This window comes from Chaetodon auriga, chromosome 11, assembly GCF_051107435.1.
Source record: "Chaetodon auriga isolate fChaAug3 chromosome 11, fChaAug3.hap1, whole genome shotgun sequence".
Taxonomy (NCBI): domain Eukaryota; kingdom Metazoa; phylum Chordata; class Actinopteri; order Chaetodontiformes; family Chaetodontidae; genus Chaetodon; species Chaetodon auriga.
Window position 1 is genome coordinate 15,391,645 of NC_135084.1, and position 56,053 is coordinate 15,447,697.

General features: G+C 41.4%; 5 protein-coding genes across 7 annotated transcripts; 3 read left to right on the forward strand and 2 right to left on the reverse strand.

Moving 5' to 3' along the window:
- Positions 1 to 7,330: 7,330 nt before the first annotated feature.
- rgra (retinal G protein coupled receptor a) lies at positions 7,331 to 12,248 on the reverse strand. The gene is made up of 7 exons (XM_076743451.1): positions 11,850 to 12,248; positions 11,383 to 11,539; positions 10,794 to 10,915; positions 9,995 to 10,148; positions 9,753 to 9,870; positions 7,830 to 7,943; positions 7,331 to 7,495 (listed from the first exon to the last, which is right to left on the reverse strand). The coding sequence occupies exons 1-7, from the start codon at positions 11,926 to 11,928 to the stop codon at positions 7,352 to 7,354; spliced, it is 888 nt and encodes a 295-aa protein (XP_076599566.1). The 5' UTR covers positions 11,929 to 12,248; the 3' UTR covers positions 7,331 to 7,351.
- A 2,931-nt stretch (positions 12,249 to 15,179) lies between these two features.
- lrit1a (leucine-rich repeat, immunoglobulin-like and transmembrane domains 1a) lies at positions 15,180 to 20,335 on the forward strand. Its single transcript, XM_076742273.1, has 4 exons — positions 15,180 to 15,519; positions 16,016 to 16,476; positions 17,596 to 17,901; positions 18,229 to 20,335. The coding sequence occupies exons 1-4, from the start codon at positions 15,398 to 15,400 to the stop codon at positions 19,293 to 19,295; spliced, it is 1,956 nt and encodes a 651-aa protein (XP_076598388.1). The 5' UTR covers positions 15,180 to 15,397; the 3' UTR covers positions 19,296 to 20,335.
- Positions 20,336 to 20,942: 607 nt separating this feature from the next.
- lrit2 (leucine-rich repeat, immunoglobulin-like and transmembrane domains 2) lies at positions 20,943 to 25,632 on the forward strand. Of its 2 annotated transcripts, XM_076743264.1 has the most exons (4): positions 20,943 to 21,112; positions 21,371 to 22,161; positions 23,727 to 24,472; positions 24,713 to 25,632. In XM_076743264.1, the coding sequence occupies exons 1-4, from the start codon at positions 21,003 to 21,005 to the stop codon at positions 24,737 to 24,739; spliced, it is 1,674 nt and encodes a 557-aa protein (XP_076599379.1). In that variant the 5' UTR covers positions 20,943 to 21,002; the 3' UTR covers positions 24,740 to 25,632. The 2 variants fall into 2 exon arrangements, with proteins under 2 accessions (XP_076599379.1, XP_076599378.1); XM_076743263.1 differs by having other exon boundaries at positions 23,727 to 25,632.
- Positions 25,633 to 28,383: 2,751 nt separating this feature from the next.
- Positions 28,384 to 41,618, reverse strand: cdhr1a (cadherin-related family member 1a). Of its 2 annotated transcripts, none has more exons than XM_076743137.1 (17): positions 41,481 to 41,618; positions 40,659 to 40,754; positions 40,014 to 40,159; positions 39,859 to 39,909; positions 39,649 to 39,738; positions 39,393 to 39,479; positions 38,558 to 38,674; positions 38,006 to 38,149; positions 37,231 to 37,309; positions 37,053 to 37,153; positions 36,603 to 36,806; positions 35,696 to 35,848; positions 35,397 to 35,561; positions 34,322 to 34,389; positions 31,857 to 32,085; positions 31,509 to 31,766; positions 28,384 to 30,281 (listed from the first exon to the last, which is right to left on the reverse strand). In XM_076743137.1, exons 1-17 carry the CDS (start codon positions 41,557 to 41,559, stop codon positions 29,718 to 29,720), a joined length of 2,631 nt encoding a protein of 876 aa, XP_076599252.1. In that variant the 5' UTR covers positions 41,560 to 41,618; the 3' UTR covers positions 28,384 to 29,717. The 2 variants fall into 2 exon arrangements, with proteins under 2 accessions (XP_076599252.1, XP_076599254.1); XM_076743139.1 differs by having other exon boundaries at positions 30,171 to 31,068.
- A 5,354-nt stretch (positions 41,619 to 46,972) lies between these two features.
- Positions 46,973 to 55,059, forward strand: chst3a (carbohydrate (chondroitin 6) sulfotransferase 3a). The gene is made up of 4 exons (XM_076743227.1): positions 46,973 to 47,338; positions 49,268 to 49,427; positions 50,316 to 50,867; positions 51,550 to 55,059. The coding sequence occupies exons 2-4, from the start codon at positions 49,288 to 49,290 to the stop codon at positions 52,244 to 52,246; spliced, it is 1,389 nt and encodes a 462-aa protein (XP_076599342.1). The 5' UTR covers positions 46,973 to 47,338; positions 49,268 to 49,287; the 3' UTR covers positions 52,247 to 55,059.
- Positions 55,060 to 56,053: the final 994 nt, after the last annotated feature.

Here is a 56,053-nt window from a genome sequence, read left to right on the forward strand (position 1 = left end):
GCAGACAGACAGTTCATCTAGTCTTTGCAACGTGTGGTCAATCTTCATGTATCTCTCTGATTCTATTAAAGACGGTGATTCAGAGGATGGTGTTAATTTGTCACAATTATGCGCTCTGTGTTGGAGGACAGACCATCTTCTCTTGCACAATTGTTTAGATTAAGGTTGGTTAAAGGTTTCTGTTACATCTGCTATCATCTGATTTTATCTATATTCTGCTCAACTATGCTCAATTCTAGCATTTATCCACTTGTTAAGTAATATAGCATAACATCAAAATGCTATTTATGGCATGTTATTTACATCCAGAGTCAGCAATGAATTTACTTACTGGAAAGTAATAGTAAAGGGAGCATCTATATAAAGATCACATGATCTGTTGCTTGTTGTTGATTGGGTTTACCAGTATCATCTTGCATTACAACAATCCTCATCAGCCCCCACATTTTTTTTGTTGCTGTTTCTCTGAATCATATAACTTTCTTTCTGTAACAGTCCTCCCTCTCTTTGATTCTCTAGATCTGCTGCACTCGTGGTCATGTTGCTGAGTAATCCTCTCAAAAAGCCCATATGAAAACTTCAGTGGTTGACCAGACATAATCCTCAGTGAACTCTAAGTACCTGAATATGTTTGGTGTGAGAGAGGGAAAGCCAATGAAAACAAACAAAGAAGAGCTGGAAAAAAAAACAAAAAAAAACAAAAAAGCAAACTGTGATCTTTTGGATTCAAACTATAGCATACTCTAGCAACCAGTGGTGACAGCTATTTTGAAGGAGGTGATGGCCCTCAGCTTGTTCTTAATTTCAATTGTACTGCTGAAACAAAATGAGAAATTATCTATAGTGGTTCTCACCTCCTCCAGGACCTCCAGTGGTGAGCCAGGTTATGCTGGGTCCCTTTCAGGTCGCCTACTGTCACAGTCATGTAAGCGGGAGTGCAGGGAAGCAAGTGGTTGGATCCCAGTCAGGCAGACAGGCAGGTTGATAGAGCAATCATGAGCTTTAATAAAGCTGATACTGATATAACTAAGGAAGCAGACAGGAATAATGACAAGGAACTAAAGTAGGTGATCTCAGACCTGGAAAACAAAAGACACATAACTAGAGGCTAGTTAACTAGCTAAGAGGCTGATTAATGAATCAAACACAGGTGACACATAAAACAGACAGATTAACACCCAAATAAAACAAAACATGACACACAAGGAGAGTAACTGTGAAAATAAAACAAGAAGCAGACCTGAAGCAAACTTCAGGACGCACTGCATGTGTTCTCAAAGGTCTGTGAATCCAACCATCACCATTTTGGCTTCTTGCAAGTAACTACAGCTGGGGTTGGTGTCTATGGGAGATGCATGGAGAAGCACAGTAAAACCCAAATCTGCTCTCGCCATTTTTCTTCCTGTCTGTTATTATTATTATTATTATTATTATTATTAAAAGCTCAGTCTTTATTTCGTAACTTGCCTGTCCTGCTTTTGGGTCCTGTTGAACTATTAGAACTTAACAATACAACCTGACCAAATGGAAACGGACCCAGTGGACATAATTTTACTATTGGAGGATGTTGAGCAGGCGAGATCTGCCATGGATTATTATTAGCAGTTCACTGGACTTTAAGGATAAGCTGAGGGCCTCAATGAGCATTATGCCCTGTTTTTTGAAAGCTCCAGGCATGGCTGAACTTTTATCTGGGATTGATAATCTTAGGAAGACCATGCTGGCCGTTGTGGATTTCTCCTCTGACTCCTGTGCTGGGCTTAGCATGGAGCCTGTTAGCCCCCCATCTGCCCCAATTTCTCAGCCAGCTAGGCACAGATCTGCTAGCTCTCAGCTGTCTCTTGTTCCTGAGAGGCTACCTTCCTGCCTTTTTCACAGGACTAAGATTTGGGATGATTCCCAGGAGTCTCCTTTCAGGGGGCTATCAAGACGGCCTTCACAAGGCTCCCTGACATCCAGTTCCCTGTTCTCTTTTCTGCCGGACCTTGCTCTGGAGCCAGACTTCACCCAGTTTGCTAGCTTTGAGCCTATTGGGCAATCGGCTAGCATGAATCCAGCCAGTTCCCTGCCCGATCCTGCCCTAGAGCTACCCTCTGGGAAACCCTCCAGAAGGAAGCGTGGTTCCCACAGCTGTTGTGCACCTCAGCTGCCCAGCTCCTCATCTTCAACCTCTCCCCAGTTCCATCCTTACTGCTGCCCAGGTCCTTGTCTTCACTGCTGTCCATAGTAGCGTAATGCAGCAATCCCCTGAGCCTGAGCCTGAGCTGCAGCAGTCACCCATTCCTATGATGCAGCGATCCACTGAGTCAGAGCTGCAGCTGTGCCAGCCATCTCCTGATCCTGCTGAGCTGTAGCAACCTCTTGTTCCTGCTGAGCTGCAACAATCTACAGTGTCTACAGGCCGCCAGCCTCAGGTTTGCCCTCCATTCTTCAGCTCCCAGGTCACTTGCCCCTGAGTTGAGTTTAGGATGAGTGATATTGTTAACAAAATCTGTCTTCTTTATGCCTTCTATCTTCCCTTTATTTTGATCTGGGGACATCTTTACGATGATTGACATGGCTAAGAATACTTGATTTTATGGGAATATCGGGTATTCAAATGAAATGTTTGCAAACTTCCTCTGATTATTAATTGTGCACTAGTAGGCTTTCACCTTCAGATATAATACAGCAAAGGCGTGGCTATCATTATTTAGAAAACCCTTAACAACAAACTTGATCATCAAAAAATAATGGATCATAATTATGAATGAAGCAATCTCTGCTGTGATAACACCTGAGCTGTAATCTCATTTGTCTGGTGCCTTGCTATGGCTAATCTACCTGATGCCCGGTCACTATATCAGAAACTGTAGATTACGTTAAATAATGTTAGCTAACGGTCTCAGAATGAATTTAGTTAGGGTATTATCACGTACTAGCATTAGTCCATTTCTAACATCAGTCACATAGCCAAGCTCACTGAGCCGGGTGCTTACAAGTGGGGCACCAATAGGCATTAATGTGCTACACAGTGACGTAATGAGCGGACCCGAGTCTTTGCAAGAAGCAGTTTTGAAAAGAGCTGCTAGTACATTGACGCCTTGCAGCTCAGAGGTTTTGTGTGAGTTTACACACTCACCAGCATATTCAGATCTCATAACAGGCTTTTATTCTTCAGAGTTGGAAAATTCAGTGTTTCCTCTTTCCAGTTGCATTTTGCCGCAGTTTTAATTTAGCTTGACATGATTTCCTATTTGAAAGCAAAGAGCTGAGAAGCTTCCCACAGCTTGAGGTTCAACTCTGAGAGGTACATGGTAATCCATGTCCACCATGAAGATCAAATCACTCAGACACTTGTTATCACTGAGTTTCCACATCAGGTTTTCCTTCATCTCTATGAATTATTCTACACAAACGGACACTTTGGAACAGTTTTACTTTGTCTGGTGTGAGCAGCTCTACAGCAGCAACAAGGCACTCCTTCAAAAATTCTGCTTCTGAATGAGGTGTCAGCTCTTACCTGTTAGCTCACTGACCACAAAATTTGTCTGCAGAAAACTGTCAGATAAGTTTGTCTGTTTCTCTTGGAAAGCGCAACACTCTAAACAATAAATAAATAAATGAATACAGATAGATGGGCTTACTGCTATTTTACTTTGATGTTAAGTTTATTTTTCTCATTATGTATTGCATAATGTTCTTTGACACTCTAAAAATCCTTTTGATTGGCAGTTGATCATGTTGGCCTGCAGTGGTTTAGGAAGTGGGGTCAAAGTATCTCCTCCCACCAGATGACAGCTCCATATGTCCATCAGTGTCTTGGGACTTTGATGTTCATGTCATGAAGGTTCTGGTGGGAAGATTTATATTGACTATAATAAAAATTATCTGCTCAGGACTGATGTATGAAGAAAACTGAATCTGTATTTCAAGTGAATTCCACAACATCTAAAAAGTCTAATCCTTAGTGTTTTTCTGCAGATGACTGAATTAGCTGGAATAAATGAGAATGATGTTGATGACAACAGGGACTGGGTTTGCCTGCTGCACATGTGTCATTACCGCATAATTATGCAACAACCCACTCCGCTGACAGGCTGTCGTCAATTAATCTGCTTAGAAACACCAACTGGGGGCTTCTACTGTATGTTGTAACCTCTTCATCACGCTGGTTGAACGTCTACTTTACTTTAATTGCACAGATACACATCCAGTGATGAAACAGCTCAAATCTTTTACTTAAGTAAAAATAGCAATACCACTAGTACTGTTGCGAGTAAAAGCCATTCATTCAAAAGTTGTGCTTGTGCTCAAAACATACATTGGATGCATTAATGTACACTGCAAAGCAACTAAAGCAGTAGTGGAGTAAATAGTACAATGTAAGAATAGTAGAATATACATCCCTTGTGGTTTAATGGAGTATAAAGTAGCATAAAATGGAATCACTCACATACAAGTACTTTAAGTATTAAATGTACTGCACACATCAGTGTCATTTGAACAATCTCTGTAAATATTACATGGCATTGTCTCAGTTAGCGGTTAACATGCTTTGGATTGGGTGGACAACCTGTTCCTCCGTTCTCAAACATCCTTTGCTGTTAAATTCCTTTTGTTTGCCTTTCATGTCCTTAAAAATCCTTTTAAATGCCTGGAGGTGTTTATACACTCACCAGCATATTCAGATGTACGTTAGCAGGCTTTTTTTTCTTGCAGAGTAGGAAAATACACAGTGTTTCCTCTTGCCAGTTGCATTTGCCACAGTTTGAATTTGCCTTTGAATGATTTCCCGAGGCAGAGAGCTGAAAAGCTGGCTGCAGCTTGAGGTTCAACTCTGAGAGGTACATGGTAATGTCCACCATGACAGTCAAATCACACAGACACTTGCTATCACTGAGTTTCCACATCAGGTTTTCCTTCATCTCTATGAATCATTTCAGACAAACTGATACTTTGGAATAGTTTTACTTTATCTGTTGCGAGCAACTCCGCAGCAGCATGAAGACACATCAACCGCTTTGTGCATGTTGCTTTCCTGGACCACTTCGAATGACTTGCTAGCCTAGTCATTGTTGAAACAAAGTAATTGCTTCTTAGTATTTATGAATTGCCTTGGGTGCTGGATCAAATGGTCTTGTGTCTTGTGCCTGTGGTAGATGGATCCTGATGCTTTTTTGACTATGAACAAAACAAAAACACACATAAAGACTCAGAATCTAGATACTTTCAGTACTTTATTAATTATCCAAGAATTGCTGAATCTTTGCAAGTTGTTGTTATTTTAGTTTAATCACTCTGTGGAAGATCACTTTCTGTAAATTATGAACATGAACAGAAAATGGGCAGATGAAGTGGGTGGATGAAGTATACAGGATTTTGTAGGGGCTTGATAACCATACAAAATCTACAGATAACTACATTGTACAGAATAATAATTGTCATCTGGGCTCCTAACGTCTGGAGTCCAGGTGCTCACCATTAACCTTTAATGATTTCAAAGAGCTTCACACTTAAGCTATTGATTTCCCGTGGGAAGGTTCGGCTGTGAATCGCTCTGCTTGTGCTGTTGAGGATCTACATTATTTGTCGTGAATCACATGCATGCAACATAGTGTAGAAATTGGATCCCATGTGTTTAAAAAGCATCTGCGCCTCATGTTACGACAGTATTCAATTTTAAAACACACTTCACTCTGACCCCAGATCTGATCGGGTGTGTTGCATATTGATGGAATTTTCCTATTTTCTACCAAATCGTCATGCTACATTCAGAAAATACTACAAGAGTGAGCTACTTGGTTTCTGAAACCTACTGAAAGAATATTGATTATATGATAACCAGTATGTTATTGTGTATTGTCTGACACTCTGGTTAGATAATACATTTCAAGGAAATGTCAAAGTTGTTTCTAAGGTAAGATTTGTGAGGAATTACAATCATATATGAAGAAACATAATATTTGCATCATTATAATAATAATCATTAATATGCACAATAGGTACATTAAATATTGTCTAAGACAGAGGGGATTTAAAAAAAACACTGAGGAGCCACCATAACTTATTATATTTAGCCTAATCTTATACATAAATATAGCATTCAAATGGTGTTAAGTACATACCAGTAATTAATTCTGACATCTCTTATTTGGATGCTATTAAAGCTTCGCACAGACTTCTGTCTTTATTTCATACACAAATCCGGAGGCGAGAAGCACGTCCAGTTAATCTACAGACTACCGACTAATCTCTAACTTGTGGTGGGGGCTGTGTGTTGAAGAATGGTCCTCTTGTTTCAAGGATTAGCACAGTTCTACTCTGCATACAGAGATCACTCATGACTTTACAGGGCATGACGAGACATCAGTGGCATGCACATATTTTCACATTTCACCAAGTGAACGTGGACAGACGCCTTCCTGACTGTCACAGAGACATCACAAACATAATCAATCTGCTGCATTAATCCCCTAGATCTTCTAGGGAACATCTTTTAGCTTTTTTGTTTCCATTCATATATTTTAGGGTCTTTTCTCTTTCACCAAATTATAGAAACAGAGAACCATAGGGGGAAAAAAAATGCTTGGCTGACAAGGGGAAATTTTTCCATGAAGGCCTACAAATGGATGATTGATAGGGCTCTGATGGCTGCTGTTTGGCAACAGAGATGTTGGCCAGAGGATAAATTATTTATATCATGCTTCAGCTAAAAGAAAATTATCGCTACATGGATGTTTGAGGCAAAGAGCTGGTGTTTTTTTCTTTTTAAAGATTAAATGCCAGTATTTGCCAAAGTGCACATAATTTGGTTTGAAGCGTGTGAAATGACTTTCTTTGTCGGACTGCTTTAAATCAATCGTGAAACTAAGAGTATTTCTACGTCACGGATGACGTCTGTCTATATAAAGCTTCTCTTCAAATTAACTCAAAATGAAAGTCATCTCCCACTTAATAAAAGAAACAATATTAAATTTCATACTGATGTGACAAAACCAGAGAAATCATGTGTTTGTTACAGAAGTAGCCAAGTCCAATTTTGTTGCTGCTGTTGTTGTTGTTGTTGTTGCTGCATTTACTACATATTACAATGAAAAACTGCTGTAATTAGTAGTCCCTCCCAAGAGGGATTGTTTGGACATGTTCAATTGTAAGTCATTTCAAAATGCTTTTTTCCTCTACTTCATAACTGAAATAGGCCACAACCACAGAAACAAAGGACAACAAATCCATGACAGATGTTTACAAGGGACAATGGCTACCACTGTTCAAGACACAACACATGCACATACACTCACAGACAGAAACACCTAGGTACCTGTGAGAAACCACCAGGACAGTAAATGTGTATAATTATTGCATGCTTAGTTTATTTGGACTTGTTCTCAATTTGAGGCACATCAATCTTTTCCCCGGTGAGGAACTGCCAGATGCCTCCTCTGTAGTTCTCATTTCCCAAAGCGTACAGGAAGACATTGAAGGTGGGAGAGGTCTTGGCCAGGATGGGAGCCATCTGCAGAGACAGGTACAACAAGGTTGTTAGCGGAGCGTTACAGAGTCTCAAGAAAAGCGCTAAAATACAGTCGTTAAGCTTGTTCAGCTAATTATGTTGAAATGAAAAATTATTCTGATGATTGATGAAAATTAGACGTTTCCTGTGAGATAGCAGCATGCATTGCTATCTGACTCAGTGTGTTTATGATACTACCAGTCAGAAATCTTCATATTTTACACATAATATGTGACTATGAGCATATTATTTGAGCTGCATTTCAATATCTATACATTAAAATGTTTGCATTATAGTGGAGGGTTTTTGTGTGCATGTATGTACTGGCTGTCCTTACCATCCTGAGCTTGGGAGAGACCAGGTTGGCGTTCTCCACAGCGGCGTAGAAAGCCAGGATACCATAGGGGCCCCAGCAGAGCAGCATAGCCTTAAGAGGAGTGTTGGGGTTGAACTAAAGAGGAGAATTGATAGAGAGACAGAGCAAGAGGGATAAACAAGGAATGAAAATGGAGGAAACAGAGAAAGGGAGAGAGGATCAGAACAAGAATAATTCGTCACCGATCAACCATAAAGAGTGAAGGAGGACTTGTGTCATGAGGTTTTATTACTCTGGGACAAGTCACATGCCAGGGATCATGTCCGGGTGAAAACACTACCTGTGTTAAGATCAGTCTCACTCAGCTAGAAAACAGAAACAGCTAGCGAGCAAAGGGGGAAGGCTGCTGTAATCCAGGGGTCAAAGGAGACATTATTCTGAGTCAGAGTGCACACTTACAGAGCCACATTTAAGTGTTCCCTTTTTGCCTCTTAAGCAGCTTAAAGGTTGGGAAATTATTTCACACTGTCCAACAATCGACAATTTGCTGTTGTTATGGCTGCATCTAGATGTTTTGCATCATTTTATTTCCACTAACACAACCTGACACGTTTCTTATCTCTGGAAACTTTGGGATCTCCACTAAAGTTTTGACTTCAACTCTGTGGGTTTGAGCAGTTTGGCTGCACAGCGTGGGACTGACTGGAAAGACAGTTACAGACTCGTTTAAAAAACGCCATATCTTTCCTCCTACATGTGTAGAAATCGAAATCAAAATCAATATGGCCTTCGATCTCAGTCCATTCTACAGATGGTGGTTCCCAGAGTTAGAACAGAACTTCGGAAAAAAGCTTTTAAATATGCTGCTCCCTCCTCTTGGAATAATCTACAGACTGATCTGAAATTATCAGAGCTGATCTCTCCGAGGGAATTCAAGGCCATAATGAGGGATCGAGAGGAAAACTTACCCCCTCCAATTGCTGTTATTATTATTATTTGATTATCATTATTGACCTGTACCCTTGTGTTTAACAGTTGTTTTATGTCTGTTCATATGGTTGTATTTGTTTTTTTGTGATGATGTTGTTGGGCTGCCTTCTTGGCCAGGTCACTCTTGGAAAATAGATTTTAATCTCAATGAGGCTTTTACCTGGTTAAATCAAGGATATGTATATAAAAATATTCATAAAATCAAATCAGACACAACTTCTCATCACTTCCATCTGTCAATTTTATCCTTTCGGGTTTTTATGGCATACATGTCATGTGCTTCGGCAGTGTGTGACTATACATTACATTACATAAAAGCATTGTTCTGGTGGAGAGCTTGGTGTCTCTACTCTGCAGCCTTTATGCTTGTAATGAAAGTGTCTCCAGCCAACTCAGATGACTGTGAGTAATGGGCTTATGCAACCTAAAGTGAGGCAACCTGATTCAGCCCCTGAGGAACTCCACTACTGAACTCGCCATTCAGAGAAACATTGTTGTTTTCACTGCACACCAGCTACTGTCTGCATTCCCAGCTGAAGCGCCCGGTCTTCCCCCCGTGGCGATGACCTATATAGTGCTCCTCATTCACTGCCTGTTTTGTTACTCTGAATGAGCACCACGTGAGGAAGTTGTGCTTACAGTGGCAGAGATGAAATTTATGTCAATATAAGGGCAATTCCTCTGATTCCTTTCAGTGGGTGACTTCAAAGCAGGAAGAATCTTTATATGGATTGCATATTTGTAAGGATTTGTGCATTAGCTGTTATGACTGCTAGTGTATTGGATTTAATAATTTCTAAATTCCTCTGCATCCTTCGTGTGATTAAATTTGGATTTGGAACAACTGACGCCAAACAGAGTCAGTGTAACAATGCCAACTTTAAGTGTTTTTCTTTTTCTTTTATGTGGCTGTATGTAGGTGGAGTTGGTGTTCTTATCTTTTATTTTACTTACCCTGGGGTTTCCAGTCTTCTTGAATTTCTGTGCAATGGACTGGTAAGAGGACATGACAACAAACAGCTGGATGGCCATGTTAAAGATGCTCATGGGGATCAAGTAGGACACATAGTTTCTGTGGAGAGAAAAATGCAAAGAAAAAAAAAGGGTCAGTATAAACTGCTCCTAGTGAGGGATAGAGAACAAAAAAACATCTATATTTATCTTTAGCAGTGCAAGAGTATGTGCCTATACAGTACCTGTCTCCCTTGCTGTAGTCCAGAGTGCAGCAGGTCCTCAGGGGCTCGTAGTCGTACTCTCCCCAGCCGATGAGAGGCATGGCAGACCAGAAGGCAGTGAACAGCCAGACAAACACAGCCAGGGTGATGGCGCTGCTCCACTGCAGCTTTGTCCCTGACAAGAGCAAGGTGAGAACATTTGTCATTGCTTTTTTCACACCTCCAACATTATGAGAGGACATGTTTTTCCTCATTCTGCCAAAAGTCACAATACGAGTGAAGCCCCTTGTTTTAACGTGTCCATACCAGAGTAACTAACTGTCTAATAAGCACAGAGAATCATATTAACACTGCAGGCAAGGTGTAGAGTCACTTCCTCTTACCCTTCTGTCCTGCTATTAACAATGGCTAAAAATAGCAGTATCTCAGTGTTGGAATATCATAATAAAAAAGGTTTGTACTAGCACTCAAGCCCCCCAGGTTGCACTTTTGCCACCATTTACTCATCTGCTTATAACAACTGCTCTGTTTGTTCTTTTAACAGGATACACGTCAGAACAGTCTGTGGAAAATCCAAAGACAACAGGCTACTTGTTGACCAGCTGGCCTCTTCAGAAAAGCAGGAGGTCTTAAGATCAGCTGGAGACTGGTAACATAAATCTGTTGTGTGTGTGTGTGTGTGTGTGTGTGTGTGTGAGAGAGAGAGAGAGAGAGAGAGAGAGAGAGAGAGAGAAAACCCATGCTCTATAAAAGAGGGAATGCATTTGGTTGTAACTGTGCATGACCTACTGGGCGGGGATAAAAGCAGGTGGGGACTTACTGGTGCAGTACTGGTGGTATCTGTCCCAGGCAATGGCGGCCATGAAGTGGATGCTGGCGAGAGCTGTCATAAAGCCCTGGAAACCATGAGTCTGGCATCCCTCAGAGCCATATGGCCAGTACCTGATGACAGAGGGTTTATTTTTGTAAATTCATGCATTTATTCATTTTAAATATAAAAATAAGCAGTTTATGTTCCTGACCTGACACACTGAAACTGATGGAAATACAAGCTGCAAGTAATCAGTGAATTTGCTTATTTCAGATCGTGGGTCTATATTTAAAAATGAAATAATAACAATAATAGTAAATATAATAATCCCTGGACTCATGCACAATCAGAGCAGCAACTTTCATCTCCTGATTACAGCTTGAAAATCCTCTGCACGTTATGACATAGGCTTTAGCTGCGTATTGACCGCTCCCCCTCCACTCTCCAGCTTTGATTGTTCCTCCCCGTATCGATTATACATTCCCTTGTCCATTATTCACCTCGAGGTCAGAATTATTTGGCATTGTTTTCTAATTTCATTTCGTTAAGCCACACATGATCGATATTCCTTACGAAAGGGGATGGTTACATCACTCACCTCAGGAAGCTGGAGAAAGCGGCGACGGTGGCGTTCATGGAGATGCCAATATCAGCCATCGCCAAGCTGAACACCAGGAAATTGCTGGGGGTCCTCAGCTCTCTCACTTTGAGGAAAGCGACGATTGTCACCGCATTTAAAAAAAAGCCCAGCAGACCTTTAAGTGGCAGAAACAGAAATAAATATCATGAATGAGGGCAGTGTGCGGCGGTGAATGGGAATCAGCGCGCACAGCGTTGCTTCGTGCGCCACATGCAGCACATCGTCATTTTCTTCGCTTGCAGACTGTAAGCGAGGGTTAATTTGTGAGTTTACAGAGAAAGCTGCGGATCCTTCCTCTCTCAACATTATACTGTCAGTGCCCGGGTGGCGTCAGGTCCTGTCATAGGTTAATGCTACGCAGCGGGCGCAGCCCTCGTAGCCTCGCAGCGTTTGGCTGAATTCCAGCACAAAACGAAAACACTCACCCTCCACCAGCAGACAGGATCCAAGGGAGAACACATCAAAGTCGGAGAAGCCCTCCGGTAAAGGGTAAGACGAGACCATCCTGAAGCCGATTTGACACAAGAAAGTGCAGCTTTCACAGACTTTTCAGTCCTCTCTATCCGATCCTTTACGATATGCCTCACTGTGACCGAAGGGAGTCCGCTTTTAAAGGGGCATTTCACGTGAAAAGCATGCACTTTATTATGTAAACCCCCCCGCTCTCTGTCGCCCCAATCCGTGCAGGAATGTCTTAATGAACATAACCGCACAAACGCAACCCTTAATGCGTATTTGCCCACCGCAACAGCAAAGCCCTCAATTAGTTACACAACAAGCCTTTGTGTCTGCGTCCCGGTGAGGATGCAGCCGGCGCTGATGTCAAACGACACGTTGGATGCGTCACTTTAAGGAGAGACAACAACAGGTGTCTATAGAGCCTCAGCCTCCTGCCAATCGGAGCTACACACACGTTCATTACGAAAACTGCACACACATTTATTAAGAAAACAAACCCTCCAACCGTAACACCATCCCCCATTTATTTTATTTTATTCTTTATTTTTATTTTTATTTTTATTTTTTTGCAGGTTTCGCACGAGCGTTTGGTCCATGTTACGTCCAGAGGCTACAGCGTTATATATACACGACTATATGTGAAAGACATGTAGAGAATGCTCTTGGTCTGCGTGCAAAATATTTCCAGCCCCCTATATGCATACATCAATGTCCTGCAGCTCATGCTCAGTTTATCGTTATTCATCGTTATCATATTTATTATTACAGTAAAGTGTATATGATGTATGTGCATTTGTTATAACAGCCCTGTCCATTTGCTGATTAATGACTCAAAGGGATTCTGGTTGCACCATAGAGGATCCTTAGCGCTGATCTGTACCTTCAGGCCTATTAATCCTTTGCCCCATATGGTAGGACTCTGTTTTGACTAGTGGATGTGAAACTGGACACGTCAGCGTTTGCTTTGTTGTCATTTTGGCGGGGAATAAAACTTTTGATAGACACACTGACCTCAAGAGATTAAACCAACTGTGACATCTGCCTGAAATGATAGAGAACAAAACAAAATTGCACTTTTGGAGCTGCAGACACAACATATGTCAACAGAGGCTTGATTCAGTCTGTAGTTTCCCGTGCGATGATGGGGGGAGGGGGGTATGCGGTGTACAATAAAAGCCAGTGTTCCAATTCACCTTTAGCTGATCATAAAGTGTGTAAATTACATGAAATCCAGCCATCATCCCCAGCCTACGACGGATTCGTCATGTTTCACTTGCGACATCATTTGCAGCTTTTCATGCCATAGGGCTAGAGGGGTACCACAAGCCTGACATTGTGTGACCAAAGTCTATTTCAGTCTCAGGATTATATGATCAGGAATCTTGGGAAATATAGGTGAAAATGTGTAAAGTGCTAAATCTTATGGAAATGCAAATGCACATGATCCAATATATGTTTGAGTTTTTACTTATACCCTACTAAAAACAAATGGCTAATTCTGTGTATTCATTTGAGAACATGTGTATCAGGTCACAACAACACTTACCACTAAACTCTATATTTGGGATTATGTTGAAACATGCTAACACTATGACAGTCATCTGAATTTCTTTCATTGGTCTTATTATGTTGAATAAAAAAAAAATCCCTGTGTCCTTGGTTGACCCCAACAAGAGTGTAAGTGTGCAGTTGTCTCATTTTTGCTCTCAAAATTGGTCTCACCCAAAAGTAAAAGCACTTAATTGCTCTCACAAATGTATCATTCAAGATTAAATAAGGTGAGAAATGATCTCAAAAGTGTAAAGAAACAGTGGCACAAAGAACTGTGTACAATAGTAATAGCCTGTTTTTTAATATCTCTGCTCAAAGTGGTTGTGCAAATGAACTCTAATTTGACAACTCAGTAATAATTTTGTAAGATACAGCAGACGCTCCAAAATCCTCTTTATTCTGAAGTTGCTTCAGTATATTTGAGATTTTTTGCACACTAAGAATGACATTGCACCTTAGATAAAGTCCAGTCTTCTGGTTCATACAATGTAAAAGGGCGGCTTTATTGGCTTCAGTAAATGAGATTAACTACTTGCGGGGCAATATGGAATGTTTAAGGTTTTCAACATGATTGCTCAACACGTTTAGAGCCTCAGTACAGACCTGCACGGTTCTAAAACCATACATACTGAGAGACCTGTGACTCAAAGGGGTGTTTAAACTAAAGGCTAACGAGGGCAATTTAACTAAGATAAAGGACAACTACTCAGGATGGAGGAAGGAAGACTTTGATGTATACATATGTGGCACACAATACATTTATAGGAGATGAAGACACCACAGACAGTTTCTAATAACTATTATTGTCTCGATCCAGCTGTTATTACTTTATTATTCTATTGGGTTTATTTATTAATCTCTGCTAAACTTTTTGTTGTCTAGTAAAACCTTCGACCTGTCTGCGGTTAAATGTGGGTCAGATCTAAAGTGGGGTCTTGCTGCCAAGTTGTTCAAACACATTAAAGTCCTGTGTTTCGCCATCTATGCAGGCCAGAGGCGGCACGCTTTTCAGTGCCAGCCAAGTGTAACACTAAACTTCCAGTGTGATGAAACACAAAGGGGGGATACAATGAAGAGATCTCAAACAACACATGTAGTATTTACCTACACTGTGAAACAAATGCTTTACAATTAGAGGTATTTCCCCCAAGTGGGACTCTGTCCAAATGGATTATTGAGGTGAAATCTAAAGGCCACTGTGAGTAAACTGATTAAGCATGCATTCCTTACAATTCAAGTCTTTTTGTTTGCTTAGTAAATACTACTTTGTTTCCCATTGATTGATAATCTATGTATAATTTACACTGTGTGCAGGTACATAAAATGGGATGGGGGTGCCAAACGGGGAAATCAGAATGTGAAAGGAAAAGTGTGGGTCTGATTATTGACTGTTGAGCACAAGGATTTATTTCTAATAATTTTTAGTTTCTGATTCTAATATTAAAAGTTCCTCAAATAAAAAAAAGGATGGCAGATTAAGAAAATGTCAAGTAAACATCTGTTGAGTGGACAGGCCCCAAGGTAGGAGCCACAGGCTGTGATATAGGGGCCACCTTGTGGTAAAACATAGTGCTGTCCACTTTCAGATTAACAGTCACGGCAGGGCTCAAATGAACAAGCTACATTTGAGGGAAAGAAAAAATCCAAACATCACAGTGGATTATGACCATTTCGGAAGTGTTTTTCTGTGATAATAAATAGGGACGTCTCTGCGCAGCCTATCGGATTCCGGCATGCAATACGCATCCAAATGAAAAGAACGCCAGTCCTTTCGCTAATCCTTGTCTATCCTTTTTATCTCGGGACTCATAGCAGTCGGATCACTATGGGACAGCGAAGCGGTGGGACAAAGCCATGCGGATGATATTCCTTTAAATGAGAGAAAAAATCAAGTCTGTTTGACTTTAGTGGGCGCAAACTGGGCGCATGTAGGCAAGCTGCGTATGCGTAAAAGTGGGCCAAAATGTTCCTCGTCCTGCTCCTGGGGCTCTACGTGGCCATAGGTGAACTTGTCTCCCCAGTGAGCTCCTGCCCGTCGCAGTGCAGCTGTTTTTACCACAACCTGAGTGACGGATCAAAGGCCAGGTAAGGAGGATGTCCAGATGAAAAAGATTCTATATCAAATACACACTGTAACTGTTCTGGTTTGTGCGCACAGACGCATCTTTACAGACGGACAGGTCTTGTCCTCATATGAGGACAGATGTTTGCATAGAGGTGAACACGTGTACAAAAGATAATTCAGGGAGTGCATGTCGGTCCAATTTTATTTAATGCAGGATTATCTCTCAAAGGCACTTTCAACCCCCGTCTATGCGTTTTATGCGAGTTTGGATGGACTGGGAAATGAGAGTTTTTTTCAAAATTATCTGCCTCAACATTTTTGTTGCTCGTGAACTTAGGACAGATTTTATCTTTGGGACTTGGAAACATGATTTTATCTTAGACTTAAATACTAATTTCTGATTAATTATTAGATTTTTCATTTGCTCTGATACATTGCAAATTGTCCATAAATGCGTAATTTGTGGAGCATGATTTGGTGGTGAACACAAATTCACTTGCCACGTCTCACTTTCAGGAGCGTGATTTGCAATGATCCCGAGATATCTCTTGTGCCTGTCGGGTTCCCTGTTGACACGTCCAAGCTGCGGATTGAGAAGACGGCCATCCAGCGGATACCAAGCGAAGCCTTCAACTACCTCTCCAGTCTGGAATTCCTGTGGATGTCTTTCAACACGCTGTCCGCCTTGAGCGCAGACAGTTTCCGGGGATTGTTCAACCTGGAAGAGCTTCGTCTGGACGGGAATTCCCTCACCGCCTTTCCCTGGGAATCCCTCATGGATATGCCCAGCCTCAGACTACTGGATTTGCACAACAACCAGCTCACCTCGCTGCCAGCGGAGGCCACCACTTACATCAAGAACCTCACCTACCTGGATCTGTCCAGCAACAGCCTGCTGACCCTGCCGGCAGAGGTGCTGTCCACCTGGCTGGCGGCAAAACCTGTGCAAGGGCCAGAGAGCTCCAAAATGATACTTGGTAAGGAACAGTGCACATCCTGACGTGCAAACTGCTTTCACCCAAACGTTCAGGTCGAGGTTTATGCCTGCCTCAATTTAAAACCCTTTTCAACACACAATATTTTTCAGAGATTATATCTTCAATAATTTGAATCCAATGAAGACATATTTCATATCATTATAACTTTGTTTTACTATATTGTCATTAATTATACACCAACACCCACGCATGGGGGCCCACAAGAGGAGTTATAATTGCTGACAAAATCATTAACAAGCACTTATATCTAACAACAACTACATTATAGTGTGTTATAAACCATTTATAGAACGTTTATAAATGGCCTTACAGCACAGTAAAGGGCAGTAAGCTTAAGTGATACCAAGATGAAATAAATTCACAAGGTTATGGAATAGTAAGATATCCCATTCTTCAAATTCTTTGCATCCAAATTTGCTCTTAATTTAGATTACAAAGCTTTTCTCAAATGGCCAAATTCTCATGTTGGTATAGAATTTTTTTTCCCTCTTTATTCTTAAATATGAGACTTGGCCCATTCTATGCTATTACCCTTTACCCTACATTTACCCTAGAACCAAAGACAAAATATGGTTTAATTAAGCGTTGAAGAAGCCTGATTGGCAATTATTATTATTTTACCTAGGAATTTAGCACAACTGCATGCACAGTGTTGCTACACTTTATAGCCTGCTGCATGTTTAGAATACAAGAAGAAATACAAAGTTAATTTTCCACTTGCTCATCTTCTGTGTTAACCCATCCTCAGACTCTGAACGGTGGACAGATGTTCCAGGTTCAGCTTTAAAGGCCGGTGCTTTGGTCAAGGACAGGAGGATGAAATGACAGCAAAACCTGACCTTGATCACTCGACCACCACCACCACCACCACCACCACCACCATCATCATCATCATCCTCATCATCATCATCATCATCATCATCACCACCACCATCATTGCCATAGTCATGGTCATGATGTAGTTTATGAATTAAATGTTAATCCTCTTACAGGATTAACATCCTAACATCCACACTGGCCATCTGCAGGCTGGTCTAACACTTTGCACACAGCTGGACGTTCGTCTTCCACCTGTCTCACTTGTACCCTCACCCTTAGGTCTCCATGACAACCCCTGGGTGTGCGACTGTCGGCTCTATGACTTGGTCCAGTTCCAGAAGTTTCCGACTCTTTCGGTGGCATTCATCGACACGAGGCTCCGGTGTTCAGCTCCAGAGAGTGTTTCAGGAGTCTTGTTCAGTGATGCGGAGCTGCGACGCTGTCAGTTGCCACGCATCCACACAGCTGTGGCACGAGTCCGCAGCGCCGTTGGGAACAATGTGCTCCTCCGCTGTGGAACCATTGGAGTCCCCATCCCAGATCTGATGTGGCGCAGGGCAGACGGTCGAGTCCTTAATGGAACAGGTGAGTCAGCAGATCTTTGAATGTATCTCTCTGTGTTGCGCCTGACATAAGATGCTTTTGTCTGCACTGTAGTGCTGCTGTTAATTAAACAGAAAGCTACCAGTGGAGACAGTAAGCTTGTAAGTCTGACTGACAGCTGTAGCTACAAACAGTGACTTATGCAACTGTGATGATGATCAGTGCACCACTGCTTAATCACCTGCTTGGTGTCTCTTCATGGATTTCTGAAAAAGGCTTTTTCAGATGCCACATCATATTTTACTTGTCTTTTTCATATGTTGACCTTTATTGTGTAAAGACCATGTTCTGTCCTCTCTGTCACCACAGTCCAGCAGGAAACCTCAAAGGAAGGAATCACCTGGTCCATCCTCAGTGTCCCAGCTGTGTCATATCGTGATTCAGGGAAATACATCTGCAAGGCCACTAACTACGCAGGGAATGCTGAAGCTGTGATTTCTCTCATTGTCTCTAACTCACCAAAACCAGAGGGGAACCAAACCAGCAACGACAAGAAACCCAAAGTCAAGAAACCCAACCAGATGGGCAAAGCAGCTTACCAGGAGAAGCTGGTGGCCAGGTATGTGGTTCCAACCTCCAGCCCTTCATCCCTGTCTGCTCTGGATCCAGGCCTTCCACCTGGTCTTGGTCCTGATCCTGGACTAGCCAGTTACAGCCTGGCTGACAGAGCCACCCCAGGGCCTGCCACCTCCTCCAACCCAGACGCACTCCTGGATCTGGAGAAGACTAATCTAAGCAACTTGGCGGCCAACACCTCATCGCTGCAGCAGGATCCAGACAGGGTGGTCCGCTCAGTAAAGGTGGTGGGGGACACAGACAATACCATTTCTCTGAACTGGAGGGCCCCTAAGGCTAAGAACACAACAGCCTTCAGTGTACTGTATGCTGTGTTTGGAGAGAGGGACATGAGGAAGATCAATGTTGGGGCAGGGCAGAACCGTGTGACCATCGAAGGGCTGGTGCCCAGGACCAAGTACATTGCCTGTGTGTGTGTGAGGGGGCTGATCCCCAAGAAGGAACAGTGTGTTATATTTTCCACTGATGAAGCAGCCAGTGCCACTGGTACCCAGAAGCTGATTAATGTGATTGTGATCACAGTGGCCTGTATCATTGCCGTCCCGCTCACTGTCATCGTGTGCTGTGGTGCACTGAAGCGACGCATTCAGAAGTACTGGGGAAAGAAATCCAAGGACATCCAAGATTCATATGTGACCTTTGAAACACTGTCGCCTGGCACGAAGGCCAAAGGGCTCGAGGGCGAGTATTTGAACAGACTGAACCCAGAGGAGTCCAACAGGCTGCTGTCAGCCCGCTCCAGCCTGGACTCGGAGGCCACAGCTAAGATAGAGGGACAGCCTAACGAGTACTTCTGCTGACATCATGCTCCAGCTCCGGCTCCTGCTCCACACCATCTCCCTCGTACTCACCCGCATCCACGTCCCAGCCCTAACCCCAATACCCATTTGCACCCTCATCACCACCCTCACCCCCATCTCCACCCACATCCATATCCCCATCACTACCCGTACTCTCACCCTCAGCAGCATCCTGACGTCAGTCCCCCGCCCACGCGCTCCCATACGCCCACACCATGGGATTCCCCGCCACCCGTCCCTCCTCGCTGGATCACGCCACCAACTCCACCGCCACAGAGAGCCAACTTCTATCAAAGGACTTTTGCACGCTGCACTATAATGGAAATATCAGTTTAGAGAATATTTAACATTTTAATTAACTTATTTTTTCCAGATATGTGTAGAGTATGTTTCTTGCAGACAGAGTGAAACTGACTGGACTGTCATACATGTGTCCATGCATCAATTGTAAGACAGCGTTCGAACACACTCATGCTTTTATGTCAAAAAGAATGTTTTTATCACTAAGCCTGTGAGAGAAAACATGTCAAAAGCTGAAAGAGCATTACAGTCGTGTAATTTATTTTTCATCTCACATGCATGGCCCAGCGAAGAAACCTCTGCAACCTGATCTGACTTAAAGGGAACTCAACGGTTGATACTCCATTGTTTATATCATATATGTATGTGTAGGATTTGTATATACTTTACTGGATGATGTACACTTACATATACAGTTAAGTCTGTGCCTCTGTATATATCTGTCATATGTTCTCAGAGAAGATATACACATAGGCATGGTTCAACACTGGTGAATGGAGAAAAGCTGGAGCTGGAGAGAAGTACAGAAAGGACTGAACTATGACACTTTGTAAATAGGGTGGAAATGATGCAAAATGAAATGTTAAATGATTTCTATTCCCAGCAATGAGACACATACTGAAATATCTCTACCTGTTTTGTGCCACCTAGAGGCATCATTACCCAATTAAATGTAGATCTATTCATTCCAATGATATTATTTGAATATAGTTAAATAAACTTTTATATATACATATCCAGTTACTGGTACTGTGTGTTCTTACATCTCCACTTTCACCTTACCATTTATTCATGTTAATTTGCCAACTCTTGGCTGTCAGTGTCCGTCTAAGGTAGTCTATGTGATTTCTAATGGCTTTATTAATGTTAATGCTTTAAAAATCAGATTTAAGACACTGATAAAAACTCTTTTTGGGTTGCCAGATTGTGAAAATTTTCTTTAGTAGGTTATGACCAAAAGCAAGTTATTAATAACTTATTATTGTGTATAACTGCAAATTTGATGGTTCATTAAAGAGCGTGAAGCTCATAAGTTAATGAATAGTTTGCCAACTTAGAAGTAATTATTCATTTGAATGCGTGAAGACCAGTCAGAGGGATTTTTCACAAACTGGCAACCCAAAACTTCTTATTACTGGCTTATACTTAATCAATAAAGCATTAAAGCAAATTGTAACAGTAGTTACAACTTCAGAGAGGTTGACTTATCAGAAAGTGACACCGAACTGAACATGCAGTAGGTCAGACTGGAGGCTGAAGTGTTAATCATGTGTCTTTCCCAAGAATTAGACGCCACTCGTTCAGTGCGTGCACGTCAGGGATTAAGCTTAAAAGACTTCTCTCGTCGGCCACACTCGGCATGTCTTGAGCGAATGTAGCCCTTAACTTCAGTAATTTTCGCGGACTATGGACATAATTTGTTACCTGCTAGTTATAGTTTTGCTCAACATTCAAGCGCATGAAACTTACTCTCAATGTTTACGCGGGTGCAGCTGTGTGGAAGACCGTTATGGAAGGTAAGGCCTGATTTCATGCAGTCCAGTCTTCACCAAGGCAGAGATATTTTTAACCTCTGTAACTGTGTCACTGGTTAATAAATTAAAGACACATGGGATAACTGAATTGCTCACATTTTCTCAAAAAGACGACAAGGTTTATCTGCAGGGGCTCGATTAAGGTTTAACTCTAATTTGTGGTCCTTCTAAATTGTGCTTATGAAGAATCAGGTTACACAACAGCCGAATGATCACTTAAACTCTTCCCTTTAACCGTAGGTCGCTCGTGTGTATGGAGGAGAGCGCGTTTGGGGCCATCCCACAGAACCTTCCAGATGATATGACCAAAATACGCATAGAAAAATCTCACTTCACAGAAATACCCAGGGGAGCATTCTCGCAAACGCCCGCCTTGGAGAACTTGTGGCTGAACTTCAATGACATCACAGTGATAAACTCAAAGGGTCTCGAGGGTTTGGGGAACTTAACCGAGCTCCGTCTGCAGGGGAACAAGCTGCGTTCAGTACCATGGACAGCGTTCGAGGACACGCCGGCCCTCAAGATCCTGGACCTGAAGCACAACCAGCTGGACGTCCTGCCGGAGCATGCGTTAAAATTTTTGCCAGGTCTGACTTACTTAGACTTATCCTTCAATCGGCTTACGGTCATATCGAAGGAGGTCTTCCAAAACTGGCCTCTCTACCAAAAACTGCAGAGCATGGAGGAGCGGGAGGCGACCACCTTCGTGCCGAACGTCGTCCTGGCGCTCCACGACAACGCGTGGCTTTGCGACTGCCGCCTGAAGGGCTTCGTGGAGTTCATCAGGTCCCTAAGCCCCCCGATTATACTGATGAACTCCTACTTGACTTGCTCAGGGCCGGACTTTAGGGCAGGCAAGTTCTTCCACGAGGTCGAGCTGCAGGCGTGCATGAAGCCTGTCGTCACCACCCCGTCCCCCAACATCAGCCTACCCCAGGGCGCAAACCTCACCCTGCGCTGCCTCGCCAAGGCCAGGCCAGACCCCGCGGTGTGGTGGACATATGGCCTGAAGATAATCAGAGGATTTCAGGGTAAGAGTGTGATGTCCAGAGCATGTCGCCCACACACCCAACCCGAGTGATATCTTGTGGTAAATTAGATACTTAAACACACATTTTAATCGCTGACCCGTACAAAGAAGAGAAGGGTTAAATCTGCATATTGGCATCACCACTGATTCTCACGATCTGCACAACGCCATCAGTGTTGATTAAGAGTGCTGGAGATTACAGTGCACTGCAGACTACCTAATGTCAGCCCTGTTGAGCTACTGTGTAATTAAGTAAACATCTGCGTCATTAGACTTAACCTTTAGAGTGGAGTGCTTACTAATAGTAACTAGTCCGTCATAAACAGAAAGCAGGTTGCTGCTTCTCCCACCAGTGTCTGCACTGCTGCCACTAACCCCAGCTCTGCTGCCAATATTCATCTCTCATTATGCTGCACTGAAACCAGAGTAGCTGACCAGAGGGCTTTTATACACATTTATACTTTATAATGACCCAAGTGTCCAAGTAGAAGTAAAAATAGTTATTAAAATAAGAAGGAGGACTAAAATACACACTTTCTAATACCCTTTATACGGTCTATGGCTTTACACTGGTTAATAAATGATCTATTAATGCTTATAGTTTATAAGCCATTCATATGAACTTTGAGGTCACTACAAAAAACTCTGGCACTGGCAAGTCATTAATAGTCAAGTCATTAATAAAATCATTTAAGTAGAGTAATGATGTCTAATGTCTAACTGCTAATGAGACAACAACTCTGCAGTTATAAGCATTAATAAGTAGTAACTAAAGGACTGGCTAATAAGCCAATGGCAGACGCTCATCAGTCATTTGTAATTTTAAATGTTAATAAGTATTAAAATTATTTGTAAAGTAACTCATTAACTCCGCACTTTTAAATGTTGATAAGTTGCTAGCAAAGGCATTTTGCTCTGGATACTCTGCAGCTGTTTTCTAGAAGGTCAGAGGTCACGCAGTCCATTGGAGCATCTTCCTGAGGAATTAAAGAGCTACGTGAATTCTGGCAACTCGGAATTCTTCTCCTGGTAATGGCCCATAATGGAAACCACTGAATGGAATGTAAATTTAGTTTTACTTTAAGTTACAAAACGTGATTTATTAAACAATAAAAGCCATTTGTAACAATTCATAAACTCTTCATAAAGGGTACCGAACGACTTGGATCAAGAGTAACTTGATGAGGAAAAGCAACTGCTGTCCTTTTCAGACTTTGTGGACATGACTGACATGGTCACACCACCTCCTGTTAGATAAACATTTAACTTTATGTGTGGACATGATATCCATTTACACAAACTGTGATTACTGTTGTTCACTATTTCTGACATTTAATTGAGTAATTGATGATGAAAATAACTGTATGTGTGTCTGGGTCATATTATTGTCCAGCCTTTCTCTTTAATTGGGACAAGCAGTTTAAATCATTGGTTTACCTGAACTTGGTGAAATAATTTGTGCACAACTGTGGAGAAATGGCTTAAGATAATTAACAAAATGAGATTTCCACCATGAGTGAAGCATGCCCCTTAAAATAACATTGGATATCCCTGTTTTCCTCCCAGAGTCTCAGGAAAGAGTGGATGAAGACACCATCAGATCCTTCCTGGTGATCCCCTCCCTCCACGCGGCTGACCACGGTGTCTACACCTGCACTGCTGTCAACTTCATTGGAAACTCCTCTGTCAGCATCCTCCTGGACGTCCGCTCTCCTGGTGGCTCCCAGTCATCACTCCTCCCCGGCATCCCGGCTGCACCTGCTGCTGGTGATGAAAACGTCTACATTGACATCCGCATCGCCAAGCAGACAGTGCGTGGCATCTCCATCGAGTGGTACGCCGCCTTGGACCGCCCGGCGGAAACCTGGTTCACCATCCACTTTGGCCGTGCGGATGATGATAAGAAAGAAATGATCTACATCGGCCCTGGGATTCACTCCTACTCCGTCTCTGATCTCATGCCTGCTACCAAGTATGAAATCTGTGTAACCCTTAAGAACCAGGCACCACGTGCTGGACAGTGCATTGTGTTTGTAACAGGAAGTGACATTACCGAGATGGAACAGAGGGAGAAGCTGATTCACATAGTGGTGATAGTTTTAGCCATGGTGCTGGCTGTGCCTATAGGTATGTATGCCTGCACCACTGACACTAAATTTGCCTGCCTGGAGGGTATCATGCAGTCCTGGAAGAACCGACGGAGAGAAAGCAGCCCGTCTGGGATGGAGCGGGAGAGGCAAGGCACCTTCGACAGCCTGCAGGCCGCCAGCGACGAGGGTCTGGTTAATAAAGATTCCAGCGAAGACAGGAAGGTGAGGAGGAGGTCAGATGACAGACTACATAAGGGCAAAGCTGATCACAGCAGACTCACAGCTGAACTATATTAAATTACTAGGAAAAGACCAGTGTCCATTCCTGTATCAGCTCTTTTTGTAAAATAGAATAAAGAGTAGATCTGCTGTACGACGCTGACTTTGATACTCGCATAAATATTCAGAGGAATGACCATATTGTCTGCCTTGGTTTTAATCTCATCTCTTCCTCTGTTCTAGGACGAGGAGTTTGTTGCAAAGATGTGAATGATGACCATTTTGTCAAGGGTGTAATTGAAGGATTTGCACCACTGTAAAGAATGTGCCGCTGTTTGTTTCTGTCTGAAATATGTTTGTCTTGTTGTCATAACACGTCTAAATGTCAGCCATCGCACATTTGAAATTACTGCTTTATTTGACGCCTTTGATTGATTTAACTGGAGGGGTGCTCACGATCACTGCTGATGAGTACACCTGATAAAAGTCTTTCAGTAGTAGGTGCTGACTCCATCTTCTGCTTTATCTGTATGTAATTGTGTTAGCACTTTGATATATTTTTTTGTGTATTTATATATGCTTTTATTAATCAGACTCATTTCATATTGGCTTACTCTTTTAGCTCAATGTTGTCAATGCAGTTGACATATTTTTACTGTAACACAATAGTGGATCTGGAACCAAATGGTGATGTGAAGTAATTGTGCACTGTGTCAGTAGACAATGTCTTTGTTAGATGTAGTTAAGCTAGTATACAGTATGGTACTATATATGTTGAGTTATGTTATTGTTCTTTTAAAAGTGCAAGAAGACACATCATGTATTGGTGGATTTTGGTAAAAACACTATATGAAATCTTTCAATTACGGCTTTTTATCCGAAATGAAATTGTGCATTCAATTGTGTGTGTGTGTGTGTGTGTGTGTGTATGTAAATGTGGGTGTGGGGGTCGTGCGTTATGCTGTGACAAACATCAAACAAGGCCACCAAACCTTAATTAATCATCTCTTTCATGTAATTTGTGAATATCAAGTGACACGTACTAAAATTGGATTTGAATTAAATTGTTTTGTCAGTGAAACAGCGTATTTTATATGAACTTTTTACCATTTATTATTGATGATTGATGTTGACAAATGAGATTAAAGGATGGGTTCACAGTTTCTCAGATCTGTCTTAAATCAACAGTCAGATACCCATGTAACATTGAAACAGGTTGTACTTCCTGTGATCGTTCCCCCTGTTCATACTGGCCATTAAAAGATTTCTTCTTGGTGTTCCTCCAGTGTAAATCCACAGTCCTCGTTAACGGCAAAAATGTAGTCTAGACTTTATCTAAGGCTTGTATGATGCTGCAACACTTTGAATCCATTCAGTGTTTTTGGTGCAGATTTCCTTCTTTCTGCCACCATCCCTCCACTGCAGCTCAACAAGGAATCACAAAACAAGAATCTCTATATGTGAAGTGTAAAGTTTCGTCAACATATGCTTAATCCCCTCCACTGCTCACTGTACATGCACGTCACAGTTCCTTGTCTCCCACTTCTGTGAACACAACACACAGCAGCCATGCGTCACACATGATCCGTGCTGCCCAGCCCAGACAGATGGCACTTCGGATATGCCTCGGCCAATGGCATTGTTCATTTGACATAATACCCAAACACTGGCATCGTCTCCAATATCCCCTCCTGCCGTCACTTTATGATCAGATCACACGCGCCCCCTCCTCCAACTCCATGTGTTGCCTCCTGTGATGCAAGGAGATCAGTTCACCCCCCCCCCCCTCCCTGTCTATTGAAGATCAGGGTTTTAAACGACGGGTTGAGATTGGCAGCTCTCATTTTCTGGCCCACAGACACATCTGCTTTCTTGCTTGTTCAGATGTGTTTATATGATTTGCGGGTGTGGGATTGATGCTGCTTTTTGTTGTAATCCTCATCCACGGTCTATGACACAAGACAATGTGAATTCTGTAAACACTCATTTTCAGCTGTTTCAACACAGAACACACATGAATTAAAGCTCTATTTGGGCTCATCTTATTTTTCTCCTTATGTACCCTGATGTTGCATAAAGCCGTGTATTATTTAAACACTACGCGATGTAACAGCTGCTGATCTCCTGAGCGGCAGTGTTCAAAGATCAGGGGTTAACCATGTGCACATAATACTTATTTTATTAGTTTTCTTACTCAGAAAGACAAGTATTTGACTTGCTGTTCAGAACCTCCATTGCTTCAAACACATCCCAGAGTTTTTGAAGCATGTGCGTAGCTTTCTTTCATTCTAAAGCATCAATGCTCTTTGCAACTTTTAACTCTGTAATCCTCTATCAAATAGCCCAGTAATCCTGGCTGCCTCTTACATGGCATAATGCATGATCATTTGGGCTGCTCCTCATATTCCCTCATTTCATTTCAGAGCATTAACAGCTTGCAACACTGAGAAGTTTTTGTGTTTATGTGTGTGATGATTTTGACCTAATATTTGGGTTTGCTTCCTCAAGAATCTTCAGGACTGCACTGACCTGAAAAAAACAGTACATTGCACATTTGTGGAAAAGCATGCATGAAGGTGTGTGCAAAATGTCACTGTGTTTAGGAGGCGGTTTTTACTTTGTCAGATAAAAACAAAAATAATCCCCAGAGTCGGCTCTGCGTCATCATAACCATGTGAAATGTGCCAGCTGAGGCTGCAGAAAGTTCGATGCCAGTCACACATCTTGTCAGTCCAAACTAGATCAGGGCAGATGGACTTTTGGTTTTTAGCCAAGGATGCAATATTGCACAAAGATGAACAAGTTGGTCCTTGGATTAGAGAATGTAATCTGCAAATTTCATGTTTTATGTAACTTTGAAATAGTGTGCATGTTTGCTCATGATGTCTACACAAATACCCAGTGAGTGGTTCAGTGTAACTTCATAATTGGTAGTGCTCACATTGATATTGGAGCTAAGGAGAGCAAAGGGCTTGTATCAGGATAATATATTACATATTTGCAGAACATCTGTTGAGGTTTTACTAAAAACAACAGCAAATGTAATATTGTTGTGTAAGGCCTTCTTCATACATCTCTTTCTAACTCCCATAATATACATTTTATCATTGTTCTTCATAGCTGTTATTCAGTATTTGGATACACTGCTTTCTTCATATTGTTCTTTTTTTTTTTTTTAGCTTAGCACATGCTGCACCAACTTCTTTCATCTCCTTTGTCTGCAGGGAGGAACTCTCTTGAGGCCATAAAAGCTTCAATTTTAGTCAGTATCATTTTGTTTGGGAACAGTGACCCTCTTTGTCTTTCACCCGGGGGGCTGCGGTCAGGCAGCTTCTCCTTTAACTCCAGAAGGGGGCAGGAGAGTATATTTGCGGGCTCATTAGGGAGGTGTTGGTCTTAAGCTAATGGTAACTAAGCTGTTTCTCTGTGTTTCACAGTGTCTTCAAGGCTACAGTCTAATGATCTGAGTGTCTTGGACTCTGTGTGTTGTAATCCTGGACCGTTTTAGCTGGTTGGGACCAGATAGACCACACTGGCAGCTGGAACATCTGCAGAATCAAATAAACTCTAAAATAAGTTTCAAAATGCATAATTCAATAATCAAACTGCATATTCATCTAAATTTAAATTCTGTGCTGGAAAGTGTTTAACTACATTTAGTCAAGTCCTGTTCAGAAGTACAATTATGAGGAACTTGTATTTGAGTATTTTAATTTTATGGTACGTAATACTCTTTAATTACTTTTATTAAGACACTCTACATGCAGTAATGAGTACTTCTACTTTTCAATGCAGTACTCTAGTAGTTTCATAGTGTGGTATTACAACTTTTACATAAGGACAATGATCTAAATACTTCTTCCACCACTGGTGAAATTACAAATGATGTGATTTTATTCTTAGTAAAATCCTGTTTTGCCAAAAAAGACACAAACTGAAACAGACAAACCATCAAATGTACAGTAGTAAACAAATGAAACACGAATCAGAAAATAAACATGTTGTGATTGCTGCAAAACGGGGCTCGACACGGTGCTTTACACCTGCGCAGTTGGATTAAAGGTCTTCCTAACGTGATCACTTTGGTTCCCTTCCATCGGCTGATCTCTTTAGTCAGTTCAAGTGTCATGAAATCTCTTGTAAGGAGCTTGGTTGCATCCCAAATAAACAGTCTCGCTTGTTGAAATCCGAACGACTTCATTCCCGACAAGGGATCTGGGTTGAGGATCTTAAAGCCACTAGTGTGTCAACAAATGGTTCAAAAGGTGGAATTTATCTGTTACAAAAGGACACAGAAACTTCAGCCAGAAACAAACAATGAATGGTCATGAATTGAAAACATGATGTGAATGATGAGACACATGACGGGAAATTTTCACATGTGACAAATGACATTATTGAGACACGGGGAGTTAAACAGTTACCTGTTTCAGTGTATTTAACCTTTCCGAAAACACACAAACATGCACACACACACACTGATGCACAAACACACCCACACACAAACGCATTCACGCACACACACACACACACACACACACACACACACACACACACACACACACACACACAAACAGTCATGTTTCCATCACTTTTGGGGAGATGTCATAGACCTCTATTTATTTCTTGGGGACTTACCTAACCCTAGCCCCCCCAACCCTAACCCTAACCCCCCCCCCCCCCGCCTGACCCTGACCCTAACCTAAACTTAACCTTAACCCAAGACTTCACCTTACAATTTACTGGTTTGCATAATGAGGACTTGCATTTTGTCTCCATAAGGAAGGCGAGTCCACAAAATGTGTAAACAGATTTATGTCCCCACAACGTGAGTAATACACAACCATAAACACACAAACACACGCACACACACACACACACACACACACACACACACACACACACACACGCACACACTAAAAAACAAAGCACTATTAATGATTGAGTTTCATGGTTCATTCTTAAGCTTCGGAAACATCACCCTCCAAAATCTAACCTCAAGGTCCATTTAGTGGCTATTCTGGAGCTCAGTCATATGATCTTCATCATCCTCAGATGAAGTCTGCACAGTTGTCGAACATGTTCAATATTCCAATTTAAAAAATCCATTTGTCTAGATCTAGAAGATCATAAGCTTCTGTGAAATTTGGTCTTCATTCCCACGAAAACTTGGCAGACTGGATCTGCTGCATGAAAGCTCCACGGCTGCTACTAAACGGACCTTATAATGAGATTATTTTGAGGGGCCCTAGTGATGTTTCATCATCCTCTTCTGCTCCAGTTTCATCTTGAGCTCTGAAACCAGCGCTTTGTTCACAGTGTCCTGTCTGGTTATCACTGGCTTCTTTTTAGGTTTGGGTGCCACTGTTGCTGAGACAGTAGGTATCGCCCTCTGCCTCTCCCCTGGGAGGTAGGGTGGTGGTGGAGGGGGCAGACATGGAGCGGAAGGCGGCGGGGGCGGCGGCGGCCAGTGTCTCACAACATTGTTGACATTGTTATTATAGTTGACATTCTCCACAATGACCTCCGGCTCCCGCTCTTCCTCTTCTACTCTGAATCTCTCTCCGGGAGTTTCGGGTTTCTTGAAGGGGTTTTTGAAGTTCCAGGCATGCTGGTTCCGTGGCCTCCTCCTTACGCGGCGGTTCGGCAGGATCCGGTTGGACTTTTTGTTGCGCATGAATGTTGCAGTGGAGATGACGACTGTGACTATGACCATCAGACTAATGACACCAGCAAGCATGCCTAGGATTTGCAAAGGCTTGTTTTTACTCTGCATCAAAAATGATCCCAAAGGCCCCCCACTGAGTTGGGTCTGTAAAAGAGCACAGGGAGAGTTCACATCCATGGGAGTGAAGTCATAGTCTGTCACACAATGATAAACTTCTAAATATTGTCCTGTGTGTGTGCTGTAGTACTGCATGTATTCATCATTTGAATCTCTCCAGAAATAAATTACTGCCATAATACTGTTTGTATACAAACTAGTTATTTTTCCGTGTCCTGTTGGATGTCTTGCAGATGAAGCACACTAAAAAGAATGATTATGCTTTTTAATTCATTGTTTTATTGGTTTAGATTTTGTCAAGACAAGATCAGAGAGGTTGAGTGGGAAACCCACAGCGGAGACCATCCAGCATCTGACAACGAACCTATGAACTGATGTGAAAATGAAAAACCAGAAATATTTTTGTTTGTGGTGTCACAATGTGAGCATAGGCGGGGGAAAAAAACATGGGAACATGTTGAGGGGGACAGTCTATATTGTGCTCCTGTACTCTTTTACAGACACAGCCTTGTTCTACCACAAAATCCTTTTCAAATGAATTGCCACAAATTCTTGGTACCACAGAGTAAAAACAACAGCTCTATTGTGCCGATGATCTCAAGGCAAGCTTCATTTATGACACAGGCCTCCTTATAATCTTTCTGATCTTGCCCTGAGATTGTATACGGGACTTTTTCACAGAGTTCCAGTATATAAGAGTTGAAATGAAGATTGTCAGTGAAATGGCGAAGGTGACAACGGTCAAACAAATCCCGAACACAGCCCCTGGACGTTTCCTGAGGCCCAAGAAGTATGAGAAAAATCTGGATTTGACCTGAAAACATGACAATTGCATTTGTGTGAGTTTTTTTGAGACTGCAAAGGTTTGACTGCTGTCCAAGCGAATAGCTGATGTGATTTGTTCTGCAGAAAAGCTGCACTCCACATACAAACTGATCAGATTTTTCAACACTTAATCTGAATGTAAACTGATACTAGGGAGTAATTAAACAAATAATTATTTACAGTTTAATTGCAGCTCCACTATTTCCAGCCAACCACTTGGTTCAGGACTTTCACTGATTTCACTGAGTAGAACAAAGCCATTCTTTATGTTCTGCAGTGCAGTAAAAATAGTTTTATCCTGTATTCTTGCAGTCAATTTGATTGCGTTGTCACCATAAAGGAATTATGAAGGCTAATTAGCTGTACATAAACAGAATTTCTTGGAGACATGGTTGCACACCACTACTCATCTACTTTGTTGCGACTTACAGCTTCAGTGATGTCGATCTTGACAACTGCAGTGGTGCTGAATGACGGCTGGCCTCGGTCCCGGGCCTGCACCACCAGGGACCAGGTGCAGTCTCTCTGCTTGGTGATGTTCTGAATGATGGCCATTGACTTGATGTAGGACTTCAGCATGATCTCCCCCGTGTCAGCGTTAATGTCAAAGATGTTATTGTCTGGCTCAGCCTTCATGATGGCATACTCAATAACATTATTGGGCACTTCTGCATCATCGTCTACAGCCTGTGAAGATGTGGATGAAAACAAAATGGTACTGACATTATTCTCAAGTTTCACTTTGTCTGACGTACTAAATCATAAAAGAACAATTACCTCGATTTTCACCGGTGCTCCAATCACCATAGTAGTCTCGAGGAAGTTGTCATTGAATGCAGGTGGGTGGTCGTTCAGGTCTAAGACAGTCACAAAGACCTCAGCCAGGCTGTACTTCCCCTCTGAGTCCTCCGCCTTCACATAGAAGTTATACTTGGACCTCACCTCCGCATCCAGGCTCGCCCACGGCTGGGTATAAATGATCCCAGATGCAGGCTGAATCAGGAACCTGTAAATGGTTACGAGATTTAGGAAAAATAATTCAGATTTACCATATGAATGCCACATCTCTCCATAGTCTTGTGAACATATTAAACTCAAGACCGCCTTTGTGGAGGCACGGGTAGAATGTCAGACTCTCGTCTAGGTTGTCTTATTCACTGTGGGGGTTTGGGCCTTTACATTTGCTATTAATAAGGCTACTAATAGCCCTAACCTAAATTCGATGGGTCAAAACTTTAGAGACAATTTTTGCTTTTTCAAGATGAGTAGATTGAATTACTCCTGGAAGGCGCAAAGGTTTACAAAGAATTGCAGTAACTTTTCCATCCAGATATTTTTGCAACACTTGAAACATAAAAGCAATAGAAATATCTTATTTGCTTTTTTTTATTTTCTAGGACTAGCTTTGCAGACAGACTGGATGAAGCGGGAAACTGCCCTGGCCGTCTTCAAAATTCAACAGTCTACCTGCCAGCACATTTAAATGTAGTTGTTTTTATGTGTTTAAGTTTTACAACAACAGTCTGTGGTTTCACAGGGAGTCACGTGCTGACAAACAGCAGTTGGCGTCAGTGACTTGTCTTGTTCAGGGTTGAGGTTGCCAGCAACTCGTGGAAACGGCACAGATGTAGCATACCGGGCAGATGGCTAAACTGCTGTCCCTCAAAAGCAGCCACAGCACCTAAGTCCTGCAAATAGTCATATTTAGATTTCTGTGAACAAACAGTGCTAAGCTAGGCCAAGCACCTGATGACCAGCTCCAGACTTAACACACAGACATAAGAGTGTCAGTCTAACTTTCAAGAAGAGAGCAAATACTTGTATTTCCCAAAATGCTGAACTATGCCTTTCAAGTATCAGCCTATTGCCCGATTCCAATTGACTTTAGTCATTTAAGATTGAACTGTTAACATGCAGAGCAAGAGTGGAGTTAGACTGTTTCCCTCACTGACTTGTTCAGCTGCCCAACAGTGACTCTGCGGTGCAAAGCAGTCAGAAGCACAGAGCGGTCTATTTTCCCCTCCAATCCCATTAGAGGATTAACAAAGACAGAGGGTGAGCAGGCAAAGATCACGACTGCATGATCCTGTACACTCAAGTATTCTACAAGATATTATAAAAAAAAGGTGTTATGTCAGAAATGTAGAAATGTTTTGCTTCATGACAAAGCTCAAAGAGGCATTTTGGAGACATCTGAGGTGACGCCGTTTCCAAATGGTTTTGACCAAATAAGTCAAGATAAAAGTGTTCCAAATCTCTCTCCACTGCTTATTTTGGAAATCCTGGATTGTCATGTGACATCACATATCTCCTCTAATTCAGCGCTACAGAGCTCAAAATCTGTACTGAGAGGTCAAAGAATAGTTTCTACCTACATTTCATCAGACAAAGCAAGTGGTTTATTGGGAACAGATTCAACATGTCCTCACTGACAGACATCTGTCTGTTTACAGTGGCGCTGCACATTACAGGCTCATATTTCCTTTGCTTTACTGTTCTAAATGTTTCCAAATCCAGGTCCTTTGGTCCTCTAAGGCATGCAGATAGAAATGTGATTAAAAAAAATAGACAATTCTTAAAACTATTACAGTCACAGTGCTGAGATGGCACTGACTTTGTAGGTCATATTCCAGACTATCTGTAGTGATCTGAAAGGAAAGGCAAGCTGTGGGTACACTGTGTGTTATAATCACAAAGAGAGAACAGTGAGCCTTTTTCTCAGAGGTTAGACTTCCACTGGAAATCTAATAAAAAATGAGTTCAGAGTAAATACCAGCAAATCCTCTGAGGGACTACAGTGCTTAGGTGCAATAGAAAGAACTAAGTTCTAATATGAAAAACAAGTCTGCTGTGAAAATTCTGTGCAGCTTTCAGACAGATGTGTTTTCGCTGTAGTTTGTTTTCATATTATAATAATAGGGTGGTCTACAATTAAAATGTCACATTCAGGCTCAAATTCAATTTCCGCAATGTAATTAAACTATGTCCTTGAGAGAAGAATCCAGAGAAGTATGCCTTACATGTTCTTTATGAACACTGTTTTTCTACTGCTGAGCATTCAGGGCCAAGCATTGATAACTAAACATAAGTCATGGAATATGTGGAGGTGTATTGTGGTTGAGATATTATGTCTAGATAGAAAATAGTGTTATGAAAAGGATAGGAACTTAAAGGACATGCTGAGTCACCTTTCTTTCTATCCTCCTGGCAAAACTCAGTTTGAGTTACATTCTCATACTCACAAGTCAGCCCCTGATCCGTAGATAGAGAACTTCACTTCACCCCACCGTCCTGAGTCTGGGTCTGTTGCCTGTAGATAAACAGGGAAAAAAAAAGTTAGGAGTTTGGTTGCAGCACTTGCATAAATTAGGTCAGTTCAACGTAACTTTCAGTCAGAATAATCTGCGATTCCTCTTTAGGAGTTTTAGTGCAATGCGTGGCTCAGTAAGCTAAGGCATATTCCTCCATTTCCTGGCATTATTTTGGGTTCAAGCCGGGCTTCTCTTTGCTTTCAACCTCATGACTCAGATAAACCTCAAAATATTGTTGTTAGATTTGTTTGTATATATGAAGAGAATGAGAGAAGCAGAAACTGTCTGCCACCATGGACTCAGTTAACTGAATGAATCTGTGCTGGATTGGAACATGATGTTATAGGGGTCAGCTATATAAAGACTGATTTTTGATGTCATAGGAACATCATCATCATCATGGGTGTCAGCTAATCTGTCTGTCTGTCGCTGCAGGGATGCCTGTTCGCTGTCTCCATGTGTCCAAGGTCACTTGTTGGCTGTTCTCTTATCTGATTGAAATTGCCTGGGATCAAGGAAATGAGCCTCTGTGGTGTTCACGCAAGGGCAGGATTTATTAGCGAGCCTCCCTGTTGCTTTGAGCCTCTGCAGGGCTCATATGAACTGACAAGGGCAAAGGATGAGATAATCCAAAAAAAAAAACTGTCTATCTATCTATCTATCTATCTATCTATCTATCTATCTATCTATGTAAACATGGCTTCGTGTTATTTCTGCACATATTTTTGTGTTGCAGCTGCATGTGCTACTAAGCATTAGGAAAAAAAATCTGGGAATCTGGTGTTACACAACAAAATGAAAGTGATAGCCATCTGGCAGCTTACCTCGCCTAGCTTTTATCTACATATTTTCACATATTATCCCAACCCCCATCGCCCAAAAAGTCTACATTTAGGGAATTAATGGCTCTCTTGGGCATTTTGTTCAAATCAGCATTCCTCTTTAGCTCAGAGTGACGTACATTGGTGATGGCATGTATTTTTAGACAGGATGAAGGCTCGCTCACCGTGACTGACACCACATTGGAGCCACCGGGTGAGTTTTCTGGAATTCTGGCGATGTAGTAATCTGAGGAGAATTTGGGAGCGTTGTCATTGGTGTCCAGGAGATGAATGACAATGTCCGCTGTGGCACTGAATCTCTCAGGTGTATCGATCTCAACTGCAAGTAGCTAAAGAGGTGAGAGATTAGACATAAATCAGTGAAAAGGAGCAATATGGAACAAATGCAGGTGCCATTTATGGAGAAATATGTGCATTTGTGATGTTTAATCCCATTTTAGTCTGTGGTGCGCAATGGATTAACCTTGTATGTGAGAAAATGGTGTTTCTCATAGTCCATGGCAGCAGAGTCTTCCACTAAGATTGTGACTTGGGCCTCATTGAGTACAGTCTGAGGGACGACTCGCAGCATCCTTCCTGGTCCAATCAGTCTCAGATTGAATTTAGCATTTGCACCCTGCAGGAGCACAACACACATCATCATTAGTGAAAATGACAGTTGTTACATTATACTGAACAGCCATGAACCTATTTATAGTAATCTGCATTTGTTGCAAATAGACATAGATCATAATCCATGTAGTATATAGTCCATCCAATCAATATAAAAGCTTTCTTTTCATTATTACTGTAATGTATGAGAAATCAATAGGAAATCAGCGGCAGCGGTAATATTCTTGGTGAAACATAATATCACTGTACAGAGAGAACTTGCCCTGATGTTGTAACAGTATTAACAGAAAATACATTTGGTGAACGTCAGCCATTTGGACGAGGCTCATGCAGGGAGCTGGAATCACAAAGAGACTTGCATAAGCTGACAAATGGCATAGTTAGGGAGTACCTTTTAATTTGTGCTGGTTTGCTTTCAAATTCATACAATTTTAAAAGGATTACCTGTGATAATAGCAGGCTTACAGTCATTTCATAGACAGAAAGGCAGACACCAGCCTGAACACAGCTTTGTGGCACGATGAATGCTGATTAAATCAGTTTCTCGTTAGATAACAATGTAATTTGGTCAGAAAATGAGTGTTATTACATAATAAAAATCAGTGTCCCTCTCTCCTGGATAGCTGAGGCAGCTTTCAATGGCAATAACACTGTATCAGTGCTAAAAGTTGATACCTGCTCAGTAAAAGATCACTGAAAATATGGAATATTTTTTATGCTGATCACAGTCAAATAAGGATAATAACAGTCTCCCCAACCTGATCGGAGTCATTGACGGTGATTTTCAGCCCCCGGAGTATCTCTCCCTCCGGTGGATGCTCATACATGGTCAACTCAAACATGTTCTGTGGGCCGTTTTCTCCGTAGAAAGTAGGTGGATTATTGTTCAGGTCCACCACACGGATCACCACTGTGGTCACCCCGTAGTCCAGGAGTCTACCTTCAGGACTCACCTCTGATGCCTGGAAACAGGGGGTAAAAGTCATGCTGGTCAGCCCACGTTTATCATTCATGTAGTCAGTAGATGAGCCTGTGGGATAATTTATGCACCAGTTTGACCAGGCATTTACTGTGCTTTTATATGATAGGCTGTATAATCTATCTGTCCCTTATGAATATCCTGTATTCATATACAAATGGGTACTCTCTCTCGCAGCTGACAGGGGGATTCAGGCTGTGCTTGGCATGAAGACTTAACCACAACTTACCTTGACTTTTATGTTAAAGACTTCTCTCTTCAGATAAACGGGGAGAGTCAGCAGGGTGATGCAACCACTTGTCTTATTTATGTGAAAAACACCATCGTCCCCTGGCGAGAGAACAGACCTTTGAGCACTTTTCCTTTTTTCAACAATCATTCTAATCTTCTTGGCGTGAACCGCTTACCGTCGTCAAAGGAATAACGGACTGGGTTTGGGTTTCCCACATCACCATCTTTGGCTGAAACTGTGAATATTTCAGATCCCTGTGGGAAAAATCATCAGAAATGTTAAATAAATAGTGAAGCAAGCTTGATAATTACTTGTGGAAGTTTAGATAACCAGGATACATCACTAACCTTCTACACAGCTATGAAATACACTGTAAGTATTCATATTTTCTCCTGGAACTCACACTTGATATATTTAAATACCATATTTTTTCTGCCAATAAACGCTCACTCCTAAGATGATGTAACTCAGGATTTGGTTGCATCACATTGTCAAAGCTGGAATTTTAATCCAGTCACCCTGTGGCTGGTGCACAGCTCAAAACATACCACCAAAATCTACTCAGCACCTGAACTCCACTGAGTCTTCAAAGATACGCTGAAATGTCAGCATCCTAATTACGGCCTTTTGGATGAAAGTCAGAATGTGTAATCTCTCTTCTATGATGTGATACTGCAGTGACATTTTGTTACTGAGGAGATAATGTGGCTTTCACCTGCTGTGAGAAAGGCTAAGAAGAGGGCAGCACGGGCATTACTGTAAAGGCCAGCAATTAAACCTGTGTGATATGAGATAATGCCGGCTTGGGTTCAGGGCTCTGTTGTTGGTTCTTGTTCATACTGTGAGTATATAAGTAAATGTTTAATGACTTGAGCAATGATTATTAGTTGTACAAAATCTCATGTTTACAGTCAAAGCAGAATCTCACTGAAGGACGTTTTCATACTCACCGGCACAGAGATTTCATAAACGTAGCCAAAATACGGTGTTCCAATAAAAGATGGCGGAGTGTCCTGTGCATCGATCACATTGATGGTCAGGGTAGCAGATGATGACATGAACTGCTCTTTGCCGTTCAAATTACCACCACCATCCTGAGACAAAAGCAGTTGAAGCAGTTAAAATTTAAATCTCCAAACAGAAAATCTGTAAATGAGTTTTTATCCATAGTTATGTTTATTGTTTTTAATATGTCTAAAGTCTTATTAATACATGTGAAAGTTTAAATGTAATTTAAACTGGGAGAACTTTACAGCTGGTAAGATATTTCCTGACTCATAAAACTTTTTCAAGGCTGATGTTTAAAGTATTTGTGACACCTGCATTGTTTACATCCTTGTATGTTACTAAGTCTTCTTCTTCTCTGCCTTTTGCAGGCACATTGCTACGTTTCCTGGCTAGTGCAACAAGTGGTCAAAAAATCCACAAGGTTCCTTTAAATTGAAAATGTAAGCACACTCTAGCATTGCAGAAACATTGATGAGTTTTAATAAACCCATTACCTTCGCAATGACAGTGACAAAGTGTGTCTTTGTTTTCTCATAGTCCAACATTTCCCCAGATTTGATTCGGAGGACACCGCTATGTCTGTCGATGGTAAACAAAGTGGACTGAGGATTCTGTAACAGAGAACAGGACAAAAACAGGATTTTAAAAGCACACACACACACACACACACACACACACACACACACACACACACACATAAAGTCACATTTAGTAAAAGCCTGTCACTGAAACCCTTAAACCCCATTTACAACCACTCACGTGAGATATCATGGAGTGGTCAGATGGCTGCATAAAAACACTCAGTAGCCACTTGAATTAGGCCACATCTTGTATAAAGTCTATCTCTTTGTCCATCTGGATGTAAAGAGCCCATATGCTCAAGGACAGGGCAGGCAGGTGAAAGCTGCTGTGTCCAGATGTGCACTGCCTGACTCGTCACTGTCACTGCCGGCCAGCTGTTCTTTGGTCCTAATAGTCCAAAGTGCAAACTAACATCCAGTGCCACCCCCCAGCCAAAGCAGCACTCTAAGCCTCCAATACCTGACACAAATGTAATTGTGATTTAATCCCCTTTCTCGTAACTATACCAGCATATTCAGGCACATGCACAGATGCACACAAGCATTGGAGAATCTAGCTGATGTTAGCCTTGTTATCAGTAGATCTATATATTATTTATGTCAAATGCAGATTAATTTACCAGTTTCAGTTTAATATTAGGAGCATTTAAAAAAACATTTGTGCTTATTTCTTATTTACATATTGTATTCATTTGTTTTTGCAGAAGTCAGGGTGGATGGGATGTGAGAGGGAGCTGCTGAGTGATACCTGGAGGTAGTAGGTTACTGAGCCACCTGAGCCTGTGTCCCTGTCCACTGCCTCGGCTTTGTAGATGCTGCTGCCAGACTCAGTTGTCTGAAATATGCAACACAGAAAGCACTTCAGGTCACAACATATGGGGCTTGATACATGATGCAACACAAATTTACTTTTCATATTTTTACAGTCCTATTCAGCCTTTTAATGTGGAGGGACTTGCAGACACTTGCACAAGCATAAAGAATACACTTATGTATTAACTTACTTCAAGTATGTCAATGATCGCCGGCATGTTTTGGAATTCAGGTTTTTCATCATTTGCATCCATCACAAATATTGTGACTCTTTCCACAACCTAAAATAGAAGAAGTAGCAAAGAAGAAGAAGAAGACAGAAAACATATTTATTTTAGTTTGATTCATTAAAGGGGATGGCATTAAATGGCATGATCACTTATTAAACTAGGTGTTGATACCTTGCTTTGCCCATCTGTGATGCTGACAAGAACATCTATAGAATCTTGTTTCTGAGCAGAGGTGGAAACAAAGTTAGTATGAAGACACACATGATGAAAAGATTACATGTTAAAACTTTAAATCCTTAGTCCACTCAGGCCTCTGTTGAATTTACCTCTCTGTCCAGCTCTTCCACTAATGTGATGTTTCCGGATACAGGGTCAACCCTGAAGTATTCTTTTGAGCCTGGGTCAAAGGAAAGGCCATACCTCACCTCCTGGCCTTCAGGGTCTGTGCCATTGAGACAATAGATCTGTGTGCCTGAGGAAAAACGTTCTAATTCAGTGAAATTAGCCTCAGCTGTGTGAAAACCTTTGCTTTAGACAGCTCGTGTATGTGTATTTCTTTTCTAGATCATACACTTAAGAGTAAAAGAACACTTAATAAAACTGGTACCCAAATGCATAATTAACCAGCGTCTGACCACCAGTCCAGGTTTGGTCAAAATTGCTGTGGAACAAACAAGTCTGAGACACAGCAGGCAGCAGTATAGTAAGTACACTGACTGACGGAAGGTGTGGAGGGACAGCTGCACCATGTTCACAGCCAGGAGACTGTCCCTCACATCAACAGGTGGCACCAGCAGATGACCACGTTAGTGTGAGGATGTGTACATGCCACATAACATCTGTTCACCTATCAAAGACAATTTACCATCCTGGACTCTCAGATATTGGCAACTAAAACGTGCCATTTTGTTGCTCCAGCAGCCTATTAGCTGTCCACGCTAAATGTGCTGTATGTCAGAGGTTGACCTCACCGACAGGTGTGTCCTCTGAAAGGCTGAACAGTGCCAGGTTCCCGTTGTGGCTGTAGGGTCCATTGTCATAGAAATAGGGTGCAAAGTCTGCTTGTGCTGAGGACAGAGGCACGAAACCAGCATTGAATGACTATGAAAACTATGTTTAAAAGAAGAAAATAACATTCTGTCACAGTTTGAAAGTTGAATTGATAACTTATAAAAACACAACATTAATCAGTTTAGTAACTCTGCAGCAGTCTTACTGGCCTGGTATGAGCAGTATCTCATGGTAGCCAGTGTTTGCTAAGCCAGCCTTTTGCCGCTGTTACACTATGATTTAATGTCTACCATTGTTTCGTAATTGTCACTGGCGGCTTGTTCATCTACACAGTGCCTACGCCCCCTGCTTTCTGTGTATCTTTGACAGGGATTAGAGGTGAGTTACGTCAACCTAAGCTACCTTCTCTATACATAGACCTGAGATCTCTGGTGGTAGAAATAATACTGCTTTTATTTATAATATCATGGTCTGTTTGGATGAATACTGTTTTTTTTCCAAAAGAAAACCTATATTGATTTCACATTACTTTTGAAACCAAATTTTATAAATCAAACAAATCAATTAGTATCATAGTTACCCAAAGTATAAACTGACTTTCACCTACAAGAGAAAGTAACCATGTTGGGCAAGAACATGAATGAACTGAAAACAGAGTAGAATTCAGGTATAAACTGAGAAAATCCTCAACCCAGGGGCTGTCAAAGGCATCTGAACAGTATTCACAGTCTGATCACAGCAACACATCAACTGTAAGAAGAGAATTAAGATGTGGAACTCACCAAAGCAGGCATGCACAAAAACAAAAACCAGAGGCAAATGTGATATCTTTACATTCTTCATCCTAAAGAATGAAGTCATGAAACTGCAACATGAAGACGGCTCCGTCGGGAGTCCTGTGCACGAGATGCAGCTCTTAAGGTGTTTGTGGGCTACTGGAGAAGGCTAAAGGCAGATACTCACATGCTAATCCAATGACTCATCTTAAGAGTTACTGCTGGGCCGCCTCAGTCCAACTGGGCTTCTTCAACCACCAATCCACAGGAGATGGCTCTGTCAGCACGGCAGACAAAGCAGGACTTACCACAACTTTGCAGATGATGGACAGGTATACATTACATTTCTGATGATTTCTTAATACCGTAACAGAAGAGATGCTTGTGTATGAAGGTATGAAAGCTAAACTGTCAAACGCTATGCATGTCATGCAGTCTGATACAAATACTGTATTTGCAATAATTTCATTACATTGAAAATGTTGCTATCAGGATGTAAACTTGCATAAAAGCCTAAAACGTATGATTTCATGACTATTTTGAATAATAATTTTTGCTTGTTTTTACATGTTATTGTATTAACAGCCACACAGTCTACACTGAATTATAACTAATAGAAAGTCTGTTACTACTTCTATGATCTTCCCTTTAAATTAATCTTTATCAACTCTGTCATGGATGAAGCAGACAGATTAAAATGATGCAGAATCCACACCATTATACTGGTCAGTGTTTTACCCATATTGTATGCATTGCCATCTGCTATGCACTCCACAACCATCTGCTGCATTAAGAAAAGGGGGGAAAAAAACTCCACTATTGACTCAATAATAGGATAATCATAAAATAGAGGATGATGTTGATGGCGGCAGTGAATGATCTGATGAGATTATAGTTCCTGTTTGATGAAATAAACATCTAAATAAAGGATAATGAGAAACAACAAGCACCTCTTTCATTCTTTTTTTTCCTTTCTATTTTTCTTGCCATATTCTCTTCAATTAAAAACCCCCAGTGATTAACTTGATGTCTTTCTGGGACTTTTTGAGTGGTATTTTGGGCGCTGAAGCTGTCTAATCTTCTTGTTTGATAATCTTATTTGCCACCCAGTGGTAGACTCTTGCAAACAATTGTTATATAATATTAACACAGTGGTCCATTTGACTGGGATCGTCTTTCTACAAATGTCAACCCTGGTTTGTCTACGTCTTAAAAACTAACTCATTAGTTTTTAAACCTTTTCTTTCATCTGGACATGCAGCTCAAATGACCCACTGATCCTTTTTCTTTTCTTCATAAGTGAATACAAAATGATTTGCATTAAAAAAAAATAATAATAATAAATACACAAAAACAAACAGACAAAACATTTTTTGGGATGGAAAATCAACCCAGGATACAGATACTGGAAAAATAAAATCATTACAGTAGTGATATTTTGCCAATTCTACTGAAGTGGTAATATGCCAAGCTACACAAACAAAACAATTGTATGGTGCCTTCAGTATGTACACCATTAAAACATGTTGCATGCAAGAGGATTTACACACATGAATAAACCTTCTACAGTCCATTCTCATACTGATATTAAATCTACTGTATAATCTGAGTGGTGCTGGTAGAATGTACAGTATTTATCATGAGCTCCGTGGCTGCATGAAATTTGTTTTCAGAAAGCTGCAAGTTGCCGCACACAGTATGAAAACCACCAATATTCATTTTAAAGAGAATCAGTGTATGGTTCAAGATCAATGACCTCTTGCAGCAGACACAGTCCCTGCATGCACAGTCAGACTTTTCAGATTGGAAATCTAAGGAGTCCAAAGTATGCAGAGGCACATCAATGATTTTCATGCCCTTTGAAGCACAAGTTTCACATGATGGCCACACAATAAAAGATCACCTGTCAGGTGACTTCTGTTTGTCGGTGGGACCGTGGCTTCTGCTTTAATTCTCATGGTGCTGGCAGATGGCAGGCCTAAAGATTAACCCACTGTGCTCTAATCTCTCCTCATCTTGTAATGCACAGAGCCTGTCTGTGGTCACACAGGCTCCATCAGACATAAATGTAAAGCACAATTAGCACACATGTTGCTACAAGCAGCCACAGAGTCGACTGGTGGACATGCGTTGCGTGAGTTCACAATGTCATCATCTGTCGTAGTGAACCTGACCTTTGTCTAAAATGTTAAAACCTTCAGACGTGTGTCAGTGCATGCATGCTGTAATAAAAACCAGTCACTGAAGCTCATACGTGCAAGTGTCTACACAATGATCACTGTATAAAAAAAAAAAAACACAGGGATAAAAGCTCACTGCTCATCTGTAGTCATCTTCTTAGTTTCTAATCCCATGCCTTCAATCACAGCGACACATGCTGACCTCTTTGTTCCTGTTGGGGACAGAGCCATTAGGCTGCCCATAGGGAAATTTCATGGAGATGCTTAGCACTTCAGCTTGCATGTGCATTTGATTTGGATTATTGTCATCAATAGGAAAGGCCAAACCTGCAGTCTAAACGTGCTGAAATATTTGTATCAGTATGAATCAGCCACTCAGATGTCTCAAATTGTGTTGCCGGTCTGAGTTTAAAAGACATCACCCAGAGATTGAAACATGTATGTTTCCCTCTTTTCTACATCATGAGACAATCGTAAATAAAGAGCTGAGTTGATAAAACACATGAAGGAAGCTCTGATGCAATATCAACCAGCTCGACCTCTCAGGCCAGCCGGCACCCGTTTGCTGGTTGTTCCTAGAATTAAATCCAAACATGGTGAACCTGCTTTTATTAGCTACTATGCTGTAAATATCTGGAATGAGCTTCCAGGAGTTCTCAAACTATCTTAAATATAGACATCAAGCACTTTGGATTATCCTGTGTATAAATAAAAATGCCATTCCTTGACTTTTGTGCAAGAAGCAGTCATTTATATTTCAAGAAAGGAAAAAACTTATAAAAAGGCTTCAATAAATATGAGATAGTATGTTATAAAAATACAAATAAACAACAAGAAGCAATTTTGTTCCACATTTGGTCAGTTAATATATCATAAGAAAATCATAGTTGAAGCATTTAAATGTGGTTTTTAATATGTTCTTCAAATGATGTGGAATTATTATATGAGAAAATGTTTCCCCCAGCAACATTTGGGTTTGCTGTGTATGATTACACTACGAGGTTCAAGTTTTCCAGCACGTTTTTGGCCATTTATCAAGAGGCGATGTTGACAGAGAGAGCTGCAAGTAGAATTAGTTTGGCACCGGTCCTGTGCATGTCTGTGAAACGTGAGGGTCCATAAAAATGTCAAACAAACATGTAGACTACCAAATGACGTTTATCACTGAGACATCAGGAACATTTAGGATTACAAGAATCCCAGCTATACCAAAAATACACCCATATCAAAAGCATCATTATATTAATCTTTTATCAGTCACATCTCTTCATTTCCTGACAACTGCATGTTTCCTCCAGCTAAAATTATAAGTTAATTTTTGGATTGCTTAAAACCAAATACAACCTTCATAATCATTTTTTTTTTTTTTTTTTCTTTTTGGTTAAACCCATTCAAAAGAAATTCTGGTGCTTACTTGGAAAATTGACCAGGTCAAAAATAGAAAGAGAGACTTTGAATAATTTGTAGCCCAAAGTTCTTGTGTCACTACGGGATCACTCAGTCTGTCAGAGCACCTGTTGTCAAGATACCCAATTCAGATTTACCATTTTGGATTATTATTAATAATCTCTAGTGTGGTTTGCCAAGGGCAGAGGTTCGCTTTTAGTCCAGGTCCAATCTAAAACTAGGTCACCCCTTTAATCTCTCCATGTAGAGTATACTGTAGGTTAACAGCCTTTCATTCCATAAACCTCAGAGAGTGCTCGCAGGGTGAATACAGAGTCATGAATCATTCAAAACGCTAAAAGATATGACACACTACTTCGGCAGGAATAATCAAGGGCTGAGATGACTACTAGCAACTGTCTGTTGAGGTGATATGATGATTTATGAAAATATTAGTCCTGTACTCTTCCTATGATTTCAACTAAGCTTTGAAGCCTTTGCAGTGGTTGTTGCTGGAACCTCACGACACACCTTAGAAATAATCCAAATGTCATGCATGCAACAGTTGAAGAAATCTATTGAAATTAAATAAAAACTTGGATACAAATAAAGTCAATAAAAGTAACTGTAAAATCGTATGGAACCAAATCAAAGAACTGGTTTTGAAGTTCCTAAAAATGTACAAAGTCAAGCAAAATTCCCTTCGTTTTGTCCAGAATATCGTTTACATTAAAATATGTATCGAAAATTAGGAAACTAACAATACATTTGGTAAAAAAATAAAAGATAAATATGGTGCACAAAATGTTTTCCTGTAGGTGAAAGTGACTTGATGCTGATGTGCATCATGTGGGCCGCTGCTGCTGACACTAAGCCTGTGCTCTCAGGCGGTGTCGCGTTCTGATTGGCTGCTCCAGCACTCTACATCCTTTTACACTGCTGCCTCCAGGTGGTGAAAAGCTGGTGGTGAATAATAAATGTTGAAAAAAACAAACTTGTAGTGATTTTATTTTGCAGCATGTTTGGAAATATTTAAAGAAGCATTTATTTATCTAGAATTGTGGATAGTGTGTAGCAGCTTTTATCTTTACATTGGCTGTTCAACAATATTGACCACACACAGTAGTTCTCTACAATACTACAAACATGTGAATTCCTAGAGGAGAGAATATCCGCACATGCAACAAGATCTGATTTTAAAGTCCACAATACACTGTGACATGCAAAGCAGTGATTACAGTGTATTAGTACATTTGGTTATTCTTTATTATTATTATTATTATCATCATTCTAACATATTCTTACAGGATAACAGGATTGCAGTCAGAACAAATTCCCAAGTCATGACAAGTTACAAAGAACATTCTCACCAAGTAAAAGCATAAAGTGCTTGTTTGTAGTCTAATGAATGCCTTAATTATGCCAATGTAGGTTTTTTTTTTTTTGCTGTGTAATGTTTATTCGCGTCTTACCAACGAAACTAAAGGAGTTTTTATACAGATGACGGGACATCTGTGCGGTTCGTACTAATCTGTGCTGCTGTGTGTGAAGATGTTTAAGGATATATGAAGCAGATTATGTGACTCCATTCGTCAATTTACCTGCACGGGATAAATAAACATTATTTTAGGCCAATAATTCCTAAATGAGCAGGGCAGCTTATTAAGTTTCAGCATCCACAACATGCAATTCATTTTTTTTTTCCTCTAAGACGAGAAAAAAAAAAGATGTGGCCTTCAAGGCGGCATGGACTCTATATTCTGGAGGCACTTCCTCAAACAAGGGGGGTCTTTATACAAAATTGCAGGGTATTTTGGGACCACGTGACCTCGCCTACACAGGATGTCCCACGCAGGGAGAGAGCGGTGGCGCGAGGCGTCTCTACAGTCGGCTCGCTCGTGCACGGGGGTCCAGCACATGGGGAAAGTTGGAGACAAAGTTTAGAAGCGATGATACTTTAACATCAAACTTATTTTCAGGGAATTTAGTGCTTTAGTCTGTCTGGTGTCGGGTCATCTCAGAAACATCCCCCGTGATTTATTTCTTAAACACAGGTCAATATTTTGTCAGAAGAAAAAGAGAGCTGAATTCTCGCTCTCGTTAATGTTTCCGCGCGACGTCCGTGCCTCCGCGCTGCCTCTCATTCATCTGGCCGAGGAGAGGAGCCCGCGTCCGAGGACACAATGAAGCAGTGTGTCCTTGTCCGAGACAATGCAGCAAGATGCACCGAGGGGACGATACTGTTTCTCACGAGATTCAGGGACGTTTTGCTCGACTGCAGAGAGAAACCAGCTAAAGGTTTGTAACATCCGCTACCTGAACATCTCCACATCTCATGCATTATGGCAGGAAATGACTCAAAGCTTAAAAAAAACAACGCTGTTATCCACCGCAAACATCCTGCAGCCATGCGCGTAAAACGCTGCACATGATGAATGATGATAAAACTGTTTCCACCTCTGTCAAACGACACATGAGTGATGTATATGTGTTTCTTCATTTGATGCATGTATAAATGATGTTTTGCGCGAACATGGAAGCTATGTATGCCATGTAGTCCACCATAATCAATAAGTCTTTCTATTACAGATGCTCTTATCACCATTTTTGCAGATTTAATTTGAAGTATTTGAAAGCATCGTGATCTCCTCTCAGAGCATCAGAGATTAATAGTATTTTGAAGTGTTCATTAGTCTGTATTCAATTTGGTTCAGTGGTGGGGATGTTGGAAACGCTCCTGAATTGAACGCCCCCTCCCCCCTAAATGACTGCTATAGTATGAGATGGGCAGCACACACACTCACAAAGAGGGGGGTAGTTTCTTTTATTTCGAAATGGCAGTATGCCCAAACTAAATCAATCAATCACATGGAAATGAGAAATGGCACCTACACAAATCAGAGTGATTTTCAGTATTTGCATGTAAGAGTTAATTGTTTTCACCAACACCCCTGGATGAACAGCAGCAAAGCTTTCAGCGGGAATTTAGCTTTCTGCGTCTCCGTGAGATGCTGCTTCAAGGCTTTGAAGGCAGCCATTAATGTAATTTGTAGTGAGATGATAAACAGAGTGATGCGTTTCTGCTTGAGCAGATAGTCAGATTTGCCAAACGCTCCAGTGACTCTTTAATATGTAAAAGTGCTCAGCTCAAGTGCTTCAGCCTGACAGTTTGACGGCTATGGCGTATTAAGCTCAGATAATTGGGTGATATTTACTTACAGAGCACACAATCACTCCACAACGGCTTGGAAACGGTGTCTTTTTTCCCTTAATGATATGCTTTGCAGAAATTATTCACTCCCCTGACAAGTCCAAATGGTGTGTGTGTGCATGGTTTACATTTCTTTTTCATGAAACATGAAAAAAAAAGTTCATAGACAATTTATTCAGAATCAAGAAATGTGCTGTACTGAATCATTTCAAATGAAACTCAATGTGGCTCATTGATTGTAGAGTCTTTGAGAAGAGCAGGGTGTGCTGGTATGGCTCCTTAAATGTGGCTCGTCTTCCTGACTGCCTGAATAGCCTTCAATGCACTACTCCCAAAGGATGATGACAATGCTACTACAGTTAATGATGCAAGATTCAATACCACCAAGTTCTGACTTGCTTTGCGCTGATAAACAATGAAATCCAAGATCAGTTGACTGTCGACGTGTTGAGGCACGAATTTACCTGTAAGGTGGAAAAACTCAGCTGCAGACACTGAGTTTTGAAAGAGGCTTCATGCAAAAGCGACGGGGGTGTCAAGCACCGCCCGTGTCCTCTGACTTTGGGCCATGTGGAAGTGTTTCACTGTGTTTGCTGGCTTTGTAAGCCAACCTTGTTTACATGAACCTCCTCTCTCCCTCTCATGTGTCTTCTTTCTGCCTGCCCCCCTGCCCTACCAAAAAGCAACACTGTCTTTCTCTGTGGTTTCTCAGAAATGAGGCAAATAAATTGACAAAACTTGCTTGTTGGACAAACTGCTCAAAATTCCTGAGGTTTCACATCAATGCAGCTGTGACTGAATTTAGGTTTGTCCCTCAGAGCTAAGATGGGATTTCATGGCAGTGTTGGAGGCCTTTTATTCAGCTTTATACTGTATTTACTCACCCTCTTTACCCATGAAAGTGTTCTCAAGCCCAAACACAGTTTTCATCAGGATTATGACATTTGTTAAGCATTATTATAAACCAGGAATAAAATCTATTCAGCAGCCTGTGTCTTTTACCTCTCTTATTGCAGAATGAAGCTTTAGCCTCTGCATGACAAGCTATGACCAACACCAGACCCTAGACGTCCATTTACAAAGCCAGGACTCAAGAATGAAGACCAAATATGCAATTGTCTTCATCTGTATCGTGGCCCTGGTCATCATTGAAAAAGAAAGCAACATCCTATCAAGGTAAGAGAATAAAAAACAATCTGTGATTTGAATTTGCTGAAGAAAATGCTGTTAATCATAAGATTTATTCCTTTGGATGGAGTCTTACCCTTTGGGAACATTGTCGCACAAACCTCTGTCTCTGTCACATAAACTCATGCCAGAGCTCCGCCTTATGCATCCAGCTTCACTGTTCATCTAAGCTTTCATCTTGGCTTTCTGGTGAAAATACATTAGGGGAGAATACTGCTCAATTTCCTTTTAAGACAAGACAGAGACGATTTGAGAAGTAGCACTCTGGTAATGTATGTGTGCAGGGCCCTTTATCTTGCTTACCACTCAATATCTACACTGCACATTGAAAGTTAGCGGTCTGCAGAGATTGGATGGAAGTGTTTCTGAGTGTCTTGAGACTTGAAAGGAGTAACATCTTGATAAATGTGCTCATTCTCTTTCTTGCCAAGAGATAGATTCATACCACAGTCATATCTGTACCGGAAATATGCAGTCAGCAGATGGTTAGGTTAGCTTAGCATAAACACCGGACATGAAGGAGCAGCTAGCTTGGCTCTGTTAATCCATAGAAAGACCTTAATGTAAAAAATGACAAATTGGGATTTTATGTGTGTGTTGTGCTGGACTTTGACTTGAGCAGTGGATTCAGATCCAGTCTTTATGCTAAGCTAACCAACTGCTGCTGGCGTTAGCTTCGTATGCAACAAAAAACAACAAAAAAAGCATTTTTCCCAATATATGAAACTAAAGCTGTGATCCTTTGGACGTGTCGTCAAACATACATTGGCTCGATGTAAAGTAGTCACCCTAATGCAAAAAGTAAAACTATCTTAGATATTTAAACTCCCTTGTTATTGATTGGTATTTATTAATCAAACCTCTGTGTCTCATCAGGGTCTCCGATAAGCTCATCCAGAGGCAGACCCCACAGCAGACCCCACAGACTCCCCTAGATTACAGCAACACGACACAAAATGGCTCCCTGATGGTGCTGAAAATGCTGCTGTCTAAACTCACTGGCACAACAGGGAATTACTCGAGTCTCTCTGAGGAGCAGGAGGAGGAAGAACTAGATGATTTAGGCACGTACAGCTACAGCGGTGGCCGTAAGCACATATTACTCTTGGCCACCACACGGACAGGTTCCTCGTTTGTGGGGGAATTTTTCAACCAGCATGGGGAGAACATGTTCTACCTGTTTGAGCCTTTGTGGCACGTCGAGCGCATGCTGACCATGGCCACAGAGGCAAACAACGGCACAGTGTTGGCAGGCATCTACCGGGATGTGCTCCAGGGGCTCTTCCTGTGTGATTTCTCTCCTCTTGAGAAGTTCATCTCCCCCCCACCCCAGGACCACGTCACTCCGGCTCTTTTCCGCAGAGAGTCGAGTTTATCGCTCTGTGACGAACCTGTCTGCACTCCTGTGATCAAAGATGTCTTTGAGAGGTAAATTCTCTTGATACTCACTGAAAAAGGGGCTAAAATTGAACTGTGATACAGCAGCTGCTGGCCCCGGCAGTATATTTCTGAAAGTTTTCTTTTAATGATGATATCCTCAATGTTCTTCAAAATAGAAGAAGTCACCTGGATAATTTAACTACACTGTACCTTTATGTTGTGTCACATATCCAGATTGTTATTATTATTGTTATTGTTATTTATTCTCAAAAGACTGTGACTGTTGTTATCCATTTTGATTGGATTGAAAATGCACTTGCATTTACACTTCTGTTGAATGTGGTCATAATGTGTCCCTGACCACCTCTGGAGGTGCTTTGGCTGATTGGATCACAATTCGTCCTCAGTGTGTCTTGGGTGCATTTGCACCTGTATTTCCATCTGGTCAAACTCTATCCAATTACAATCCGATCACCCAAAGTGCATTTTAATACAGAGTGTAAAGGGGGTCATAGCTGACTGTATCACAGTTCTTACCTCAGTCTCAGCTCATATTTCGTTCTGATGATTCAGCCAAGAGAATCAAGCCTGTACAAGCTTTGTAACTGTTCCAACTGTTCAACAAGTAACTTTCTTCAGGAGCTCTAGAGGCCGGAAATAACTTTGCAAATAACTTTGCAGCTCTTTGAAAGATATATATCCTACAGTAACTATACCCATCTTGTCTTAGGTACCACTGTAAGACTCGTCGCTGTGGGCCGCTGAACTTGACCCTTGCATCTGAATCCTGCCTTTCCAAGCAACATCATGCTGTTAAGACTGTCCGTGTGCGCCAGCTGGAAACATTGCAGCCTTTGGTGGAGGATCCTCGCCTGGATGTGAGAGTGATCCAGCTAGTGCGAGATCCACGAGCCATCTTAGCGTCCCGCATGGTGGCTTTCTCTTCCAAGTACCAGACGTGGAAGGCCTGGGCGCAGGACGGCCAGGTGCCTGAAGATGACGAGGAGGTGAAGAGGCTCAGAGGAAACTGTGACCACATTAGGATGTCTGCAGAGGTGGGACTGAGCCGACCTCGCTGGCTGAGGAACCGCTACATGTTGGTCCGTTATGAGGATATCGCCCGCTATCCCATGCAGAAGGCGGAGGAGATGTACAGGTTCACGGGGATACCGTTCAGTCCTCAAGCTAGGGAGTGGATTCTGAGGAACACCCAGACGACACAGGAAGCTAGCGGGATTTACTCCACCCAGAAGAACTCATCAGAGCAGGCAGAGAAATGGAGATTTAGCATTCCCTTTACGCTGGCTCAGGTAGTGCAGAGAGTGTGTGGACCCACCATGAAGCTGTTTGGGTACAGATTTGTGAATGATGAAAAGACACTGATCAACAAGTCCATCAGCTTGCTTGAGGAGAAACTATTTCATTAATGAAGAGGTCAAAAATGTAGCTGTGAATCCTCAAAACCCTGCACACGATAGACCGGAGCCAGGAGAAGCCATTATTGCACAGACCAAAACTAGTCAGCAAAGGTGCCATAAAAGACACAAAATGTGTGACTGGTGACAGTAAGATTTGGGCTATTCAGCAATATTATTCATAGTCACCAACCATGTGCCTCATTGTAACAATGATGAGCCACTTGATAAAGGGAGGTATTTATTTGCATACTGGTGGAGGCTGGTATTTAAGCTTAATGTCATGCTCTGTATTTCATCTGAAATGAAATAAGCATAGATGTCAAGCCCGACATTATTCTGTAAGAATTTATTGATAGCTGTTTAGATTTTCAGGGATAAAGTACAGTTAAAGTGAAAGCGATGTTTGTTTTGTTTCTGGGTGTATGTCTGAAAGAGGATGTTTCTGTTCATGCTTGTGATTAACTCTGCCTGGTTCAGCCTGGTTTGTAGCTTGATAGATCTGAGACGACTGACAGAATCTGTTTATATTAGAACTGATGTGCTTTTGTGGGGCTTTACAACATACATATCTGACTCAGGTAAAGTGAAAGTGGAATTGCATTTTGCGATGTCTTCGTGACGGCTATTCATATCTTCCCAAAAGCACGTGTGAAACTACAGAATGATCTTGGATGTATTTAACCAAATGCCATTTAAAGCAATTCTCTTCTAATGTAAGTCGCTATGGTATACCTTTAAAAAAAGAGGCTGATTAAGATGGATGTAGAACACTTATATGAAATGAATAGTCTAATGCTAAAGAAGAATTATTCCTTCGGATACCTACATGTGTCTTCAACATGCAAGTGTTGCCAGTAGCCATAATAGTAATGTATTACCCAGTGCTGCCTGCTCACCTCTAAGTCAGTTTACAAAAGCAGCTTCTCTTCTAATTACCTGCTGCTCCTGCCAGCAGGCTCTGAATCTCAAGGTGAAAGTCAAAGCTCATCCATTGATTTCATGGACACTCAAACAAAATTCTTATGCAGGGAGCAGTTTTAATCACTTCACCATGTCAAAGAAATGAAATCACCAGAAATGTTAAGACCTGCAAAATACTCTAATACTTTAAAGTTATTAGTTGTGAGACTGAGATTTGTGTATGTTGATGGTTTTGGTGACAACTAATACAAATTCGTAACTGTCACTTTAAGTGAAAGCCAGGTGCTGCTGCGTTAACTGTCACTCTTGATGGTATATAAAGGTATCCACTGTGACTAGTTCAATGGCAGCATTGTGTTCAGCTTGGCGGAGGCACCGCTGAAACTGCTGTGCCGCTCATGAAAAGGGATATGCATTAGAGGTGCATATAGTAGTGGGCCTTTACTAACTTATAGTTGAGAGCGTGAATATGAATACATTCGAACTGGCAGTATTTAAGGAATAATGTGAAATAGCAAGTCTAGCTGAAAGAATGGGTGTAGTCAGTTTATGCAGATATCCAGACTGGCAATAATCATCAGGAGCAATACAGTTTAATTCATCTGTCACAAAGATGTGTGTTTGAATGTTAAAAGCTGGTGTTTCAACCTTTGTAGAGATCTGATGGTACTGTCAACTTGAATTTAACATTTTCATGGTGGAAAAAGTATCAAAACATCAATAGCGAAGCTGTTTTTAAGTGTTTTTGAGTCAAGTCTCAGTTCAAGTCAAAGTTTAGTCACAACTCAGCTAAATATAAGTTAGTTTAAAGCCTTTCAGGTCTCTGAGTGCTGACCATTAACATGCCATGCTTTTTTCTTCCAAAGCTGTGTCAATAGTGATTTTTGCATAGCTGAAACCAAGTTAAAGCATAAGCCTGTGTGGCTATGCAAGTGTTCAGGGATTCAAGTCTCAAGTCCTCATTTTTTGTCTAATTTAAATCAGACTTGAGTATAAATCTGCAACGCTGGTCAGCAGAAACATGTTCATTCTGCTGAAATAAATGCAGCACTTCTGTGTCACACAGTAAGGTTCAAGAAACTGAGCTCTCAATATAATATGTCACATTGAGGTCAGGTCAGATTCTGCTGAGAGTACTGTATTTAGCCACGCTTCAGTGAAACAATTAGTGCTTAGGACAAATTGAGCATACAGACAGACAGTGGAGAACTTGATTATGCCTCAGGAGAGGTTATGGGATTTTTTGGGGGGAAGTTTTGAAACTTTGTTGGGGTTTGAAAACTTCAGATGAATTCAAGCTGACGACAGGTGCTGTTCTCTGTGGGGAAGCACACTTCATGTTTTTATGACTGTAAATCACTTTAAAGGACCAGCGTATGATATTTAGGGGGATCTACTGCCCAGAAAATGATCTACTACCATTTTCTGGGCAGTGATCTACTGCCCAGAAAATGGCAGAAATGTCATGTAATATTTACAAGTATTAATGTATAATCACCTCTAAATAAGAGTCATTGTGTTTTCATTAAATGAGCTCTTTATATCTACAGAAGGAGCAGGTTCCTTCCATCATATTGCTTGCCATGTTTATGTAGTCGCTCAGAATAGACAAACCAAACGCTGACTCTAGAGAGCACCTTTTTTTTTTTTTGAGTTTCGCAGCCACTGTAGTTTCTCTTACATGCTTGGAAAAGGCAGGTGAAGTGAGGGGTATTCAGTTGTTTGCAATCTGCAACCTCACTGCTAGATGCTCCTAAATCCTCCACTCTGGTCCTTTAAAGGCGTAGCTCTCACTGATGCTGCGGGTAATGGTTTCATAGGTTGTCAGTACTGTCAATGACTTGCTGTGTTTACCATTAAAACATTCATTTTTTTCACATTTGGTTATTCTTGCAGAGGAAACCAAGGGCCAAAGCACAGATTCTGCTTAAACGACTAGAGATGCAACTGTTCAAGTGTTTAAAATCATTCTTTTGTTGTTAAATGGTGCTTTCAAGCTATGGAGCCGTCAGTATTTTCTTTAATGTGTTTAATGAGTTAAATATGAAATGATCACCATGTTACAGTGTGCTGAGTTACCCCGGTAATGCTAATTCCTCAAGGTTTTCCAGCAGTGTGAAAATCCCATCAGCTGTCCAGCAGAGGAACTGGAACAGAAGTGTTTAGGCACAAACACAGACATTGTGTTTATGGTATTCTCATTATATTATGACCTAAATGTGTGTGTGTGTGTGTGTGTGTGTGTGTTGGTATTTTATCCATTGTTGGGTAGCTTGTAAGATTTAAACATTAGCGTAAATTTGTTGCCTTCTACAAACTTGAAAGTGGCTAGTGGTGACTTGTATATGAGTATACAGATCACTGCTATGAGTGTAATAATTTCTTCGTGTTGCTTTGCATTTCCCTTTCAATGCCAGATTCCATAACAAATATTTCTGCTTTCTTATCATTTTAAGTATTTTAAGACCTGGAACGCGTAGAGGCCGAGGACGACATGGATAACATGGGGATTAATGCGGGATTGTTTACTCAGTTGCATTCTCTCGGTCCGGCTTTCCATCCACATGCATGCTGTTGCCAGGGATCCTCAATAGGCTGAGTGGGAATAAGTAGAGAAAAAACGCGAAAACAGGGAGCCCATTCAAGTCTGCATTCTTTCTGTCTGTTTCATGCCCCAGCTGAGAGAAAGCACTTTGGAGCTCACAGCTGTTGGTCAAGCTGATTCTACCCCAGATCCTTCCCCTGATGCTGAATATTCCCACAGCAACAAAGCAGATGTTCCCATCTGGCAAAAGAGGAAAAGTCTTGGTGAAAAGCTACTGAATATCAAGGTCTGGTCCAGTCTCAAGTTAAGGTATCGTTTCAAACCACCAGCGGTGTTGTAGAGCAGTGAGT

Bases quoted from the DNA above. Each gene is read 5' to 3' on its own strand.
- rgra (XM_076743451.1), bottom strand. From the start codon at position 11,928: ATGGTCTCGTCTTACCCTTTACCGGAGGGCTTCTCCGACTTTGATGTG. The intron at 11,540-11,849 runs GTGAGTGTTTTC...TGCCACTTAAAG, and splicing joins ATCCTGTCTGCTGGTGGAGG to GTCTGCTGGGCTTTTTTTTA. The intron at 10,916-11,382 runs GTGAGTGATGTA...CTCTGTCATCAG, and splicing joins GCTTTCTCCAGCTTCCTGAG to GTACTGGCCATATGGCTCTG.
- lrit1a (XM_076742273.1), top strand. From the start codon at position 15,398: ATGTTCCTCGTCCTGCTCCTGGGGCTCTACGTGGCCATAGGTGAACTT. The intron at 15,520-16,015 runs GTAAGGAGGATG...TCTCACTTTCAG, and splicing joins AGTGACGGATCAAAGGCCAG to GAGCGTGATTTGCAATGATC. The intron at 16,477-17,595 runs GTAAGGAACAGT...CCTCACCCTTAG, and splicing joins GAGCTCCAAAATGATACTTG to GTCTCCATGACAACCCCTGG.
- lrit2 (XM_076743263.1), top strand. From the start codon at position 21,003: ATGGACATAATTTGTTACCTGCTAGTTATAGTTTTGCTCAACATTCAA. The intron at 21,113-21,370 runs GTAAGGCCTGAT...CTTTAACCGTAG, and splicing joins GTGGAAGACCGTTATGGAAG to GTCGCTCGTGTGTATGGAGG. The intron at 22,162-23,726 runs GTAAGAGTGTGA...TTTTCCTCCCAG, and splicing joins GATAATCAGAGGATTTCAGG to AGTCTCAGGAAAGAGTGGAT.
- cdhr1a (XM_076743137.1), bottom strand. From the start codon at position 41,559: ATGACTTCATTCTTTAGGATGAAGAATGTAAAGATATCACATTTGCCT. The intron at 40,160-40,658 runs GTGAGGTCAACC...GTTTTTCCTCAG, and splicing joins TTCAGAGGACACACCTGTCG to GCACACAGATCTATTGTCTC. The intron at 31,767-31,856 runs GTAATTGTTCTT...ACATCTTCACAG, and splicing joins GAGCACCGGTGAAAATCGAG to GCTGTAGACGATGATGCAGA.
- chst3a (XM_076743227.1), top strand. From the start codon at position 49,288: ATGACAAGCTATGACCAACACCAGACCCTAGACGTCCATTTACAAAGC. The intron at 49,428-50,315 runs GTAAGAGAATAA...GTGTCTCATCAG, and splicing joins GAAAGCAACATCCTATCAAG to GGTCTCCGATAAGCTCATCC. The intron at 50,868-51,549 runs GTAAATTCTCTT...ATCTTGTCTTAG, and splicing joins ATCAAAGATGTCTTTGAGAG to GTACCACTGTAAGACTCGTC.